The sequence below is a fragment of the Citrus sinensis genome, chromosome 3 (assembly GCF_022201045.2).
Source record: "Citrus sinensis cultivar Valencia sweet orange chromosome 3, DVS_A1.0, whole genome shotgun sequence".
Classification (NCBI taxonomy): domain Eukaryota; kingdom Viridiplantae; phylum Streptophyta; class Magnoliopsida; order Sapindales; family Rutaceae; genus Citrus; species Citrus sinensis.
Genome location: NC_068558.1, coordinates 29241800 through 29310286, shown reverse-complemented (window position 1 = coordinate 29310286; position 68487 = coordinate 29241800). Strand labels below are relative to the sequence as shown.

The following is a 68487-nucleotide window of genomic DNA, read 5'->3' as shown; positions in this document are numbered from 1 at the left end:
CTTCTTCTGTATAAGGAGTGTTTATTTGGATAAACTTTTTTGGAGGATCTGATTTTGGTGACTCAATTTCTATGGATATGGTTTTATTTGAAACTGGGTCAGAGATTGGTTTATCTTCTCTGAAGGGTCCACTACTGCTTCCTATATTTATTGGGTTGATGTTTATTGGGCTCGTGTTTATAGAGAGTGCCTTTGTCAAGTCATCTATGTATGACTCTAACAAATTTACTCCTTTTTCATGAGCCTCGGAAGCTTCTTTTAAATAGTTTATGGCATCAATCATGTCAGATGCTTCAGTTTTGAGCCTCTGTACTTCGGCTTCTATTTTCCTGATGATTCTATCTACTTCGGGATTCATTTTCCAAATTCTATGTTCCTGCTTAAAAAATCTGCAAGGAAATTGTTAATCCCTTTTATGTGAACAATTTTAAAATTATAATACGACAGATAAGCTTGCCATCTATGTAATCTTCTGTACTGGGGTTCATTTGGTAAAATCCTATTAACAAGAGAACTTACTTGAGAATTATCTGTTTCTATAATAAATTATTTTTGAAGTAAGAATAATGAAAAAATTTTGATTCCTTTATATATTAAATAATGTTTTTCATAAATATACTTATCACCACACTGGGCTGGCTGAACTCTGTAAGGTTTAAATTCTCGAGGGATACGAAGAATATGGTTACAAGGAGTTTTAAGGGTGATCATGTAAGGAGTTTGCTGATAATATTGGAATTGTTGTATAAAATCATTTCCTAAAAGGATATAACAATCCATACCATTATATTGAAATATTTGATTAACACGTACAATTTTACTTCTTAATAATATTTCAAAGTTTAGGATAGATTGATCTACATGTTGTTTATCTCCTGTTATTCCAATAATTTTTAGCTTTCCATTTGATTCCCATTTATTAGAGAAAAAGGATTTCATAATGGTTATTTCACTACCAGTGTCTATCAAAGCACAAGTATCTATGTCTTTTTCTGTTATATTTATTTGTATATATACAGACATAGGGTATTTTATATAAGCTTGCTTTAACATGTGTCACATATTATTTTTTGGCCTTGTATTAAGAAAGTTATTTTATTTGGTTCAATTTTGTAATATTCTAAATCATTCAAAAAACTATTTCCTAATACTATATGTTTTTCTGGATCTGTAGTCATGAATGAGTCTATATAACATGCTACTATTATTCTAAGTCCTTCTATAATTATAGGAACTTTAACTTCTTGTTTGCAGATATGCTTATTTCCATTGAAATCAGTATATTCATATGGGATTTCCTTTTCTTTTACTAAGAGTCCTTTATTTTTTGTGTGGTTCATGTAATTATGGCTTGTACCAGTGTCTAATAATATAGGTATTTTTGCTGTATAATCTATTCCATTAAAATATTGCCCAAGTATTTTTACCACATTATTTGTTGGTATAGATTTGATTATTTGTCTATCAGTACTTAATCTCCTAGAAGAACTTCCTCTTATTAAGGTTCTTCCAGCAAAACTTATAGGGATAATGGAATTTTCATTACTATTATCTAAAAATTGTTTTCTATCATCTATATTTAATTCATATTTAATAGGAATTTTATAATCTTGGATTACTGGTTCTATAAATGTTGCAATCTCTTCACAGTCTTTATTTATTTCAATGTAAGGTTTATTACCATATATTTCTCCATAATTTGAATTACAAAAACTATATAAAGCTGAGTAATGTATTGTCATTATTCTATTTCCTTCCTTCATTAGATTCTTTTTTAATAATTTGAAATGTAAACTTAATGTTTCGTCTATGTTTTTATCCTTTATGTGTACACAATATCTAGGGTGGCAGGTAAATAATAATTTGGTATAACATAAATTTCCTTCTATTGTTCCAAGATGTCCTATACTAGGATCTGAAAATCTCTGATCGTGTAATGATAAGACTATGGGGCTATCTATTCCTTCTTTAAAAAGAGATTTTATTAGGATTTGTATTTCTGCTAAATATACATATTGGATTTTTTCTTTAGTTGACTCACTTTTTATTTTTCTCAGTGCTAAATCTATTGATCTTTTATTTATTAGGCTAAATCTAATATTTCCTTCTGCCTGTGTAATCGTTACAGCTTTTTCTTGTTCATAATATTCATGTAAAATTATTCGTTTTCTTTTAAACATATCTCTGAATCTATGAATTATTCCATATTCTGGTTTTTCCATATTCAATTTTAAAAGTTTGTTATATTTTTCTTTGTTAAAGGTAGCAACAAGGCTGTATCCACTTTTATTTTCTTCTTTCTCTATTTCTTCCATCTCTTCTATTCTTTCAATATCTAATAACTCTTCTTTATTCTGACTCATCTTCTGATTCTTCTACCATATAGACTTCTTCTCCTACATAGTCAGATAAATTATTTATTTCTTTTAGGTCATTTTCTATATTTTCAAAGTCTTCTCTTAAGAGTCTAACCTTCTGTTTTGTACAATCTGTACTAATATGTCCTATTTCTCCACAATTCCAACATTTACATTTGGACTTATCTAATATTTTCCTTTGGTTTTTATGTTTTCTTTTATAATATTTTCTTCCTGGTTTTTTATATTTTCTTTTAAAATTATTATATTTTTTATATCTTTTTTCTTTATAATAAGACTTTTTGCGCCTTTTATGAGGTACATAGCATCCCCACTGAGTAGGCATTTCTATTTTTTCACAACATATTTTTGTTATATTTTTACTCTTTTTTATTAAACTTCTTTGGATGCATATTTCACTTAATCTTGTATTTAAGAATCTTATTCTAGATCCTAATGTATCTGGGAGTCTATTATTACTACTATTAGTATGTTTTTCATATTCATTTATGAAATATCCATTCCTGGGATATGGCAGTTTAGAATAGTATAAATTTTTATAAATGTTTTGGTCTTCATGACTCATGAATTGTGTATAATAATATTTACTAAATTCACATGTATATTCTTTTACAAAACACATATTACAAATTGTTAAATTTATTAATTTCATTCTAGCATTTAATTTATCATGTTTTGCTTCACTTTCTGTATTTTGTAACCAATCTTCTCCTAGGAATTCACTAGCAATATATTCAATTATTCTTTCAATACCTAGTCCTTTATCTCTTCCTAATGCTATTTTGGTTGAATCTTTCATTAGTTTTTGTGTATCTTCACTTAATCCTTTCCACCAATTAAGCACATTTCCTGTAAAACTTGCTATCAGAATATCTGTTAATATATTTATCTTTTCTTCTTCTGTTTCTACGTTCCAATCGTCTTTAGATCCATTGAATATAAAAAATAATTTCATTTGCATCCCCCATTCTACCAAAGCTTTTCGAGGGTCTATTTTACAATCTAAGTCTAAAAATGTACCTGCATTGCTTATGGGCATCAAGTGATCATTATTGAGTTGATAATCTTTTTTCCAAGGGGTATTTTTAACGGGCGGATGATATTCGTAAAATGGTTTATTTTTCTTTTTATTTGTTTCATATCTATGGCTAGGTTCTTCAATATCAGGTTTTAATTCTGGACCTCCAGCAACATTCATTTTTATTTGATATTCTTTTTCAAATTCTTCTAAGTCACTTAGGTTAAAATCACTAAATCTTTCTGTTAATTCTTCTAATGCATTATCCATTATTCTGAATCACTTGGTGTGACCTCTTTTATTTCTAATTTTTCTTTACCTTTTTCTTTGCTTTTTAATTCTGCTTTTAATTTTTCTGACTCTTCTAAGATTTTTGGATACTGGGTTTTTAAGAACCAGTCGTCATAACTTCCTATTTGTGGTTTCATAGCTGGTGTTTTAAAACTTGTTCCAATTATTCCTGATCTTAAAATTTCAAATTTTTCTACTTTTTTATTTTTTCTTTGAGCTATTTGTATGGCAGATAATTCTATTTTTATTTTCCCTATTTCTTGTTTGATTTCTTTTATTTCTTCCTTTAAGTTTAAAAGAATTTCTTTTAATTTTATCAGTGTAGTTTCCATTGAGTCTAAGGCTTTAATTGATATTTTACTTCCAAATGTTACTTACATCAAATGTAAGCTAAGCGTTGCCCAATTTATGTTCAATATGTTCGGTAATGCAACACGTAAAATCGTAAACATGACGAAGCAACATAAATTCGTAAACGAGATTTGTTACCAGGGAAAAAGCAAAAGTTGAACAGGGTTGATTGATTATGTGGCACGCGTTTGGAAACTGCAAAGCCAAAATAATATAATTCTTAAAAAGATTATCGTGGAATTTTTTTAAAAGAATATTTTATTCACTTTTTCCTATAAAATGCAATCCCTTGATAAAATGTTAAAAGAAATCATTGCTTTCTTCAACATCATGTGGACCATATCTTTGATTCTATACACCATTAAAGACCATGATCATTCGTCGTAATTGCTTTCGGCAGACACTTTTGATTACACTTTTTGTTTTTGAGAAATTAATAATTAAAACACAAAACATTCCTTCCATTGATTTCTTTGAAAGAAAGTTGGGTCTTCTTTCATATCAAAATACTGTAATTTTTTACTTTTAAATTATTAAAAATTATAATTATAAGATAAAAATTAATAGTATATAATAAATATAATTTTTAAATAATAATTTTTACAAAATTAATAAAAATATAATAAAATTTTCATCATACAATTTAATTTTCAAGATATAACAGTTAATATTTATTAAACATTTTAGTGTTGTAGTTTAAAAATTACAGAATTCTAACCTCAATTCCAAATAAAGCCTTAATTCGATGTTCAAGTAAAAATTTACAATCTTTATTGCTTCCAACAAGCTCAAAAATGCAAGTTAATTTTCTTACATTTTTAATCTTACTCGTATCTCAGCGTTTGCTTTGCAAGAATATTTGTCTTACATATTTATGTATTATTTTTTGGGTAAATTTCAGAAACCTCCCCTAAGGTATGGTGTATTCTTAATTTGATAGAAAGTATCTAAATATTCTTATAGACCTCCCCTACTGATAGTATTCCGTTTCGTATATGTTAGGTAGATGAGGGCAAGATCGTAATTTGAATAAGTTAATGATAAAAAATCCAAAAATTTTAAGATTTTCACATTGGCCTCTAGGCTTTATTCATCTCTTTCATCCACCAAAACCAGAAATACAACTCATCTCTCTCCTCCACCTAAATCGAAGCAAGGTCGCTCAAAACCCATTTCAAAAAATTGATCAATTACTTTGGTCACAAACTAGAGACCATGACACCAATATAGACGACGAAGCTAATGACGCCAATATCAACGACGAATGATTCACAACTGCGAGGTAAGAGAGTATAGTGAGTTTCGCCATCGAACGCCCAATCATCCAACTGTTTTGGAGCCGCGAACGAGGTATGTATCAATTTCTTTTAGTCCATGTTATTTTTATTAGCTAAAATTAGAATTTTTAGTGAAAAATTGAAAGTGGGTCTCAAAATTTTGAGAGCGTATCTGTTTCTCCTGATTTTTCGATCGATTCATGTTAGTTGCAGTTAAATGATTAATCCAATTCGTGTTGAAGATAGAGCTAAGTCGAATATCTCTGTGGTCCTGTAATTGATTGAAAATGGGTCTTGAAAATTGTTTTAGATTTTAGCTGTGTGCTTCTGATTTTTTCCATGGATTCATGATAGATGAAAATGGTTGATGAAGATTTGCTTGACATGTATATAGACGGTATTTTTTGTTAAAGGGGTTTTTAATTTTTTTTCCCTTTTTTGGTGGTTTCGATTGTGGTATTTACATGCCTTGGGTTGAGAAAAACGAAAATGGTTTGTTGCACTCTTTTGTGTTGGATCAATGAGTTTAGGCAATTTGAAATGGTTTGCGGCATTCAATTGATTGTTTTATTTATGTGGTTTGATATGGGAAAAGCATAATAAAATTCAATTGTTCCATATATCAATTTGGATGTGATTTGAAATTATGAACTACAAAAAGTTAAAATTAATTTCTTATTATATTTTCAATTGAAAGTTACTATTGTCTTCTTTTTAGTACTTAGTATGCATTTTTCCCCATCTTCTAGTGGTGGTGTTGCACCCATTTTGAATTTGATCGGCATCTTCTTCTGTACATGCATGTTTCTTGGATTCCAATTTTTGTTTCATATGATGAAGCTAATTTAATTCCTCCTTTTTAATATCAACTTTGTTCATCTAGGTTTGCGAATTTGATCTTTCTCATTTGAAGGCAAACACGTTTATGTCATCAAAATTTCCAATGTTTTTTTATTTTATAGTATCCAAACTGCTTATCGCAATATGAAATTGAGAATATTTCTTTCATCATGTTAACCTGAGTGGATGATGGATGATGTTTGTGTAAAAGATTTAAGTTATTTGTATTATAGAATATGTCTTATGTTTTGATTTGCAATTTCACCATTAAATTGGCTTTGTAAATGATTAGAAGCTAAATGCATAAAATGAAAATAGTAGTAGCATTTCTGAGTGGGGTATAATCAGATGCTAAGATGGTGATCCATGACTTGTAATTTCTATTGTCGTTATAATTGGACTAGATCGAGGTAAACTGACTTTTCTTGTTCTGGTTTTTTCTCATTTCTTTGTTCTAGATTTTTCTTTCTTTGTTTTACTTCTGGTTTCTTCTTCAGCATATTCAATAACTGGCAGGAGCAAATGGAGAGGAAGAGGGTAGAAAATGCTTTTAAAAAAAAAGAAAAGCAAAAAAGAGATAGCTCTAATTAAAAAATAAGGAGAAGAGAAAAGGGCAATGATTGAAGTTGTGGAGAAGAAATTCTTAATGCATAGGAGATGACAACAACGTGTTGCAACTGGGAGAAGTTTTAAAGTGCTATTCGATTGCTTTTGTAATCAAATTGTCTTTTGTGCCTATTTATACACACACACATTTGTATTTGTAATTTCAATTTTACATTTTCTCAAGACAACTATGTTTATTTATTTTTAAATCTGAATGTAACTAAAATATTAAAGTTTTGTACTTATTACTCTATTTGATGATTTTTTATTTTTTAGCTGACGAACATTCAATGTCAATTTTTTTCCCTTAAGCGCGTTTAAGGTGTTTTATTGTCTTATGTGATATTTGGTGCTCGGGAGGAAGGGTGTTTTAAGTCTTTTTTGGTGTCAGGGGCAATTTTGTCTTTACGTCGGTCATCAAACAGTCAATGGATGGAAATGCAAACTGTAGGAGAGGTGTTTGATAATACACGGATACTTTTTATTAAATTGATAATACACAAAAAAACCTCAAAGGAGGTTTTTGAAAATTACCCTTATTTTTTTCACATATAAAATTCAATCGAATGAATTTTAAGAGGAAGTTTGTTCTCTTGGTTTTCTGCTCCTTCAATTTGCTGGTTGTGTGCTGATTATGATTATTTAAGGGGTCCAACTACAATACCCATGGGGTTTGGTACCCTATTTTTTGTCTTTTTCAAACTTACCGTTGGATTTAACGTAAGAATTGCATAATGGCTGAGATGTGATTATTGGGTTATTAACATCAAAGACCCTTATTGTTCATGCAAAATAAAAACAATCAAAAGTTTTGAAATTATGACATATAAATCCATAATATTCTCTTTTTTTTTTTTTAACTCCATTGAAATAGATTTCCAATTAAATGACTTATTCTTACATTTATTAATATCTATTTAAATTAATAAATTAACTACTTTGTTATATAGTTAAACTATGCATGTATATTATTTACTAACCATAATTAGTGATAAGTATAAATATGATTTTTTTTTAATTTAACATAATGGCAACCAATTATCTCTCACCTATGTGAACAATGTTCAAAACCCATAATTTTGTTTTTCAACACGAGATTTTATTATCTCAAGTAGATGAAATATACAAAATACAAAAATAAATTTAATTTCATATTCTATGTAGTTGATTTTTTTTTGTAACATAATATTTATTAAACATACTATCAACTATTTAATTATATAGTAAAAATATGTTAATTTACTAGTAATAATAAAATCTTAGTTTATTAACTTGTAAAATCTTTTTTTTTAACAATGAGTTTTTGTCCTTAAATAAATAATAATAATTTAATTGCACGCTTAAATAAATTGGTATTTGTTACTCCACCCCAACTGTTTAAATAGTCATTAACTTATCAGAGAGAAGGGTAAAAAAATTCTAAACAATTACTCTATTTGAAAATAATTTAAATATTTCTTTAGAAAAATAAACTAAAAATAAGTATTTTCTATTCTTTCTTCTTTCTTGCTAACATCACACATGGATAACAATAGAGATGGCAATTCAACACATATCTATCAATTAAAATAGAAGTCAATTAATATAATTAATTGACTAATTAATTGTGTCATGAATGAGTTATCATATTAGGAGTTTTAAAAACAAACCCAATAGAATTATTAATCAAGTTAATAGCTAGAAAGAGTAAACAAATCCATTCAAGTTGGATGTCTAAGTATCTGATCTGAATAGATTGGATAATATTCATCTAAAATACTCTGAATTTGATTTATTCAATATCCATCCATGAACTTGAATATTAGTAATATTTAAGTGTATGAGACTAAAATTGACTATTATATTTAATATTTAAGTTTTGTAAATCAAATGAAAAACCAAAATAATATTGCTAAAAAATATTGCACCACCAATGACAACAATGATGGTATCATCACTAAGAAATAGACGTGAGTGAATAGAAAAATAAAAACTATCAAAGTATTCAAAATTCTTCGATCAATGTAATGGTGGCAATGTTGCCGGATAAATAGATATGTCGGCGATAGATGAGCCTTCCAATGCAAAACAACTATAATAAGACCCTATGATTAGATGACGTTTTAACGCAGGGCGGAAGCAATACTAGATTTCGTTCTATCATACGTCTTGAAAACTCAAGAAAGAGACTCTCATCAAAGAGAAGATATTTTAATTGAGAAAAAACTAAATATTATTAATGAGAAGCTTGTGTCTGTTATCATAAATTAAGAATAACAAGCCTATATATATAACAATAGCTAAATTAATCATTATCTTTCTCAAATCAGAGAAATAATCTAAAATCCTAATTAGATTGGAATTACAAATATGATTCAAGTAAACTTAATAAAATAAGATAAATCCTAATAAATTACTAAATTTTAAATTGACCCAAATATTATAATTCCTAGTAAATTCTAATTTATTTATTTTTTTATAAGTTTGTTTGGTTTTTGGGTGTTTTTTAAAGAACATAAAATTATAGGTAATAGTATAAGTATAGAAAAGTAAATGGGCAAAATTATAAATAGGCAAAAGTTGGTGTTGCCGGCGACGGTGGTCAAAAAATTGGCCTAGGATAGGTGGATTTGGAAGATTTGATGGTCCTGAGTGTGATGGTAGTGGTGGTTTGTCTCAAATAGTTGTGATTTGACCGAAAAGTTGAGTTAAAGTAGCGGTTGGAGGTTGGTTTCGGTTTTCGGCGATCCAGTTGGGGGTTGGCAGCGTGAGTGGGTTGAAAAGAAAGAGCTGATGATCGTGGACGAATGGGTGGTGGTGGAGGCTGTGAATCGCGGCGGATTGCAGCGAATAGAGAGGCGAATTTTCGTGGTGGTTCAGTGGCTGTTTTGGCTAGTTTCCCGTGGCTATGGTGACGGGATGGTGGTTTTATGGGTTGGGTTATGATTGACGGCGTGAGGGCTTTCGGATGGGAGAGAGGATCGACCGAAAAGAAGAGAAACCAGTGGCGGCAGTAGCCGTGTGGCGCGGATGTGATGGCGGCTTCGGGTTTTGTTGGGTTTTTTTTTTTTTAACTTGATGGAATTAATGTACGGAGTTGGTGGTCAAGAATGCTCTGCCTGGTACAGAAAAAAGCTCTAATATGATTTATGTCTTGAAAACTTTAAAAAGATGCTCTCACCAAGGAGAAGATATCTCAATTATGAAAAAATTAAAAATTATTAATAAGAAGTTTGTGTCTGTTATCATAAATTAAGAATAACAAATTTATATATATAATAGTAGCTGATCTTTCTCAAATAAGAGAAATAATCTAAAATTCTAATTAGATTAGAATTACAAATATGACTCAAGTAAGCTTAATAAAATAAGATAAATTTTAATAAAATACTAAATTTTAAATTGACCCAAATATTATAATTTCTAGTAAATTCTAATTTATTTTATCTAATATGCTTCCTACATTACGTTTTAAGGTTCATTGCCTTTAACAACCAAATTGAGGGTCTCTAAATTAAAAAAAAAAAAGAAAAGAAAAGAAAAGGTGGTAGTGTAATGTAACTCCTATAGTTATTGTTGTAGTTATTTTAGAAAGAGCATGCAACTTTAAATATCACCATTTGCTAGCATTGAGACTATCTTTAAGTAAATCATCCAATTTCAAATATAATGGAACCCTTCATGTCCCCTTTCAATTAAAAATGTCATTGCACGCGAAGAAACAGTACTCATAATTAATTAAAAAATAAGAATAAAAATTTTATTTTATTATTCTGTTTCTATATGGAAAATAATTTTAATTACCTTTTAATTAAAATGGGTGAGAAAAATGATGTCATTGATGGTGCAAAATGGATGAGAAAAATGATGCTATGTAGGTGCAGGACTAATGCGTAAAACTTCAAAAAATTTCAACATTTTCATTTTTATAACAAATAGCAGGACACTATGATAATTGACCTTTAAAAAGACAAAAGAGAGGGGTACCAAACGCATGTTGCAATGTAGCTTTGCCCTTATTTAAGAGCCATTTACTGATAACATTTCATTTCAAATAAAATTAAAATGTCCAATGTATTAAAATTTGTCAAAACTTTATGCTAAAAATCATTAGGAGAAAAATGATTATTTTATCCATTTTGAGTCCCCCGACAGATTTTGAGGGAGATTGGAATCTTGTGTAATTTGCTGTACGGAGTTATGATGGATCTTTATCGACTTTTCTGTTGACTCAACTTGATTGACCTCTGAATGCGACCTCACGTAGGTCCGTCCGCGTAATACGTGTTCTTTAATGGATCAACTCGACCCGTACTCTGCTACTTCAAACCATTGATTTAATCCAATTTGGTGGATCCACTGGCCATTTTCCTCATCTCTTTGAAATGTAAAAGCATCATTTTAAGCTTTACAGGCCGTCCATTTCGAGCGAGCTTGCAAGTGCTAAGGCCAAAAAATTTTATCTTGGGGAGGAATTTAGTGAGTGACTTCTTATTTTTGTGTCCTTAAAATTTATTTTTAAACCCTAGATTTTGGAGAAATGCTTTTCTTAAGGGTTAGAAGCGACTGTTTTAGATTGGACTTCTAATTGAGTGCAAACTAATTAAATAACCGGTATTTAACCGGTTGTTCATTAAATAATTTTTAAATTTTGTTTTTAATGCTTAAAAATATAATAAAATGAAAAAATATGAAAAATTTAAATCATAAAGATAAAAATTAATTAATCAGAAGAATATTCTAATTTTTTTAACATAAATGAATGTTAAAAAAATTATAAAATAATTATATTCCAATTCTTTTGGTTAAATATTAATTTAATGGGTGGATGTTTCAAGTTTATTTTGCATGTATCTAATTTTGGTTAGTTTCTCATTTATTGGTTCATTTGTTTCAACTTTTCAATCCACTAGTTTTGTGTTTAATGTTTCTACTAAATTTGTTGAATACCAATATTTTAGGTTAAATTACAAGCAAACTTCAATTCTCGTAGTATGAATTCCTAATTTTAGTTAACTCCCTTGTTAATACAAGAGTTTCAGCTAACAATTTTACTAGCTTTTTGTTGAATGTCCCCATTATCTAGGTAGGATTTCAATTATTTGGGTTAAGTACAAAATTAGTTTATAGCGTTTAATTTTGGGTTGGATTTGTATCAAACTTTGGTTAAACTTTCTCAATTATAGGTTAATATATTTCAACTTTTCAGTCCATTAATTTCTCGTTTATTGATTCCTACTAAACTCGTTAAAAATCATTATCTTAGGTTAAATTCTAAGTAAATTTCATTTCTCGTCGGAATAGTTTCTTAATTTGGTTATACTTTCTCCATTATAGGTTGATGTATTTCAACTAATAATTTCAGTGATTTTGTGTTAAATGTTTCCATTATTGAGGTAAGATTCCAATAATTTGGGTTAGATACCAATTTTACTTTGTAAAATTTTTGTTTTTGATTCAATTACCTCTTGATTTTGGTTAATATTTCTCAACTATAGGTTTATATGTTTCAACTATTTAAGCCACTAGTTTTGTGTTTAGTGTTCCTACTAAAAGTTTTAAATACTAACATTTTGGGTTAAATTCTAAGTATATTTCATTTCTCGTTGGATAGTTTTCCTAATTTTGATTAAACTTTCTCTCATATAGGTTTATTTATTTCAGCTAATAATTCCACTAGCTTTGTGTTGAGTGTTCCTATTATCTAGTTAAGATTCCAATACTTTGGCTTAAATACTAAATTTATGTAGTAAATTTTTTTTGGGTGGATTAATTCCTAATTTTGGTTAATCTTTCTTAATTATAGGTTTATACGTTTTAACTTTTTAATCCACGAGTTTTGTATTTAGTATTTCTACTAAATTCATTAAAAGCCAATATTTTAGATTAAATTACAAATAAATCTCATTTGAACAAGTCCTTGCTTTTGGTTAAACTTTCTCCTTTATTGGTAGATGAGTTTCAACTAATAATTTCACTAGTATTGTGTCGAATATTCCGATTATTTATGTGAGATTTTAATAAATTAGGTAAGATACCAAATTTACTTTTTAGATTTTATATATGGTTAGATTTTCCCCATAATTTGGTTAAATTTTTATCACTTATGGGTTCAAATATTTCAGTTAATTAGTTTGCTACTTTTATGTTTTAAGTTCCTAATGCCTACGTTAAGTTTCAACATTAAGTTGAATTCTATTTTGTTCCTCTTATTTCAGTAAATATCAACTTACTGTAATATATTAAAATTTCACTATTGTAACCCTTATTCAATTTTCTATAAACCTCAATCAACATTGTCAGTTAAAAATTAGGAACTTACCCAATCTAATTATGCTGGAACTTTTTTTTTTCTCTTTTTGATCTTCTTGACTGCATGAGATTTCTTAAATTCAACTCAGTTATACTTGAACTTTTGATCATTATTCATATGCTTATTTTATTAATTCAAATTAATTGTACACATTTTCTTTCCAAAATAAATTCTTTGATATCTCATCACTTCAACCCAAATTTCATTTTTAACAATTGCACATGCAATTTGTACAGCTCAAATTTTTATTTTTCAAATGTTTATCATAATACAAATTATTTACTTATTATATGATTATCCCAGGATGATGGTTGTCGAAGCCAACAAAAATAAATTCCTACTCTAAATAAATTGTGTATAGTGATTGAGAAGGGTCGTGTCCACAGAGATCGGTAATGATTTAAATCCTTTTGAAACGTAAAATAGGGGAATTGTTGACAATAATAAAAATCAAATTAAAATAACAAGAATGCAAATTAAAGTTGTAATTCAACAGAAGGAATATTTACCTCATTCACCTTCCTTGGAGTGAGATCTTGCCTGCTGCCAAATTGTTGTGCGTTAGCAGCCATATTTGATATCAACTCCCTTGCTTGAGTAGGGGTCTTGTTCACCAACACGCCTCCACTAGCAGCATCTATCATACTCCTATCCATCAATGACAGTCCTTTGTAAAAGTATTGAATAAGAAGTTGATCAGAAATCTGATGCTGAGGACAGTTGGCACACAATTGTTTGAATCGCTCCCAATACTCATACAAAGTCTCCCCAGGAAGTTATCTGATCCCATAAATATCTTTTCTGATGTTGGCAGCTCTTGAAGCAGGAAAGTACTTCTCGGGGAACTGCTTCTTCAAACCATTCCACGTTGTAATCGATCCAGGAGGCAAGTAGTACAACCAATCTTTAGCTAACCCATCTAAAGAGAACGAAAAAGCACGCAGCTTAATCTGCTCTTCAGTCACGCCTTGTGGCTTCATACTTGAACATACAACATGAAACTCCTTGAGATGTTTATGAGGATCTTCACCTGCAAAACCATGAAACTTGGGTAATAAATGAATAAGACCAGACTTTAATTCAAAATTTACCTCCAAATCTACATATTGAATGCAGAGTGGTTGCTGATTCAAGTATGGTTCAGCTAACTCTCTAAGAGTTCTTTCTGTAGGTACAGGTCTATCCATCACTTGTTCTTCTGAATCGCTAGATGATTTAACTAAATTAGGCACCGTATCTGTTTCAGAAAGCAAAGGCGACAATGATCGTTGCTTAGCTCGCTTCGTCTGCTGTCTCAGCTGGCGAGCTGTCTTCTCAATTTCAGGATCAAATGAAAGTGTACATGTACGAGAAGAACGAACCATACACCAAGTACAACGTAAAAAGGATTAAATAAATGACACCAATCCCCCGCAACGGCGCCAAAATTTGATGGTTGTCGAAGTCAACAAAAATAAATTCCTACTCTAAATAAATTGTGTATAGTGATTGAGTAGGGTCGTGTCCACAGAGATCGGTAATTATTTAAATCCTTTTAAAACGCAAAACATAAAATGGGGGTTTTGTTGACAATAATAAGAATCCAATTAAAATAACAAGAATGCAAATTAAAGTTGTAATTCAAATGGGAGAAAGCTCTGGTTGAAGGAATTAACTCAGCTTGATTCGACTACTGATCATTGATTCAAATATAGATTATTATTACTTATGAATAGACTGGTTATAGCTATTGAGACCCTCTAATAGCCTATCTCTCCTTAACTAGTTGATAACCAAGGTACGACCATTGGATATTTCCCTAATCAATAGACAACCCTAGATACGATCATAGGATTTAATCAATTGACAGCCTGAAAAACCAGAGAGACCCAAATCCTAATCAACAGATATGATGATTCATTTAAATTGATTGTTTATTCTCATAACACAACTCACTGCTATGTTATTTGTCACAAACATTAAAATCTTCATACGATGAATCCTTTAATTGACAATAGATTAAGTTGATAATTAAATAGTGGCCAATTACCTAATTAACAAACATAATCATGAAACTAATTCAGAGAATAAACAAATACCCAAAAAGTAATAAAACAATTAAAACATAAGAAAGATCTCACAGTAGTGATGAATCAAAGCTTCATTATCCTTCAACCAGAAAAATAAATTTAGTTCTTCATAGAGAGAAGAGAAAAATTAAATCTAGGGTTTCCTTCTTTTCTCCAATTCAAATCCTCTTTTTCACAATAGATTCCTCCCTTAAATACTCTCTCTCTCTTCTCTTTTAGAGTTCTATTTAAAATAAAATACTAATATCTGAAATATTAAATTCGTAATTACAAAAGTAGCCAAAAATACAAAACACGTTAAACTAAAAACTGCAGGTCCGCAGTTGACAGCACGTACCCACGCCTTATCAACAAAGTTCTTCTGCCGCTCATAATTTCTTCAAGAGAACAATCATCCTTAAACATCATCTTGTAGCTCAATTTTATCACCAATCAATAGAATTGCACCTACAAAAATAAATCACAAGTAAATCATTATTATTAAGTGCACAACATCGATATTAAGGAAAGTAAACAATGCAAAACTAGTGCATAAATTGCACTCTAACACAGGAACAGTTAAAATTAATTTTTATATTGAAATTTTAAAATTTGTAAATTAGTATTTACTTTGAATCCAATTCAATTGAGTCACCATTTATTTGTCTTTAATTAATGGTTTAGCACAGTAAATGCAATTCAAGTTAAACAATATTTTGTTTTAAAAAAAAACACATCACAAAAGTAATGTAATAAAAAAAAGAAAATATATTAAAACATTAATTTTGCTTCCTAAATTAAGTACTGAAAGGAAATTTTTCGATAGGTAAATTCAACATTATAATTTAACAATAATGTTGACTGCTATTTTAGAACTATTTATTTATTGCTTCAAATATTTAGCAATATTTTTTTTATAAGTCATAAAAATTAAATTTATTTAACAAAATACTTATATAGTTGGATACATAATTTATACCTTAATTGATGTTGCCTTATTTTTAATTGTTATATTTTAGAAATAGTTTATTTTATTGTAAACTAATAGTGTAATAAATTTGTAATAATTGATTATACATCATATTCTACATTGATTACTACAAGAATTATATAATATCTATTTATAAGTGAGTATTACTCAAATTAGTATATTATACTTTAAAATTTTAATTATCATACTTAAATCATGTAATCACATGTGAAATTAAGTATAAATTATGAAAAGGTCACTTCCCAAATTTTGGGAAAAATGATCATGTAGATCCCTGAGTTTTTATTAAGAGACACTAAGACCCCTTTTAAGTATAATGCCTTTTGACTTTATTAATTCAAAAAAATTGACTCTAATGTTATAATAAGTAGAAATATAATATTAAAATAAATATAACAATATCTATATATTTTAAAATAATTCAATATATAAAAAAATATTTTAGTACTTTATCTTATATTATATTAAACTAATTTTTTAATAAATAAAAAATAAAAAATAAATATTTAAAATTTAAAATTATTTTAATATTGTATAAAAAATTTAATATTATTAATACATGAGACATATTTTATTAATTATAAAAACTATTTAACCTAAAGATTTATTTCAATTTCTTATAACAATAGAAATATATAATTAAAAATAAATATCATAATTTATATTTTAAAAATTATTTATATATTAAAAATGTTTTAATATTATTAATTTACTAGACAAATTAAACTATTTAAATCATATTTGTATTTATTAAAAATTTTAAAGTCAATTTTTTTGAATTAATAGAGTAAAATTGTATTATAGTCAAAGGGGTCTTGGTATCCCTAGGTGAAAACATGGGATCAATATGATCATTTTCCCAAATCTCGAGAGTATAGGTATCATTTTTCCTAAATTATAGTTGTCTAATTACATTGTTAATTTAGTTAAGAGTAGGATACAATATCAACAACAATTATTGTAATAATCCTAAAAAATTACACTTTTTATTTTTGAAAATTTAATTTTTAACAAATTGTCCCTCATTGACTTGACCAAGTGGTTTTCAAATGGGATTAAAAAATAAAATCAGATTATACACACTTTAGAAAAACACATACAATTAGACTATATATATAAACATTATTAAAAATTTTATTATTGTAAAAAATAATATCATATAGAATATACAAACATTTCACAAAAAAATATAAATCATAAAAAAATATCATAAGCTGAATTTAGTTTTATCATAATAAAAATGACTATAATAACAATTATTAACAAAATGAAAAAAAAAACAAGGATTATCCTTTGTTGCTTAGAAAAACTAAAAATCTCTCATGTTTTAAAATAAGTCCAAACTCTCATGCAATTATAACAGTATTAACTTTATGTATTATTGTACTATTCTACACATAGTCTTGATGTTAACCATAAAATTTAAATATTTTTAGAATATAAATAAAGTGAAATGACTAATTACCCCTAATGATTAGATAAATTTAATAATAAATTGTAAATTATGGAGAAAATTTACTTGACATACATATAAGGTCATATATACCAAATGTTATTCCAATTTAAATGGATAAATTACAACTATCGGGGATATTTATGACATTTTCCCCACATATAAATTTTCCTCTATAATTTACAATTCATTATAAAATAAAATTTGATCATTAAGGGTATATAAGTTATTTTACTTGATTTGTGTTATCAAAATGTTTAAATTTTATAGCTAATATTAAGACTAGGTGTAGAATAATAAAATGATATGTAGGGCTAACGTTCTTATAACTTTGGGGGTAGAAGGAGGTAATTCTTACTTTCCCTTAACTACTATTAACTACCATTAACTATAGTACTAGTAATAACACAAGATCAAGTATGTTACATGCGATAATTTAATAATGTAGCAAAAAATATTAAACAAAGTTATGCAATAATTTAATTAATTTACAATAAATTTGTATGAAGTAATTTGTATAAGAGAATTTTTGTGAGTACAATCCAAATATCAAATACATGGTACATTATATATGCCTTGTATACAGTATAGATTTTTATCATTAATATTAGTCACTCGCTCAACTAATATTGAGAATAACAATATTTGATGATTAATTATGATATTTGGTACAATGAATACTTATACTTATTTGAAAAATATCCAATAATTAGATGGAAAATGAAAAAAATACATTTCATTTACACTGATATAAATATTATTCTCATTAATATAGACATTACTTGTTTCAAAGTAATTTTTTCAGCCGTAAGAAATGCAAATTTTTCATGTTGAGGGGTTCTTTGACATTGGCCTAATTTAAATTGATAATTTTGATAGTTTGATAAAATTGGATACCTTTGTGATAATTGCTCCTGATATTTGCCAGTTCCCTCTTCCAATTCTTTCGTTCGGTAGCCGGTTTCATGATTAAAATATAAAAGCCGTTGGATTGCTCATAAAAGCAATCCAACGGGCAATAAGTTTTAAAATAAAAAGTGAGGAAAGGTTGTATGGCACGCAGCGGCTGTATTGTAAGCTGACCCTATAATTATTGAGAGAGTCACTTTTTGACTTTTGGAAATGAATTTGATTAGCACAATACCAGATCCGATTTCATTCAATTTTACTAAAGACGCTTAATCAATCGAAAAGCCAGATAATTTTCGTTTAGATTCCTTGAAGCTTCCCGGAAGTTTGATGGTAACTTCATCATGAGAGTAGACAGTGACAATATTTATTAATTATTAAGAAAGTCAATCTCTGCCCAAGACTTGCTTTTGGAAATACATATTTGCATGATTAAATTCTCTGAATCAAATACTGGATTGGAGTTCATTTAAGTGGCTTTCTGCAACACACTCAAAAGCTGTAAGTTCTATCTCATACATCTCTCTCTTCTACTTTCATAATTAATTTGCATATCTTGATGTTTAAAAAAATAAAAAATAAAGATGATAAAACCGAAAGAAATTTTTGAATGTTAATTTTGCACAAACTGTAAATTGAGAGAAATCTTTGAATGTTAATTTTGCACAAACTCTTTGCCTTATCTAAGAGGCTTTAATCAAGATTAGCTCAAGTAGAGATCGGTGTACACACTCTCTAATCAGCATTTGAAAAAAATTTCTATAACATTTTGGAATTTATTATGTATAATTTTAATTTTCTTTTTGGTAAAGAGAGTAATTGAGAAGCTGATGGATTATCTGTTTAGTTTGTTTAAGAATAAGACCATTAATTTGAATTCAGAACCATTGCCAAGTTTAATAACTTTTTATTTCAGTAAATTTTTTACTTTAAAAATATTTAGGCCAATTTATTGTCAATTATTTTTAATCAAATTCACCCTCCCCATCGAGGTCTGAAAAAAAGAATACAATTATTATATGTTTGTCCATTTTTATTAGGTGGTTGAAAGGAAATGGAAAAGTTTCAGTTTCTCTCTCAAAATCTCTTTGCTTATATATAGTTTCGATGATTAGTTATTGCCTTAATATATATATATATATATATTTTCTGGTGATATACTGATATATATGTAACTAATAGTTTCTTTTAACATGAAGTTACTGTAAATTAACCTTTTATAAAACAATGTATAAATAGGGACCTATTGAACTTCTTTATTTTTCATTATTTATTAACCACCAATCATAGATTAAATCATAAGAGAATTCCAATTCAATCTGAGGTTGAATATTATTATTTAAAAATTACTTCAAATTTTGTATTTTAGCATTTAACTATTTATTAAAATAAAATCTAGTTAGAAATTTAAGGAAATAGGATGTTTACACCTCTAAAATTTAAGGAAATAGTTATGTAAAATCTCAAGTTTTCAATAAAGGATACCAAAATCCTCTTTTGGCTATAATACCCTCATAGATAATAACTCAAAACATTGACTTTAAGTTTTTTTAATAAATACATATACAATTTAAATAGTTTAATTTTTCTAATAGACCAATAATATTTTAATATTTTAGTATATAAAATAAATTTAAAAAATTTAAATTATTTTATTTTACTAATCTATTTGTATTTACTATAAAAAAAATTAAATAAATCATTGGGTTATACAGATTTTACAATTAATAAAAATGATTTCATGTATTAATAATATTAAAATTACTTTTATATATTTATCTTAATATTATAATTCTATTTATTACATTTTTTTAATAAATATGGTTACATTTATTTAATATCATATTTATATCAATTATAAAACATTGAAATTAATTTTTTTGAGTTATTAGAGCTAAACGGTATTATAGTCAAAAGAGGATTTTAGTGTTTCTTATTGAAAATATGGCGCTACACTACCATTTTTCCAAACCTTGGGGTGTAAAACGTCATTTTACCTAAATTTAAATAAAATATTTAAATCAAATAATAAAATTAAATATAAATAAATCCAAATAATATGAATTTAATATAAATAATTACATACTTTTCTACTTTTATGACATAAAATCATTTTTATTATTTTACTTTTATTATGTAAAAATAATTTTAGTCAATCATTTTATTACTTAACACATTTATAATTTACTTTTTTTAGAGAGATTAATAATTTAATTAAATAGAATAGCACTACGTCATTAATGAATTTAACCAATAAATTTAATAAAATAATATTCTAAAAAAAGTTAGATAAACAAGATCATGCATATACCGCACTAAATATGGTACTATTTTAAAGGTTAATGTAATATTGCTACGCAATAAAGCTCAGGCAATGTAATTATAAGTATTATTTATTAATAAATTTTGAAATTTTATTAGTCAAATAATAAATTTTGATAATAATATTAGTATAAAATTTAAATAAACAATATTGTGCATACTACACTAAAACATAGTACTGCGATATAATGTAGTGCACCAAACACAAGATGAATGTTGACTCTAGATGAATGTTGTTGTTTACATAGTATTGTTCCTAGCAGTCATTTCTTTTTTATTTTTCAAAATTTTCAGAACAAATTAATATTGTAATGGCTTCCTCGAGCATACAAAATGTGCCTCATTGGCCATATGACGCCTTCTTAAGCTTTAGAGGAGCAGACACCCGTAAAAGCTTCATAAGTCATCTCTATGCTGCTTTGAATGGAAAAGGAATTTATGTATTCAAGGATGACAAAGAACTCGAGAGAGGAGCATCCATTTCACCTGGACTTCTTAAAGCAATTGAAACTTCTAGAATTTCAATTATTGTTTTCTCTCAAAACTATGCTTCCTCCACTTGGTGCTTGGATGAACTTGTTAAGATTGTTCAATGCAAGAACAAAAATGATCATCAACAAATGGTTTTTCCAATTTTCTACGATGTTGAACCCACTGTGGTAAGGAAACAAACCGGAAGTTTTCGAGAAGCTTTTTTTAAACATGAAGAAGTTTTTAGGGAGAGTCTAGAAAGGGTGAAAAAGTGGAGAGACGCTTTGGAAGAGGTGGCTAATATTTCTGGTTGGGAATTGAAAGAGTACAGGTAACCATTCTTATTATTATGTATATCATTTTAAATAGCTTTAATCAGCATACTGTTTTCAATTAAACAACTTTTATTCAATATGTGTAGATATGATGTGTACTAATTGAAATAATGGCTCCATATACAAATATTTGCAAACAAAAGTGGTACAGATGGATGTAGATATTTACATAAACACACCTAAAGATTAGCCATATGTAACAACATCTTACATTACTTCAATTTTGTCCAACAAATATTGCATATTTTGGGTTTTTTCTATTACTAAATTTATTTAATACCGCATTCAGACTTACTGTAATTTAACCATACTGATCTTTCTTTGTTCTTTAACTGCAGGAATGAGTCGGAATTTATTTGGGATATTGTCAAGGCGATATCAAGTAAAATACTTGTAAAATCAGAGACCCTTAAAAAGCTAGTGGGAATAGATTCACGCTTGGAAGAACTGAGGTCTCTTATGGACGAAGGGCCTAATGATGATGTTCGTATGATAGGGATTTGTGGTATGGGAGGTTTAGGTAAGACGACTCTTGCAAGAGTTGTTTATGACTTGATCTCTCATGAATTTGAAGGGAGTAGTTTTCTTGCCGATATTAGAGAAAAATTTGAAAAAGAAGGTAGTGTAATCTCTTTTCAAAGGCAACTACTTTTCCAAATGTTAAAGCTTGAAGATAATACCATATGGAATGTAGATGATGGCATCAACATTTTAGGAAGCAGGCTGCAACACAAAAAGGTTCTTCTTGTTATCGACGATGTGGTTGACATAAAGCAATTAGAGTATTTAGCTGGAAAGCGTGAGTGGTTTGGTCCAGGCAGCAGGATCATCATAACATCACGAGATGAACATCTGTTAAAGACACATGGAATGGATGAAGTATATAAGCCTAATGAACTAAATTACCATGATGCTCTTCAACTTTTCAACATGAAAGCGTTTAAAATCCAAAAGCCTCTGGAAGAATGTGTGCAACTGTCTGAACGTGTTCTACAGTATGCCGGTGGTCTTCCATTAGCTCTCGAAGTTTTGAGTTCCTTTTTGAATGGTAGATCCGTGGATCAATGGAGAAGCACCTTGGAAAGGCTACAAATAGATCCTCCCGATAAGATTATGAGTATACTTCAAATAAGTTTTGACGGACTACGAGAATTAGAGAAGAAAATATTTCTTGATATTGCATGTTTCTTTAAATGGAGGACTAGAGATTATGTAACAAAAATTCTAGAGGGATGTGGTTTTTCCCCAGTCATTGGAATAGAAGTTCTTATTGAAAGATCTTTGTTAACGGTTGATGGCGGCAACAGATTGGGGATGCATGATTTGTTACAGGAATTGGGACAACTGATTGTTAGGAGACAATCACCCGAAGAACCTGGGAACCGCAGCAGATTATGGAAGAAGGAAGAAGTACGCCAAGTGTTGATAGAAAACACGGTAAGTGAATTATTAAATGGAAAACATGCTGTGCTTGTTAATTTCTTTTACCCAGACGAAGTTTCAAATTATTGTTTTATTTGCTTATCCTTTGCTTATATTTTCAGGGAAGTGAAGTAGTTGAAGGAATAATGGTTGATGATTATTTCTTTCGTGGAAATGATGTGCATTTAAGTGCTAAAGCATTTTCACTGATGACCGACCTAAGATTGCTCAAAATCAGTAACGTGCAACTTCCTGAAGGCCTAGAATATCTCTCTAACAGGTTGCGATTACTTGATTGGCATCGGTATCCTTTGAAATCTTTGCCATCAAATCTGCAATTGGATAAAATTGTTGAATTTAAAATGTGTTACAGCCGCATTGAAGAATTATGGAAAGGATTCAAAGTAAGATTAATTTTTTTTTTTTGTCACTAATTTATATTTTTCAGTGAATAATTGTTGGTAACAATTTTATTATTGTAGTAGTATATGAATTAAGAAATATTATTTTAGCTCCCTTTTGTTTTCAGCAGCCTTTAAACCTGTTGAGAGTCATGAAACTCAGCCATTCAGAGAATCTGATTAAGACACCAGACTTCACAAAGGTCCCAAACTTAGAGGTGTTGGATCTTGAAGGATGTTCAAGGTTGCGTGAAATTCACCAGTCTTTGCTGCGTCACAATAAGCTGATCTTGTTGAATTTGAAAGGTTGTACAAGTCTTAAAACTCTTCCGGGTGAGATATTTATGAAATCGCTTCAAACACTTGTTCTTTCTGGTTGCTTGAATTTGAGGAAATTTCCAGACATTGTAGGAGGTATGGAGTGTTTGCAGCAACTTCGTTTGGATGGAACGTCCATTACAGAAGTGCCATCATCTATTGAACTTTTGACCGGACTGAAACTGTTGAATTTGAATGACTGCAAAAATCTCTCGAGTCTGCCAGTTACTATAAGGAGTTTAAAATGTCTAAGAACTCTGGAGCTCTCTGGTTGCTCGAAACTGAAGAAGTTTCCGCATATTGTGGCAAGTATGGAAGATCTGTCCAAGCTCTGTCTGGATGGAACTTCCATTACAGAAGTGCCATCATTTATTGAACTTTTGACCGGACTTGAATTGTTGAATTTTAATGACTGCAAAAATCTCGCGAGACTTCCCAACAGTATAAATGGTTTAAAATCCCTCAAAACTTTGAATCTCTCAGGCTGCTGCAAACTTGAAAATGTGCCAGACACGCTTGGGAAAGTAGAAAGTTTGGAAGAGCTTGATATAAGCGGAACAGCTGTAAGACGACCTCCATCCTCCATTTTTCTTATGAAGAATCTTAAAACATTATCTTTCCGTGGCTGCAATGGACCACCATCATCTGCATCATGGCATTTGCAGCTTCCCTTCAATTTGATGGGAAAGAGTTCATGTCCAGTAGCTTTGATGTTGCCTTGTCTGTCAGGTTTGTGCTCTTTAACAAAATTAGATCTCAGTGACTGTGGTCTAGGGGAAGGAGCAATCCCGAGTGATATTGGCAACTTACACTTATTAAACAAGTTGAATCTGAGTGGAAACAATTTTGTTACGCTGCCAGCAAGCCTTAACGGTCTTTTAAAACTTGAAGAACTACAGTTGGAAGATTGTAAAAGGCTTCAATCTCTGCCACAACTTCCATCCAATGTAAATCGAGTTACACTGAATGGTTGTTCTTCATTGGTGACGTTATTAGGTGCATTCAGACCACGCAAGTCCTGCTACACAATAATTTATTGTATAGACAGCTCGAAATTGCTCGGAAAGAACGGTTTGGCAATTTCAATGCTACGAGAGTACCTTGAGGTCAGTTTCTCACTCCATATCTTCCAGCTATGCCAAGATTATGCGTGACAATTAAGCAATGGTATGGACTTGTTCATTCTTTATATTTTGGTTGCAGGCAATGTCAGGTCCAAGCCATAAATTTAGCATTGTTGTTCCAGGAAGTGAAATTCCAAAGTGGTTCATGTATCAGAATGAGGGTTCTTCAATAACGGTCACAAGGCCTTCATATTTGTATAATATGAATAAGGTTGTGGGATATGCTATTTGCTGTGTTTTTCATGTCCCTAAGCATTCAACTGATACCTATTTATGGCGTTCGTATCCTCAACTTATTTTGCTCTGCTCCATGGATGGTTCTGGTGTCAAAAGAAGTATTCGTTTTAGAGGGAAATTCGGTCATGCTGGGTCAGACCATGTTTGGCTATTCTATTTGTCTCGACAACAATGCTGTCATTTTTATCGTTCAAGGTGGCATTTTGAATCTAATCATTTTAAGTTGTCATTTTTTGATGAACGAGAGAAAGGCGGTCTGGCTGGGTCAGGTTTTGTATTGAAGGTGAAGAGGTGTGGCTTCCATCCAGTTTATATGCACGAAGTTGAGGAGTTGGACCAAACAACAAAGCAATGGACTCGCTTTACTTCTTATAATCTGTATGAATCCCATCATGATTTTGTTCGATCAAATATGGAAGCAGCCACAACATCAAAGCGAAGCCTTGCAGAAAATGCTGGGGCAGCTGAAGCCAGCGGCAGTGGCTGCTGGGATGAAGATGAGGAACCACCACCTAAAAGATTTAGACAACTCAAATGAAGGGCAAAGCCTAGTGTAACAGTGTAAGTGCGCATCCCAATTTCAATTTATGTTCTTTAAATTTGCACGTGGTATTTCATTTACTTTTTATTTATTCTAATCTTGCAATTTATTTTCACGTTAAATTACTAGAAATGCTTGACTTGGATTCAGAAGTTGGTCAGAATCAGAATGTGTTGCTCGACCAAATTGAAGCTTTGAATTTTGTGATTTCTCATGAGTTGAAAATTAAAGAAAGAGGGAATTAATCCTCCGTTTTCGTTTTCTTACTTATATCTCTGTTTCATTGCAGTATTCTCTCATTTTGTATCCATTATTTCTAGTGCGAGTTTTTGGATCCACTTGAAGGGGCTGAGGACTGGAGTCATAATTGATGAATTGCATACCAATTGCCATGAATGAACAATAAAATAAGTATCTCATTACAATCTGGTTAAATTATTCTTTATTATTATTATTATTATTATTATTATTATTTCACTCTTTTGGCACACAGCTTCTGCTGTTCTTTCTATTTGAGTAGGCCAACTAAGCTTATTCTAAATTATATGGCACTTGAAGCTGATATGGATTTTCACTTGTTGAGATTCTTACTGAATTTGCATAGATTTTACCCTAGAGTAACACTAGCGCCTTCTATTTGACGGATTAGGAATTGTGTTCCGTCGTGTTATTAAACCTTAGCTTTCGCTGAGGTTCTTTGTTTTAACCAAAAAAAAAAAACAATAGTACAAATTATAACAATTTATAGAGAAAAATGAAATTGAATGACAAATGAACTTTGATGAAGTAAAATTATCATTTATGTATGAAGATCATATTATATATTTTTCTTTACGAGGATCATATGACATATTTGACCAAAAAGATTTTTCGCAAAAAAATAAAATAAAAGTTCATGGTTGTCTTCAGTGTGAACATTTGTGATTCTTTTTCCTTTTATTTTGACGTTGAAACTTTTTTGGGCCTTCATGGGTTCGTTGAATTTAACATTGCTTATTTAATTTGGGTTTTCTAACTTTTGTTCTTTTTACAGTGGATTCTTTTCATAAAAACTTTTTAGTATTATTTTTTTCTAGTTATTCTTACTCTTAACTCCTAAAATATCTCTTTTTTAATCACTTATCTAATTTTTAATATATTTTCTTATCGAAGTCGAGGTCTAGCTTCACTGCTAAGCTTTTCTAAGACTTAAGTTTTAGGTTCGAGTTTCAATAAATGCGTGAGTTAATTTCAAAAATGTCTTTTATTATTTTCTTGTTAATTCTTTTCATAGAGTTGGATTATTGCCACCCTTCTAATATCCTCAAAAGACCTCTTTTTTTTAAAAAAAAATTATTCTTACTTTTAATTCCAAAAATGTCATTTTTTTAATATACTCTTCTAATTTCTTTTTTTTTTTTAACATTGTTGTTAATTTCAAATCTATCCTACACACAAATTAAAAAGTTGTATCGGTGATGAATTTTTGAATGTTAATCATTGACTTAAATTAAAAATACTTTAAATTATAATTTATTGACTTAAATTATACATATTTTAAATTATAATATGAATGTACGTAATTTGAAATAAAAAAAATCAATTAATAAGAATTACAAAAGAATAATAAAATATTTTAAATTTAAGCAAATTTAATTTCGATACATAGGAAGTCATGACAAATTATAAACATTTATAACCATTATACCTGGCCAAGAAGCATCAAGTCAAATTACACACCCCCATAAAAAATGAACATAAGAGTTGTAAATTCATCTTCTTCTCATTAATTATGTATTTGGTTATTCATAAATATAATATTTTCCCAAAAAAAGAAAAAGAAAGAAAGAAAAAGAGAAGCAACAAAGGGTAGTTCGGTTAATTTAGAAGAGACAGCCAGCGAGGCAAAAACAGATGGACTTTAACAAGACGAACAGGCTAGAACCTATCAGTCATTAGACAATGTTTAAAGTGTATACATGCGTATGATACATGTATCTGTGTGGGCCGGCGTAGTAGATATTATAATAATAATAATAAATAAAGGACAGTGACCTCACCTGCAGTACAGCCTTTTTATCGACGGATTTGAAGTCATCTCTGATATAAAGTAGCGTGCCTAATATGACTCCTGCGAAATCACAGCCATAAATTAAGTACGATTCCGAGGAAATTAGCTAGGATTAAAGTTAATCAGCAGGAAAATTTAAAAAAAAACCAACAAACCAGTGTCGTAGCCAAAGAGAAGGCCGCCAATTCCAGCAGAGAAAGCAAGTCGAAGAACGTAGGGATTTTTCCAAGACAGAGAGAAGCATTCTCGAAACGCTGACGCATCTGTCGTCCCTCCTCCATGTACTGCTCCCTCCATTTTCAGGCCTTTTTTTTTTTACAAATTAATATCTGTTCAAAAGATCAACAATTGAGGAGTTGGTATTCTTTATTTTGGCAAGAAAATGGTTTGGTGTGGTTGGACTTGGACTATAAATAACTGTATAAGGGAGTGATGATAGCGATAGTGACTAAATTTTCCGGGAAAATGAACTGGGGGTGGGGGACAAAGAAAGTGAGTGAAGGAAAGAAAATAATATAATTACCAACTGATCAGAAGAAGAAGAAGATATGACTTAAAAAGAGGAAAAATATTGGGAGTCAGGATCCAGGCTCCTCCAGTCCGACCAAACTCGGGAGACTTCACAAACTTAAACTTGTCTTCTGCTGGCTAAGTGGCTATGCCATAACCCACAATGACAAATGCACACACATCAATGGCAATTTTATTATTGTAAAAATAATATCATATAGAATATACAAACATTTCACAAAAAAATATAACATCATAAAAAATATCATAAGCTGAATTTAGTTTTATTATAATAATAATGACTATAATAACAATTATTAACAAAATGAAAAAAAAAAACAAGGATTATCCTTTGTGTTTAGAAAAACTAAAAATATCTCATGTTTTAAAATGAGTCCAAACTCTCATGCAATTATAATAGGATTAACTTTATGTATTATTGTACTATTCTACACATAGTCTTGATGTTAGCCATAAAATTTAAATATTTTTAGAATATAAATAAAGTGAAATGACTTATTACCCCTAATGATTAGATAAACTTGCTAATAAATTGTAAATTATGGAGAAAAATTACTTGACATATCTATAAGGTCATATATACGAAATGTTATTCCAATTTAAATGGATAAGTTACAACTATCGGGGATATTTATGAAATTTTCCCGAAATGTAAATTTTCCTCTATAATTTACAATTCATTATAAAATAAAATTTGATCATTAAGGGTATATAAGTTATTTTACTTGGTTTGTGTTATTAAAATATTTAAATTTTATAGCTAATATTAAGACTAGGTGTAGAATAATAAAATGATATGTAGGGCTAACGTTCTTATAACTTTGGGGGTAGAAGGAGGTAATTCTTACTTTCCCTTAACTACCATTAACTACCATTAACTACAGTACTAGTAATAACACAAGATCAAGTATGTTACATGCGATAATTTAATAGTGTAGCAAAAAATATAAAACAAAGTATGCAATAATTTAATTAATTTACGATAAATTTGTATGAAGTAATTTGTATAAGAGAATTTTTGTGAGTATAATCCAAATATCAAATACATGGTACATTATATATGCCTTGTATACAGTATAGATTTTTATCATTAATATTAGTCACTCGCTCAACTAATATTGAGAATAACAATATTTGATGATTAATTATGATATTTGGTACAATGAATAATTATACTTATTTGAAAAATATCCAATAATTAGATGGAAAATGAAAAAAATACATTTCATTTACACTGATATAAATATTATTCTCATTAATATAGACATTACTTGTTTCAAAGTAATTTTTTCAGCCGTAAGAAATGCAAATTTTTCATGTTGAGGGGTTCTTTGACATTGGCCTAATTTAAATTGATAATTTTGATAGTTTGATAAAATTGGATACCTTTGTGATAATTGCTCCTGATATTTGCCAGTTCCCTCTTCCAATTCTTTCGTTCGGTAGCCGGTTTCATGATTAAAATATAAAAGCCGTTGGATTGCTCATAAAAGCAATCCAACGGGCAATAAGTTTTAAAATAAAAAGTGAGGAAAGGTTGTATGGCACGCAGCGGCTGTATTGTAAGCTGACCCTATAATTATTGAGAGAGTCACTTTTTGACTTTTGGAAATGAATTTGATTAGCACAATACCAGATCCGATTTCATTCAATTTTACTAAAGACGCTTAATCAATCGAAAAGCCAGATAATTTTCGTTTAGATTCCTTGAAGCTTCCCGGAAGTTTGATGGTAACTTCATCATGAGAGTAGACAGTGACAATATTTATTAATTATTAAGAAAGTCAATCTCTGCCCAAGACTTGCTTTTGGAAATACATATTTGCATGATTAAATTCTCTGAATCAAATACTGGATTGGAGTTCATTTAAGTGGCTTTCTGCAACACACTCAAAAGCTGTAAGTTCTATCTCATACATCTCTCTCTTCTACTTTCATAATTAATTTGCATATCTTGATGTTTAAAAAAATAAAAAATAAAGATGATAAAACCGAAAGAAATTTTTGAATGTTAATTTTGCACAAACTGTAAATTGAGAGAAATCTTTGAATGTTAATTTTGCACAAACTCTTTGCCTTATCTAAGAGGCTTTAATCAAGATTAGCTCAAGTAGAGATCGGTGTACACACTCTCTAATCAGCATTTGAAAAAAATTTCTATAACATTTTGGAATTTATTATGTATAATTTTAATTTTCTTTTTGGTAAAGAGAGTAATTGAGAAGCTGATGGATTATCTGTTTAGTTTGTTTAAGAATAAGACCATTAATTTGAATTCAGAACCATTGCCAAGTTTAATAACTTTTTATTTCAGTAAATTTTTTACTTTAAAAATATTTAGGCCAATTTATTGTCAATTATTTTTAATCAAATTCACCCTCCCCATCGAGGTCTGAAAAAAAGAATACAATTATTATATGTTTGTCCATTTTTATTAGGTGGTTGAAAGGAAATGGAAAAGTTTCAGTTTCTCTCTCAAAATCTCTTTGCTTATATATAGTTTCGATGATTAGTTATTGCCTTAATATATATATATATATATATTTTCTGGTGATATACTGATATATATGTAACTAATAGTTTCTTTTAACATGAAGTTACTGTAAATTAACCTTTTATAAAACAATGTATAAATAGGGACCTATTGAACTTCTTTATTTTTCATTATTTATTAACCACCAATCATAGATTAAATCATAAGAGAATTCCAATTCAATCTGAGGTTGAATATTATTATTTAAAAATTACTTCAAATTTTGTATTTTAGCATTTAACTATTTATTAAAATAAAATCTAGTTAGAAATTTAAGGAAATAGGATGTTTACACCTCTAAAATTTAAGGAAATAGTTATGTAAAATCTCAAGTTTTCAATAAAGGATACCAAAATCCTCTTTTGGCTATAATACCCTCATAGATAATAACTCAAAACATTGACTTTAAGTTTTTTTAATAAATACATATACAATTTAAATAGTTTAATTTTTCTAATAGACCAATAATATTTTAATATTTTAGTATATAAAATAAATTTAAAAAATTTAAATTATTTTATTTTACTAATCTATTTGTATTTACTATAAAAAAAATTAAATAAATCATTGGGTTATACAGATTTTACAATTAATAAAAATGATTTCATGTATTAATAATATTAAAATTACTTTTATATATTTATCTTAATATTATAATTCTATTTATTACATTTTTTTAATAAATATGGTTACATTTATTTAATATCATATTTATATCAATTATAAAACATTGAAATTAATTTTTTTGAGTTATTAGAGCTAAACGGTATTATAGTCAAAAGAGGATTTTAGTGTTTCTTATTGAAAATATGGCGCTACACTACCATTTTTCCAAACCTTGGGGTGTAAAACGTCATTTTACCTAAATTTAAATAAAATATTTAAATCAAATAATAAAATTAAATATAAATAAATCCAAATAATATGAATTTAATATAAATAATTACATACTTTTCTACTTTTATGACATAAAATCATTTTTATTATTTTACTTTTATTATGTAAAAATAATTTTAGTCAATCATTTTATTACTTAACACATTTATAATTTACTTTTTTTAGAGAGATTAATAATTTAATTAAATAGAATAGCACTACGTCATTAATGAATTTAACCAATAAATTTAATAAAATAATATTCTAAAAAAAGTTAGATAAACAAGATCATGCATATACCGCACTAAATATGGTACTATTTTAAAGGTTAATGTAATATTGCTACGCAATAAAGCTCAGGCAATGTAATTATAAGTATTATTTATTAATAAATTTTGAAATTTTATTAGTCAAATAATAAATTTTGATAATAATATTAGTATAAAATTTAAATAAACAATATTGTGCATACTACACTAAAACATAGTACTGCGATATAATGTAGTGCACCAAACACAAGATGAATGTTGACTCTAGATGAATGTTGTTGTTTACATAGTATTGTTCCTAGCAGTCATTTCTTTTTTATTTTTCAAAATTTTCAGAACAAATTAATATTGTAATGGCTTCCTCGAGCATACAAAATGTGCCTCATTGGCCATATGACGCCTTCTTAAGCTTTAGAGGAGCAGACACCCGTAAAAGCTTCATAAGTCATCTCTATGCTGCTTTGAATGGAAAAGGAATTTATGTATTCAAGGATGACAAAGAACTCGAGAGAGGAGCATCCATTTCACCTGGACTTCTTAAAGCAATTGAAACTTCTAGAATTTCAATTATTGTTTTCTCTCAAAACTATGCTTCCTCCACTTGGTGCTTGGATGAACTTGTTAAGATTGTTCAATGCAAGAACAAAAATGATCATCAACAAATGGTTTTTCCAATTTTCTACGATGTTGAACCCACTGTGGTAAGGAAACAAACCGGAAGTTTTCGAGAAGCTTTTTTTAAACATGAAGAAGTTTTTAGGGAGAGTCTAGAAAGGGTGAAAAAGTGGAGAGACGCTTTGGAAGAGGTGGCTAATATTTCTGGTTGGGAATTGAAAGAGTACAGGTAACCATTCTTATTATTATGTATATCATTTTAAATAGCTTTAATCAGCATACTGTTTTCAATTAAACAACTTTTATTCAATATGTGTAGATATGATGTGTACTAATTGAAATAATGGCTCCATATACAAATATTTGCAAACAAAAGTGGTACAGATGGATGTAGATATTTACATAAACACACCTAAAGATTAGCCATATGTAACAACATCTTACATTACTTCAATTTTGTCCAACAAATATTGCATATTTTGGGTTTTTTCTATTACTAAATTTATTTAATACCGCATTCAGACTTACTGTAATTTAACCATACTGATCTTTCTTTGTTCTTTAACTGCAGGAATGAGTCGGAATTTATTTGGGATATTGTCAAGGCGATATCAAGTAAAATACTTGTAAAATCAGAGACCCTTAAAAAGCTAGTGGGAATAGATTCACGCTTGGAAGAACTGAGGTCTCTTATGGACGAAGGGCCTAATGATGATGTTCGTATGATAGGGATTTGTGGTATGGGAGGTTTAGGTAAGACGACTCTTGCAAGAGTTGTTTATGACTTGATCTCTCATGAATTTGAAGGGAGTAGTTTTCTTGCCGATATTAGAGAAAAATTTGAAAAAGAAGGTAGTGTAATCTCTTTTCAAAGGCAACTACTTTTCCAAATGTTAAAGCTTGAAGATAATACCATATGGAATGTAGATGATGGCATCAACATTTTAGGAAGCAGGCTGCAACACAAAAAGGTTCTTCTTGTTATCGACGATGTGGTTGACATAAAGCAATTAGAGTATTTAGCTGGAAAGCGTGAGTGGTTTGGTCCAGGCAGCAGGATCATCATAACATCACGAGATGAACATCTGTTAAAGACACATGGAATGGATGAAGTATATAAGCCTAATGAACTAAATTACCATGATGCTCTTCAACTTTTCAACATGAAAGCGTTTAAAATCCAAAAGCCTCTGGAAGAATGTGTGCAACTGTCTGAACGTGTTCTACAGTATGCCGGTGGTCTTCCATTAGCTCTCGAAGTTTTGAGTTCCTTTTTGAATGGTAGATCCGTGGATCAATGGAGAAGCACCTTGGAAAGGCTACAAATAGATCCTCCCGATAAGATTATGAGTATACTTCAAATAAGTTTTGACGGACTACGAGAATTAGAGAAGAAAATATTTCTTGATATTGCATGTTTCTTTAAATGGAGGACTAGAGATTATGTAACAAAAATTCTAGAGGGATGTGGTTTTTCCCCAGTCATTGGAATAGAAGTTCTTATTGAAAGATCTTTGTTAACGGTTGATGGCGGCAACAGATTGGGGATGCATGATTTGTTACAGGAATTGGGACAACTGATTGTTAGGAGACAATCACCCGAAGAACCTGGGAACCGCAGCAGATTATGGAAGAAGGAAGAAGTACGCCAAGTGTTGATAGAAAACACGGTAAGTGAATTATTAAATGGAAAACATGCTGTGCTTGTTAATTTCTTTTACCCAGACGAAGTTTCAAATTATTGTTTTATTTGCTTATCCTTTGCTTATATTTTCAGGGAAGTGAAGTAGTTGAAGGAATAATGGTTGATGATTATTTCTTTCGTGGAAATGATGTGCATTTAAGTGCTAAAGCATTTTCACTGATGACCGACCTAAGATTGCTCAAAATCAGTAACGTGCAACTTCCTGAAGGCCTAGAATATCTCTCTAACAGGTTGCGATTACTTGATTGGCATCGGTATCCTTTGAAATCTTTGCCATCAAATCTGCAATTGGATAAAATTGTTGAATTTAAAATGTGTTACAGCCGCATTGAAGAATTATGGAAAGGATTCAAAGTAAGATTAATTTTTTTTTTTTGTCACTAATTTATATTTTTCAGTGAATAATTGTTGGTAACAATTTTATTATTGTAGTAGTATATGAATTAAGAAATATTATTTTAGCTCCCTTTTGTTTTCAGCAGCCTTTAAACCTGTTGAGAGTCATGAAACTCAGCCATTCAGAGAATCTGATTAAGACACCAGACTTCACAAAGGTCCCAAACTTAGAGGTGTTGGATCTTGAAGGATGTTCAAGGTTGCGTGAAATTCACCAGTCTTTGCTGCGTCACAATAAGCTGATCTTGTTGAATTTGAAAGGTTGTACAAGTCTTAAAACTCTTCCGGGTGAGATATTTATGAAATCGCTTCAAACACTTGTTCTTTCTGGTTGCTTGAATTTGAGGAAATTTCCAGACATTGTAGGAGGTATGGAGTGTTTGCAGCAACTTCGTTTGGATGGAACGTCCATTACAGAAGTGCCATCATCTATTGAACTTTTGACCGGACTGAAACTGTTGAATTTGAATGACTGCAAAAATCTCTCGAGTCTGCCAGTTACTATAAGGAGTTTAAAATGTCTAAGAACTCTGGAGCTCTCTGGTTGCTCGAAACTGAAGAAGTTTCCGCATATTGTGGCAAGTATGGAAGATCTGTCCAAGCTCTGTCTGGATGGAACTTCCATTACAGAAGTGCCATCATTTATTGAACTTTTGACCGGACTTGAATTGTTGAATTTTAATGACTGCAAAAATCTCGCGAGACTTCCCAACAGTATAAATGGTTTAAAATCCCTCAAAACTTTGAATCTCTCAGGCTGCTGCAAACTTGAAAATGTGCCAGACACGCTTGGGAAAGTAGAAAGTTTGGAAGAGCTTGATATAAGCGGAACAGCTGTAAGACGACCTCCATCCTCCATTTTTCTTATGAAGAATCTTAAAACATTATCTTTCCGTGGCTGCAATGGACCACCATCATCTGCATCATGGCATTTGCAGCTTCCCTTCAATTTGATGGGAAAGAGTTCATGTCCAGTAGCTTTGATGTTGCCTTGTCTGTCAGGTTTGTGCTCTTTAACAAAATTAGATCTCAGTGACTGTGGTCTAGGGGAAGGAGCAATCCCGAGTGATATTGGCAACTTACACTTATTAAACAAGTTGAATCTGAGTGGAAACAATTTTGTTACGCTGCCAGCAAGCCTTAACGGTCTTTTAAAACTTGAAGAACTACAGTTGGAAGATTGTAAAAGGCTTCAATCTCTGCCACAACTTCCATCCAATGTAAATCGAGTTACACTGAATGGTTGTTCTTCATTGGTGACGTTATTAGGTGCATTCAGACCACGCAAGTCCTGCTACACAATAATTTATTGTATAGACAGCTCGAAATTGCTCGGAAAGAACGGTTTGGCAATTTCAATGCTACGAGAGTACCTTGAGGTCAGTTTCTCACTCCATATCTTCCAGCTATGCCAAGATTATGCGTGACAATTAAGCAATGGTATGGACTTGTTCATTCTTTATATTTTGGTTGCAGGCAATGTCAGGTCCAAGCCATAAATTTAGCATTGTTGTTCCAGGAAGTGAAATTCCAAAGTGGTTCATGTATCAGAATGAGGGTTCTTCAATAACGGTCACAAGGCCTTCATATTTGTATAATATGAATAAGGTTGTGGGATATGCTATTTGCTGTGTTTTTCATGTCCCTAAGCATTCAACTGATACCTATTTATGGCGTTCGTATCCTCAACTTATTTTGCTCTGCTCCATGGATGGTTCTGGTGTCAAAAGAAGTATTCGTTTTAGAGGGAAATTCGGTCATGCTGGGTCAGACCATGTTTGGCTATTCTATTTGTCTCGACAACAATGCTGTCATTTTTATCGTTCAAGGTGGCATTTTGAATCTAATCATTTTAAGTTGTCATTTTTTGATGAACGAGAGAAAGGCGGTCTGGCTGGGTCAGGTTTTGTATTGAAGGTGAAGAGGTGTGGCTTCCATCCAGTTTATATGCACGAAGTTGAGGAGTTGGACCAAACAACAAAGCAATGGACTCGCTTTACTTCTTATAATCTGTATGAATCCCATCATGATTTTGTTCGATCAAATATGGAAGCAGCCACAACATCAAAGCGAAGCCTTGCAGAAAATGCTGGGGCAGCTGAAGCCAGCGGCAGTGGCTGCTGGGATGAAGATGAGGAACCACCACCTAAAAGATTTAGACAACTCAAATGAAGGGCAAAGCCTAGTGTAACAGTGTAAGTGCGCATCCCAATTTCAATTTATGTTCTTTAAATTTGCACGTGGTATTTCATTTACTTTTTATTTATTCTAATCTTGCAATTTATTTTCACGTTAAATTACTAGAAATGCTTGACTTGGATTCAGAAGTTGGTCAGAATCAGAATGTGTTGCTCGACCAAATTGAAGCTTTGAATTTTGTGATTTCTCATGAGTTGAAAATTAAAGAAAGAGGGAATTAATCCTCCGTTTTCGTTTTCTTACTTATATCTCTGTTTCATTGCAGTATTCTCTCATTTTGTATCCATTATTTCTAGTGCGAGTTTTTGGATCCACTTGAAGGGGCTGAGGACTGGAGTCATAATTGATGAATTGCATACCAATTGCCATGAATGAACAATAAAATAAGTATCTCATTACAATCTGGTTAAATTATTCTTTATTATTATTATTATTATTATTATTATTATTTCACTCTTTTGGCACACAGCTTCTGCTGTTCTTTCTATTTGAGTAGGCCAACTAAGCTTATTCTAAATTATATGGCACTTGAAGCTGATATGGATTTTCACTTGTTGAGATTCTTACTGAATTTGCATAGATTTTACCCTAGAGTAACACTAGCGCCTTCTATTTGACGGATTAGGAATTGTGTTCCGTCGTGTTATTAAACCTTAGCTTTCGCTGAGGTTCTTTGTTTTAACCAAAAAAAAAAAACAATAGTACAAATTATAACAATTTATAGAGAAAAATGAAATTGAATGACAAATGAACTTTGATGAAGTAAAATTATCATTTATGTATGAAGATCATATTATATATTTTTCTTTACGAGGATCATATGACATATTTGACCAAAAAGATTTTTCGCAAAAAAATAAAATAAAAGTTCATGGTTGTCTTCAGTGTGAACATTTGTGATTCTTTTTCCTTTTATTTTGACGTTGAAACTTTTTTGGGCCTTCATGGGTTCGTTGAATTTAACATTGCTTATTTAATTTGGGTTTTCTAACTTTTGTTCTTTTTACAGTGGATTCTTTTCATAAAAACTTTTTAGTATTATTTTTTTCTAGTTATTCTTACTCTTAACTCCTAAAATATCTCTTTTTTAATCACTTATCTAATTTTTAATATATTTTCTTATCGAAGTCGAGGTCTAGCTTCACTGCTAAGCTTTTCTAAGACTTAAGTTTTAGGTTCGAGTTTCAATAAATGCGTGAGTTAATTTCAAAAATGTCTTTTATTATTTTCTTGTTAATTCTTTTCATAGAGTTGGATTATTGCCACCCTTCTAATATCCTCAAAAGACCTCTTTTTTTTAAAAAAAAATTATTCTTACTTTTAATTCCAAAAATGTCATTTTTTTAATATACTCTTCTAATTTCTTTTTTTTTTTTAACATTGTTGTTAATTTCAAATCTATCCTACACACAAATTAAAAAGTTGTATCGGTGATGAATTTTTGAATGTTAATCATTGACTTAAATTAAAAATACTTTAAATTATAATTTATTGACTTAAATTATACATATTTTAAATTATAATATGAATGTACGTAATTTGAAATAAAAAAAATCAATTAATAAGAATTACAAAAGAATAATAAAATATTTTAAATTTAAGCAAATTTAATTTCGATACATAGGAAGTCATGACAAATTATAAACATTTATAACCATTATACCTGGCCAAGAAGCATCAAGTCAAATTACACACCCCCATAAAAAATGAACATAAGAGTTGTAAATTCATCTTCTTCTCATTAATTATGTATTTGGTTATTCATAAATATAATATTTTCCCAAAAAAAGAAAAAGAAAGAAAGAAAAAGAGAAGCAACAAAGGGTAGTTCGGTTAATTTAGAAGAGACAGCCAGCGAGGCAAAAACAGATGGACTTTAACAAGACGAACAGGCTAGAACCTATCAGTCATTAGACAATGTTTAAAGTGTATACATGCGTATGATACATGTATCTGTGTGGGCCGGCGTAGTAGATATTATAATAATAATAATAAATAAAGGACAGTGACCTCACCTGCAGTACAGCCTTTTTATCGACGGATTTGAAGTCATCTCTGATATAAAGTAGCGTGCCTAATATGACTCCTGCGAAATCACAGCCATAAATTAAGTACGATTCCGAGGAAATTAGCTAGGATTAAAGTTAATCAGCAGGAAAATTTAAAAAAAAACCAACAAACCAGTGTCGTAGCCAAAGAGAAGGCCGCCAATTCCAGCAGAGAAAGCAAGTCGAAGAACGTAGGGATTTTTCCAAGACAGAGAGAAGCATTCTCGAAACGCTGACGCATCTGTCGTCCCTCCTCCATGTACTGCTCCCTCCATTTTCAGGCCTTTTTTTTTTTACAAATTAATATCTGTTCAAAAGATCAACAATTGAGGAGTTGGTATTCTTTATTTTGGCAAGAAAATGGTTTGGTGTGGTTGGACTTGGACTATAAATAACTGTATAAGGGAGTGATGATAGCGATAGTGACTAAATTTTCCGGGAAAATGAACTGGGGGTGGGGGACAAAGAAAGTGAGTGAAGGAAAGAAAATAATATAATTACCAACTGATCAGAAGAAGAAGAAGATATGACTTAAAAAGAGGAAAAATATTGGGAGTCAGGATCCAGGCTCCTCCAGTCCGACCAAACTCGGGAGACTTCACAAACTTAAACTTGTCTTCTGCTGGCTAAGTGGCTATGCCATAACCCACAATGACAAATGCACACACATCAATGGCAATTTTATTATTGTAAAAATAATATCATATAGAATATACAAACATTTCACAAAAAAATATAACATCATAAAAAATATCATAAGCTGAATTTAGTTTTATTATAATAATAATGACTATAATAACAATTATTAACAAAATGAAAAAAAAAAACAAGGATTATCCTTTGTGTTTAGAAAAACTAAAAATATCTCATGTTTTAAAATGAGTCCAAACTCTCATGCAATTATAATAGGATTAACTTTATGTATTATTGTACTATTCTACACATAGTCTTGATGTTAGCCATAAAATTTAAATATTTTTAGAATATAAATAAAGTGAAATGACTTATTACCCCTAATGATTAGATAAACTTGCTAATAAATTGTAAATTATGGAGAAAAATTACTTGACATATCTATAAGGTCATATATACGAAATGTTATTCCAATTTAAATGGATAAGTTACAACTATCGGGGATATTTATGAAATTTTCCCGAAATGTAAATTTTCCTCTATAATTTACAATTCATTATAAAATAAAATTTGATCATTAAGGGTATATAAGTTATTTTACTTGGTTTGTGTTATTAAAATATTTAAATTTTATAGCTAATATTAAGACTAGGTGTAGAATAATAAAATGATATGTAGGGCTAACGTTCTTATAACTTTGGGGGTAGAAGGAGGTAATTCTTACTTTCCCTTAACTACCATTAACTACCATTAACTACAGTACTAGTAATAACACAAGATCAAGTATGTTACATGCGATAATTTAATAGTGTAGCAAAAAATATAAAACAAAGTATGCAATAATTTAATTAATTTACGATAAATTTGTATGAAGTAATTTGTATAAGAGAATTTTTGTGAGTATAATCCAAATATCAAATACATGGTACATTATATATGCCTTGTATACAGTATAGATTTTTATCATTAATATTAGTCACTCGCTCAACTAATATTGAGAATAACAATATTTGATGATTAATTATGATATTTGGTACAATGAATAATTATACTTATTTGAAAAATATCCAATAATTAGATGGAAAATGAAAAAAATACATTTCATTTACACTGATATAAATATTATTCTCATTAATATAGACATTACTTGTTTCAAAGTAATTTTTTCAGCCGTAAGAAATGCAAATTTTTCATGTTGAGGGGTTCTTTGACATTGGCCTAATTTAAATTGATAATTTTGATAGTTTGATAAAATTGGATACCTTTGTGATAATTGCTCCTGATATTTGCCAGTTCCCTCTTCCAATTCTTTCGTTCGGTAGCCGGTTTCATGATTAAAATATAAAAGCCGTTGGATTGCTCATAAAAGCAATCCAACGGGCAATAAGTTTTAAAATAAAAAGTGAGGAAAGGTTGTATGGCACGCAGCGGCTGTATTGTAAGCTGACCCTATAATTATTGAGAGAGTCACTTTTTGACTTTTGGAAATGAATTTGATTAGCACAATACCAGATCCGATTTCATTCAATTTTACTAAAGACGCTTAATCAATCGAAAAGCCAGATAATTTTCGTTTAGATTCCTTGAAGCTTCCCGGAAGTTTGATGGTAACTTCATCATGAGAGTAGACAGTGACAATATTTATTAATTATTAAGAAAGTCAATCTCTGCCCAAGACTTGCTTTTGGAAATACATATTTGCATGATTAAATTCTCTGAATCAAATACTGGATTGGAGTTCATTTAAGTGGCTTTCTGCAACACACTCAAAAGCTGTAAGTTCTATCTCATACATCTCTCTCTTCTACTTTCATAATTAATTTGCATATCTTGATGTTTAAAAAAATAAAAAATAAAGATGATAAAACCGAAAGAAATTTTTGAATGTTAATTTTGCACAAACTGTAAATTGAGAGAAATCTTTGAATGTTAATTTTGCACAAACTCTTTGCCTTATCTAAGAGGCTTTAATCAAGATTAGCTCAAGTAGAGATCGGTGTACACACTCTCTAATCAGCATTTGAAAAAAATTTCTATAACATTTTGGAATTTATTATGTATAATTTTAATTTTCTTTTTGGTAAAGAGAGTAATTGAGAAGCTGATGGATTATCTGTTTAGTTTGTTTAAGAATAAGACCATTAATTTGAATTCAGAACCATTGCCAAGTTTAATAACTTTTTATTTCAGTAAATTTTTTACTTTAAAAATATTTAGGCCAATTTATTGTCAATTATTTTTAATCAAATTCACCCTCCCCATCGAGGTCTGAAAAAAAGAATACAATTATTATATGTTTGTCCATTTTTATTAGGTGGTTGAAAGGAAATGGAAAAGTTTCAGTTTCTCTCTCAAAATCTCTTTGCTTATATATAGTTTCGATGATTAGTTATTGCCTTAATATATATATATATATATATTTTCTGGTGATATACTGATATATATGTAACTAATAGTTTCTTTTAACATGAAGTTACTGTAAATTAACCTTTTATAAAACAATGTATAAATAGGGACCTATTGAACTTCTTTATTTTTCATTATTTATTAACCACCAATCATAGATTAAATCATAAGAGAATTCCAATTCAATCTGAGGTTGAATATTATTATTTAAAAATTACTTCAAATTTTGTATTTTAGCATTTAACTATTTATTAAAATAAAATCTAGTTAGAAATTTAAGGAAATAGGATGTTTACACCTCTAAAATTTAAGGAAATAGTTATGTAAAATCTCAAGTTTTCAATAAAGGATACCAAAATCCTCTTTTGGCTATAATACCCTCATAGATAATAACTCAAAACATTGACTTTAAGTTTTTTTAATAAATACATATACAATTTAAATAGTTTAATTTTTCTAATAGACCAATAATATTTTAATATTTTAGTATATAAAATAAATTTAAAAAATTTAAATTATTTTATTTTACTAATCTATTTGTATTTACTATAAAAAAAATTAAATAAATCATTGGGTTATACAGATTTTACAATTAATAAAAATGATTTCATGTATTAATAATATTAAAATTACTTTTATATATTTATCTTAATATTATAATTCTATTTATTACATTTTTTTAATAAATATGGTTACATTTATTTAATATCATATTTATATCAATTATAAAACATTGAAATTAATTTTTTTGAGTTATTAGAGCTAAACGGTATTATAGTCAAAAGAGGATTTTAGTGTTTCTTATTGAAAATATGGCGCTACACTACCATTTTTCCAAACCTTGGGGTGTAAAACGTCATTTTACCTAAATTTAAATAAAATATTTAAATCAAATAATAAAATTAAATATAAATAAATCCAAATAATATGAATTTAATATAAATAATTACATACTTTTCTACTTTTATGACATAAAATCATTTTTATTATTTTACTTTTATTATGTAAAAATAATTTTAGTCAATCATTTTATTACTTAACACATTTATAATTTACTTTTTTTAGAGAGATTAATAATTTAATTAAATAGAATAGCACTACGTCATTAATGAATTTAACCAATAAATTTAATAAAATAATATTCTAAAAAAAGTTAGATAAACAAGATCATGCATATACCGCACTAAATATGGTACTATTTTAAAGGTTAATGTAATATTGCTACGCAATAAAGCTCAGGCAATGTAATTATAAGTATTATTTATTAATAAATTTTGAAATTTTATTAGTCAAATAATAAATTTTGATAATAATATTAGTATAAAATTTAAATAAACAATATTGTGCATACTACACTAAAACATAGTACTGCGATATAATGTAGTGCACCAAACACAAGATGAATGTTGACTCTAGATGAATGTTGTTGTTTACATAGTATTGTTCCTAGCAGTCATTTCTTTTTTATTTTTCAAAATTTTCAGAACAAATTAATATTGTAATGGCTTCCTCGAGCATACAAAATGTGCCTCATTGGCCATATGACGCCTTCTTAAGCTTTAGAGGAGCAGACACCCGTAAAAGCTTCATAAGTCATCTCTATGCTGCTTTGAATGGAAAAGGAATTTATGTATTCAAGGATGACAAAGAACTCGAGAGAGGAGCATCCATTTCACCTGGACTTCTTAAAGCAATTGAAACTTCTAGAATTTCAATTATTGTTTTCTCTCAAAACTATGCTTCCTCCACTTGGTGCTTGGATGAACTTGTTAAGATTGTTCAATGCAAGAACAAAAATGATCATCAACAAATGGTTTTTCCAATTTTCTACGATGTTGAACCCACTGTGGTAAGGAAACAAACCGGAAGTTTTCGAGAAGCTTTTTTTAAACATGAAGAAGTTTTTAGGGAGAGTCTAGAAAGGGTGAAAAAGTGGAGAGACGCTTTGGAAGAGGTGGCTAATATTTCTGGTTGGGAATTGAAAGAGTACAGGTAACCATTCTTATTATTATGTATATCATTTTAAATAGCTTTAATCAGCATACTGTTTTCAATTAAACAACTTTTATTCAATATGTGTAGATATGATGTGTACTAATTGAAATAATGGCTCCATATACAAATATTTGCAAACAAAAGTGGTACAGATGGATGTAGATATTTACATAAACACACCTAAAGATTAGCCATATGTAACAACATCTTACATTACTTCAATTTTGTCCAACAAATATTGCATATTTTGGGTTTTTTCTATTACTAAATTTATTTAATACCGCATTCAGACTTACTGTAATTTAACCATACTGATCTTTCTTTGTTCTTTAACTGCAGGAATGAGTCGGAATTTATTTGGGATATTGTCAAGGCGATATCAAGTAAAATACTTGTAAAATCAGAGACCCTTAAAAAGCTAGTGGGAATAGATTCACGCTTGGAAGAACTGAGGTCTCTTATGGACGAAGGGCCTAATGATGATGTTCGTATGATAGGGATTTGTGGTATGGGAGGTTTAGGTAAGACGACTCTTGCAAGAGTTGTTTATGACTTGATCTCTCATGAATTTGAAGGGAGTAGTTTTCTTGCCGATATTAGAGAAAAATTTGAAAAAGAAGGTAGTGTAATCTCTTTTCAAAGGCAACTACTTTTCCAAATGTTAAAGCTTGAAGATAATACCATATGGAATGTAGATGATGGCATCAACATTTTAGGAAGCAGGCTGCAACACAAAAAGGTTCTTCTTGTTATCGACGATGTGGTTGACATAAAGCAATTAGAGTATTTAGCTGGAAAGCGTGAGTGGTTTGGTCCAGGCAGCAGGATCATCATAACATCACGAGATGAACATCTGTTAAAGACACATGGAATGGATGAAGTATATAAGCCTAATGAACTAAATTACCATGATGCTCTTCAACTTTTCAACATGAAAGCGTTTAAAATCCAAAAGCCTCTGGAAGAATGTGTGCAACTGTCTGAACGTGTTCTACAGTATGCCGGTGGTCTTCCATTAGCTCTCGAAGTTTTGAGTTCCTTTTTGAATGGTAGATCCGTGGATCAATGGAGAAGCACCTTGGAAAGGCTACAAATAGATCCTCCCGATAAGATTATGAGTATACTTCAAATAAGTTTTGACGGACTACGAGAATTAGAGAAGAAAATATTTCTTGATATTGCATGTTTCTTTAAATGGAGGACTAGAGATTATGTAACAAAAATTCTAGAGGGATGTGGTTTTTCCCCAGTCATTGGAATAGAAGTTCTTATTGAAAGATCTTTGTTAACGGTTGATGGCGGCAACAGATTGGGGATGCATGATTTGTTACAGGAATTGGGACAACTGATTGTTAGGAGACAATCACCCGAAGAACCTGGGAACCGCAGCAGATTATGGAAGAAGGAAGAAGTACGCCAAGTGTTGATAGAAAACACGGTAAGTGAATTATTAAATGGAAAACATGCTGTGCTTGTTAATTTCTTTTACCCAGACGAAGTTTCAAATTATTGTTTTATTTGCTTATCCTTTGCTTATATTTTCAGGGAAGTGAAGTAGTTGAAGGAATAATGGTTGATGATTATTTCTTTCGTGGAAATGATGTGCATTTAAGTGCTAAAGCATTTTCACTGATGACCGACCTAAGATTGCTCAAAATCAGTAACGTGCAACTTCCTGAAGGCCTAGAATATCTCTCTAACAGGTTGCGATTACTTGATTGGCATCGGTATCCTTTGAAATCTTTGCCATCAAATCTGCAATTGGATAAAATTGTTGAATTTAAAATGTGTTACAGCCGCATTGAAGAATTATGGAAAGGATTCAAAGTAAGATTAATTTTTTTTTTTTGTCACTAATTTATATTTTTCAGTGAATAATTGTTGGTAACAATTTTATTATTGTAGTAGTATATGAATTAAGAAATATTATTTTAGCTCCCTTTTGTTTTCAGCAGCCTTTAAACCTGTTGAGAGTCATGAAACTCAGCCATTCAGAGAATCTGATTAAGACACCAGACTTCACAAAGGTCCCAAACTTAGAGGTGTTGGATCTTGAAGGATGTTCAAGGTTGCGTGAAATTCACCAGTCTTTGCTGCGTCACAATAAGCTGATCTTGTTGAATTTGAAAGGTTGTACAAGTCTTAAAACTCTTCCGGGTGAGATATTTATGAAATCGCTTCAAACACTTGTTCTTTCTGGTTGCTTGAATTTGAGGAAATTTCCAGACATTGTAGGAGGTATGGAGTGTTTGCAGCAACTTCGTTTGGATGGAACGTCCATTACAGAAGTGCCATCATCTATTGAACTTTTGACCGGACTGAAACTGTTGAATTTGAATGACTGCAAAAATCTCTCGAGTCTGCCAGTTACTATAAGGAGTTTAAAATGTCTAAGAACTCTGGAGCTCTCTGGTTGCTCGAAACTGAAGAAGTTTCCGCATATTGTGGCAAGTATGGAAGATCTGTCCAAGCTCTGTCTGGATGGAACTTCCATTACAGAAGTGCCATCATTTATTGAACTTTTGACCGGACTTGAATTGTTGAATTTTAATGACTGCAAAAATCTCGCGAGACTTCCCAACAGTATAAATGGTTTAAAATCCCTCAAAACTTTGAATCTCTCAGGCTGCTGCAAACTTGAAAATGTGCCAGACACGCTTGGGAAAGTAGAAAGTTTGGAAGAGCTTGATATAAGCGGAACAGCTGTAAGACGACCTCCATCCTCCATTTTTCTTATGAAGAATCTTAAAACATTATCTTTCCGTGGCTGCAATGGACCACCATCATCTGCATCATGGCATTTGCAGCTTCCCTTCAATTTGATGGGAAAGAGTTCATGTCCAGTAGCTTTGATGTTGCCTTGTCTGTCAGGTTTGTGCTCTTTAACAAAATTAGATCTCAGTGACTGTGGTCTAGGGGAAGGAGCAATCCCGAGTGATATTGGCAACTTACACTTATTAAACAAGTTGAATCTGAGTGGAAACAATTTTGTTACGCTGCCAGCAAGCCTTAACGGTCTTTTAAAACTTGAAGAACTACAGTTGGAAGATTGTAAAAGGCTTCAATCTCTGCCACAACTTCCATCCAATGTAAATCGAGTTACACTGAATGGTTGTTCTTCATTGGTGACGTTATTAGGTGCATTCAGACCACGCAAGTCCTGCTACACAATAATTTATTGTATAGACAGCTCGAAATTGCTCGGAAAGAACGGTTTGGCAATTTCAATGCTACGAGAGTACCTTGAGGTCAGTTTCTCACTCCATATCTTCCAGCTATGCCAAGATTATGCGTGACAATTAAGCAATGGTATGGACTTGTTCATTCTTTATATTTTGGTTGCAGGCAATGTCAGGTCCAAGCCATAAATTTAGCATTGTTGTTCCAGGAAGTGAAATTCCAAAGTGGTTCATGTATCAGAATGAGGGTTCTTCAATAACGGTCACAAGGCCTTCATATTTGTATAATATGAATAAGGTTGTGGGATATGCTATTTGCTGTGTTTTTCATGTCCCTAAGCATTCAACTGATACCTATTTATGGCGTTCGTATCCTCAACTTATTTTGCTCTGCTCCATGGATGGTTCTGGTGTCAAAAGAAGTATTCGTTTTAGAGGGAAATTCGGTCATGCTGGGTCAGACCATGTTTGGCTATTCTATTTGTCTCGACAACAATGCTGTCATTTTTATCGTTCAAGGTGGCATTTTGAATCTAATCATTTTAAGTTGTCATTTTTTGATGAACGAGAGAAAGGCGGTCTGGCTGGGTCAGGTTTTGTATTGAAGGTGAAGAGGTGTGGCTTCCATCCAGTTTATATGCACGAAGTTGAGGAGTTGGACCAAACAACAAAGCAATGGACTCGCTTTACTTCTTATAATCTGTATGAATCCCATCATGATTTTGTTCGATCAAATATGGAAGCAGCCACAACATCAAAGCGAAGCCTTGCAGAAAATGCTGGGGCAGCTGAAGCCAGCGGCAGTGGCTGCTGGGATGAAGATGAGGAACCACCACCTAAAAGATTTAGACAACTCAAATGAAGGGCAAAGCCTAGTGTAACAGTGTAAGTGCGCATCCCAATTTCAATTTATGTTCTTTAAATTTGCACGTGGTATTTCATTTACTTTTTATTTATTCTAATCTTGCAATTTATTTTCACGTTAAATTACTAGAAATGCTTGACTTGGATTCAGAAGTTGGTCAGAATCAGAATGTGTTGCTCGACCAAATTGAAGCTTTGAATTTTGTGATTTCTCATGAGTTGAAAATTAAAGAAAGAGGGAATTAATCCTCCGTTTTCGTTTTCTTACTTATATCTCTGTTTCATTGCAGTATTCTCTCATTTTGTATCCATTATTTCTAGTGCGAGTTTTTGGATCCACTTGAAGGGGCTGAGGACTGGAGTCATAATTGATGAATTGCATACCAATTGCCATGAATGAACAATAAAATAAGTATCTCATTACAATCTGGTTAAATTATTCTTTATTATTATTATTATTATTATTATTATTATTTCACTCTTTTGGCACACAGCTTCTGCTGTTCTTTCTATTTGAGTAGGCCAACTAAGCTTATTCTAAATTATATGGCACTTGAAGCTGATATGGATTTTCACTTGTTGAGATTCTTACTGAATTTGCATAGATTTTACCCTAGAGTAACACTAGCGCCTTCTATTTGACGGATTAGGAATTGTGTTCCGTCGTGTTATTAAACCTTAGCTTTCGCTGAGGTTCTTTGTTTTAACCAAAAAAAAAAAACAATAGTACAAATTATAACAATTTATAGAGAAAAATGAAATTGAATGACAAATGAACTTTGATGAAGTAAAATTATCATTTATGTATGAAGATCATATTATATATTTTTCTTTACGAGGATCATATGACATATTTGACCAAAAAGATTTTTCGCAAAAAAATAAAATAAAAGTTCATGGTTGTCTTCAGTGTGAACATTTGTGATTCTTTTTCCTTTTATTTTGACGTTGAAACTTTTTTGGGCCTTCATGGGTTCGTTGAATTTAACATTGCTTATTTAATTTGGGTTTTCTAACTTTTGTTCTTTTTACAGTGGATTCTTTTCATAAAAACTTTTTAGTATTATTTTTTTCTAGTTATTCTTACTCTTAACTCCTAAAATATCTCTTTTTTAATCACTTATCTAATTTTTAATATATTTTCTTATCGAAGTCGAGGTCTAGCTTCACTGCTAAGCTTTTCTAAGACTTAAGTTTTAGGTTCGAGTTTCAATAAATGCGTGAGTTAATTTCAAAAATGTCTTTTATTATTTTCTTGTTAATTCTTTTCATAGAGTTGGATTATTGCCACCCTTCTAATATCCTCAAAAGACCTCTTTTTTTTAAAAAAAAATTATTCTTACTTTTAATTCCAAAAATGTCATTTTTTTAATATACTCTTCTAATTTCTTTTTTTTTTTTAACATTGTTGTTAATTTCAAATCTATCCTACACACAAATTAAAAAGTTGTATCGGTGATGAATTTTTGAATGTTAATCATTGACTTAAATTAAAAATACTTTAAATTATAATTTATTGACTTAAATTATACATATTTTAAATTATAATATGAATGTACGTAATTTGAAATAAAAAAAATCAATTAATAAGAATTACAAAAGAATAATAAAATATTTTAAATTTAAGCAAATTTAATTTCGATACATAGGAAGTCATGACAAATTATAAACATTTATAACCATTATACCTGGCCAAGAAGCATCAAGTCAAATTACACACCCCCATAAAAAATGAACATAAGAGTTGTAAATTCATCTTCTTCTCATTAATTATGTATTTGGTTATTCATAAATATAATATTTTCCCAAAAAAAGAAAAAGAAAGAAAGAAAAAGAGAAGCAACAAAGGGTAGTTCGGTTAATTTAGAAGAGACAGCCAGCGAGGCAAAAACAGATGGACTTTAACAAGACGAACAGGCTAGAACCTATCAGTCATTAGACAATGTTTAAAGTGTATACATGCGTATGATACATGTATCTGTGTGGGCCGGCGTAGTAGATATTATAATAATAATAATAAATAAAGGACAGTGACCTCACCTGCAGTACAGCCTTTTTATCGACGGATTTGAAGTCATCTCTGATATAAAGTAGCGTGCCTAATATGACTCCTGCGAAATCACAGCCATAAATTAAGTACGATTCCGAGGAAATTAGCTAGGATTAAAGTTAATCAGCAGGAAAATTTAAAAAAAAACCAACAAACCAGTGTCGTAGCCAAAGAGAAGGCCGCCAATTCCAGCAGAGAAAGCAAGTCGAAGAACGTAGGGATTTTTCCAAGACAGAGAGAAGCATTCTCGAAACGCTGACGCATCTGTCGTCCCTCCTCCATGTACTGCTCCCTCCATTTTCAGGCCTTTTTTTTTTTACAAATTAATATCTGTTCAAAAGATCAACAATTGAGGAGTTGGTATTCTTTATTTTGGCAAGAAAATGGTTTGGTGTGGTTGGACTTGGACTATAAATAACTGTATAAGGGAGTGATGATAGCGATAGTGACTAAATTTTCCGGGAAAATGAACTGGGGGTGGGGGACAAAGAAAGTGAGTGAAGGAAAGAAAATAATATAATTACCAACTGATCAGAAGAAGAAGAAGATATGACTTAAAAAGAGGAAAAATATTGGGAGTCAGGATCCAGGCTCCTCCAGTCCGACCAAACTCGGGAGACTTCACAAACTTAAACTTGTCTTCTGCTGGCTAAGTGGCTATGCCATAACCCACAATGACAAATGCACACACATCAATGGCAATTTTATTATTGTAAAAATAATATCATATAGAATATACAAACATTTCACAAAAAAATATAACATCATAAAAAATATCATAAGCTGAATTTAGTTTTATTATAATAATAATGACTATAATAACAATTATTAACAAAATGAAAAAAAAAAACAAGGATTATCCTTTGTGTTTAGAAAAACTAAAAATATCTCATGTTTTAAAATGAGTCCAAACTCTCATGCAATTATAATAGGATTAACTTTATGTATTATTGTACTATTCTACACATAGTCTTGATGTTAGCCATAAAATTTAAATATTTTTAGAATATAAATAAAGTGAAATGACTTATTACCCCTAATGATTAGATAAACTTGCTAATAAATTGTAAATTATGGAGAAAAATTACTTGACATATCTATAAGGTCATATATACGAAATGTTATTCCAATTTAAATGGATAAGTTACAACTATCGGGGATATTTATGAAATTTTCCCGAAATGTAAATTTTCCTCTATAATTTACAATTCATTATAAAATAAAATTTGATCATTAAGGGTATATAAGTTATTTTACTTGGTTTGTGTTATTAAAATATTTAAATTTTATAGCTAATATTAAGACTAGGTGTAGAATAATAAAATGATATGTAGGGCTAACGTTCTTATAACTTTGGGGGTAGAAGGAGGTAATTCTTACTTTCCCTTAACTACCATTAACTACCATTAACTACAGTACTAGTAATAACACAAGATCAAGTATGTTACATGCGATAATTTAATAGTGTAGCAAAAAATATAAAACAAAGTATGCAATAATTTAATTAATTTACGATAAATTTGTATGAAGTAATTTGTATAAGAGAATTTTTGTGAGTATAATCCAAATATCAAATACATGGTACATTATATATGCCTTGTATACAGTATAGATTTTTATCATTAATATTAGTCACTCGCTCAACTAATATTGAGAATAACAATATTTGATGATTAATTATGATATTTGGTACAATGAATAATTATACTTATTTGAAAAATATCCAATAATTAGATGGAAAATGAAAAAAATACATTTCATTTACACTGATATAAATATTATTCTCATTAATATAGACATTACTTGTTTCAAAGTAATTTTTTCAGCCGTAAGAAATGCAAATTTTTCATGTTGAGGGGTTCTTTGACATTGGCCTAATTTAAATTGATAATTTTGATAGTTTGATAAAATTGGATACCTTTGTGATAATTGCTCCTGATATTTGCCAGTTCCCTCTTCCAATTCTTTCGTTCGGTAGCCGGTTTCATGATTAAAATATAAAAGCCGTTGGATTGCTCATAAAAGCAATCCAACGGGCAATAAGTTTTAAAATAAAAAGTGAGGAAAGGTTGTATGGCACGCAGCGGCTGTATTGTAAGCTGACCCTATAATTATTGAGAGAGTCACTTTTTGACTTTTGGAAATGAATTTGATTAGCACAATACCAGATCCGATTTCATTCAATTTTACTAAAGACGCTTAATCAATCGAAAAGCCAGATAATTTTCGTTTAGATTCCTTGAAGCTTCCCGGAAGTTTGATGGTAACTTCATCATGAGAGTAGACAGTGACAATATTTATTAATTATTAAGAAAGTCAATCTCTGCCCAAGACTTGCTTTTGGAAATACATATTTGCATGATTAAATTCTCTGAATCAAATACTGGATTGGAGTTCATTTAAGTGGCTTTCTGCAACACACTCAAAAGCTGTAAGTTCTATCTCATACATCTCTCTCTTCTACTTTCATAATTAATTTGCATATCTTGATGTTTAAAAAAATAAAAAATAAAGATGATAAAACCGAAAGAAATTTTTGAATGTTAATTTTGCACAAACTGTAAATTGAGAGAAATCTTTGAATGTTAATTTTGCACAAACTCTTTGCCTTATCTAAGAGGCTTTAATCAAGATTAGCTCAAGTAGAGATCGGTGTACACACTCTCTAATCAGCATTTGAAAAAAATTTCTATAACATTTTGGAATTTATTATGTATAATTTTAATTTTCTTTTTGGTAAAGAGAGTAATTGAGAAGCTGATGGATTATCTGTTTAGTTTGTTTAAGAATAAGACCATTAATTTGAATTCAGAACCATTGCCAAGTTTAATAACTTTTTATTTCAGTAAATTTTTTACTTTAAAAATATTTAGGCCAATTTATTGTCAATTATTTTTAATCAAATTCACCCTCCCCATCGAGGTCTGAAAAAAAGAATACAATTATTATATGTTTGTCCATTTTTATTAGGTGGTTGAAAGGAAATGGAAAAGTTTCAGTTTCTCTCTCAAAATCTCTTTGCTTATATATAGTTTCGATGATTAGTTATTGCCTTAATATATATATATATATATATTTTCTGGTGATATACTGATATATATGTAACTAATAGTTTCTTTTAACATGAAGTTACTGTAAATTAACCTTTTATAAAACAATGTATAAATAGGGACCTATTGAACTTCTTTATTTTTCATTATTTATTAACCACCAATCATAGATTAAATCATAAGAGAATTCCAATTCAATCTGAGGTTGAATATTATTATTTAAAAATTACTTCAAATTTTGTATTTTAGCATTTAACTATTTATTAAAATAAAATCTAGTTAGAAATTTAAGGAAATAGGATGTTTACACCTCTAAAATTTAAGGAAATAGTTATGTAAAATCTCAAGTTTTCAATAAAGGATACCAAAATCCTCTTTTGGCTATAATACCCTCATAGATAATAACTCAAAACATTGACTTTAAGTTTTTTTAATAAATACATATACAATTTAAATAGTTTAATTTTTCTAATAGACCAATAATATTTTAATATTTTAGTATATAAAATAAATTTAAAAAATTTAAATTATTTTATTTTACTAATCTATTTGTATTTACTATAAAAAAAATTAAATAAATCATTGGGTTATACAGATTTTACAATTAATAAAAATGATTTCATGTATTAATAATATTAAAATTACTTTTATATATTTATCTTAATATTATAATTCTATTTATTACATTTTTTTAATAAATATGGTTACATTTATTTAATATCATATTTATATCAATTATAAAACATTGAAATTAATTTTTTTGAGTTATTAGAGCTAAACGGTATTATAGTCAAAAGAGGATTTTAGTGTTTCTTATTGAAAATATGGCGCTACACTACCATTTTTCCAAACCTTGGGGTGTAAAACGTCATTTTACCTAAATTTAAATAAAATATTTAAATCAAATAATAAAATTAAATATAAATAAATCCAAATAATATGAATTTAATATAAATAATTACATACTTTTCTACTTTTATGACATAAAATCATTTTTATTATTTTACTTTTATTATGTAAAAATAATTTTAGTCAATCATTTTATTACTTAACACATTTATAATTTACTTTTTTTAGAGAGATTAATAATTTAATTAAATAGAATAGCACTACGTCATTAATGAATTTAACCAATAAATTTAATAAAATAATATTCTAAAAAAAGTTAGATAAACAAGATCATGCATATACCGCACTAAATATGGTACTATTTTAAAGGTTAATGTAATATTGCTACGCAATAAAGCTCAGGCAATGTAATTATAAGTATTATTTATTAATAAATTTTGAAATTTTATTAGTCAAATAATAAATTTTGATAATAATATTAGTATAAAATTTAAATAAACAATATTGTGCATACTACACTAAAACATAGTACTGCGATATAATGTAGTGCACCAAACACAAGATGAATGTTGACTCTAGATGAATGTTGTTGTTTACATAGTATTGTTCCTAGCAGTCATTTCTTTTTTATTTTTCAAAATTTTCAGAACAAATTAATATTGTAATGGCTTCCTCGAGCATACAAAATGTGCCTCATTGGCCATATGACGCCTTCTTAAGCTTTAGAGGAGCAGACACCCGTAAAAGCTTCATAAGTCATCTCTATGCTGCTTTGAATGGAAAAGGAATTTATGTATTCAAGGATGACAAAGAACTCGAGAGAGGAGCATCCATTTCACCTGGACTTCTTAAAGCAATTGAAACTTCTAGAATTTCAATTATTGTTTTCTCTCAAAACTATGCTTCCTCCACTTGGTGCTTGGATGAACTTGTTAAGATTGTTCAATGCAAGAACAAAAATGATCATCAACAAATGGTTTTTCCAATTTTCTACGATGTTGAACCCACTGTGGTAAGGAAACAAACCGGAAGTTTTCGAGAAGCTTTTTTTAAACATGAAGAAGTTTTTAGGGAGAGTCTAGAAAGGGTGAAAAAGTGGAGAGACGCTTTGGAAGAGGTGGCTAATATTTCTGGTTGGGAATTGAAAGAGTACAGGTAACCATTCTTATTATTATGTATATCATTTTAAATAGCTTTAATCAGCATACTGTTTTCAATTAAACAACTTTTATTCAATATGTGTAGATATGATGTGTACTAATTGAAATAATGGCTCCATATACAAATATTTGCAAACAAAAGTGGTACAGATGGATGTAGATATTTACATAAACACACCTAAAGATTAGCCATATGTAACAACATCTTACATTACTTCAATTTTGTCCAACAAATATTGCATATTTTGGGTTTTTTCTATTACTAAATTTATTTAATACCGCATTCAGACTTACTGTAATTTAACCATACTGATCTTTCTTTGTTCTTTAACTGCAGGAATGAGTCGGAATTTATTTGGGATATTGTCAAGGCGATATCAAGTAAAATACTTGTAAAATCAGAGACCCTTAAAAAGCTAGTGGGAATAGATTCACGCTTGGAAGAACTGAGGTCTCTTATGGACGAAGGGCCTAATGATGATGTTCGTATGATAGGGATATGGGGTATGGGAGGTTTAGGTAAGACGACTCTTGCAAGAGTTCTTTATGACTTGATCTCTCATGAATTTGAAGGGAGTAGTTTTCTTGCCGATATTAGAGAAAAATTTGAAAAAGAAGGTAGTGTAATCTCTTTTCAAAGGCAACTCCTTTTCCAAATGTTAAAGCTTGAAGATAATACAATATGGAATGTAGATGATGGCATCAACATTTTAGGAAGCAGGCTGCAACACAAAAAGGTTCTTCTTGTTATCGACGATGTGGTTGACATAAAGCAATTAGAGTATTTAGCTGGAAAGCGTGAGTGGTTTGGTCCAGGCAGCAGGATCATCATAACATCACGAGATGAACATCTGTTAAAGACACATGGAATGGATGAAGTATATAAGCCTAATGAACTAAATTACCATGATGCTCTTCAACTTTTCAACATGAAAGCTTTTAAAATCCAAAAGCCTCTGGAAGAATGTGTGCAACTGTCTGAACGTGTTCTACAGTATGCCGGTGGTCTTCCATTAGCTCTCGAAGTTTTGGGTTCCTTTTTGAATGGTAGATCCGTGGATCAATGGAGAAGCACCTTGGAAAGGCTACAAATAGATCCTCCCAATAAGATTATGAGTATACTTCAAATAAGTTTTGACGGACTACGAGAATTAGAGAAGAAAATATTTCTTGATATTGCATGTTTCTTTAAATGGAGGACTAGAGATTATGTAACAAAAATTCTAGAGGGATGTGGTTTTTCCCCAGTCATTGGAATAGAAGTTCTTATTGAAAGATCTTTGTTAACGGTTGATGGCGGCAACAGATTGGGGATGCATGATTTGTTACAGGAATTGGGACAACTGATTGTTACGAGACAATCACCCGAAGAACCTGGGAACCGCAGCAGATTATGGAAGAAAGAAGAAGTACGCCAAGTGTTGATAGAAAACACGGTAAGTGAATTATTAAATGGAAAACATGCTGTGCTTGTTAATTTCTTTTACCTAGACGAATTTTCAAATTATTGTTTTATTTGCTTATCCTTTGCTTATATTTTCAGGGAAGTGAAGTAGTTGAAGGAATAATGGTTGATGATTATTTCTTTCGTGGAAATGATGTGCATTTAAGTGCTAAAGCATTTTCACTGATGACCAACCTAAGATTGCTCAAAATCAGTAATGTGCAACTTCCTAAAGGCCTAGAATACCTCTCTAACAGGTTGCGATTACTTGATTGGCATCGATATCCTTTGAAATCTTTGCCATCAAATCTGCAATTGGATAAAATTGTTGAATTTAAAATGTGTTACAGCTGCATTGAAGAATTATGGAAAGGATTCAAAGTAAGATCAATTTTTTTTTTGTCACTAATTTATATTTTTCAGTGAATAATTGTTGATAACAATTTTATTATTATAGTAGTATATGAATTAAGAAATATCATTTTAGCTCCTTTTTGTTTTCAGCAGCCTTTAAACATGTTGAGAGTCATGAAACTCAGTCATTCGGAGAATCTGATTAAGACACCAGCCTTCACAAAGGTCCCAAACTTAGAGGTGTTGGATCTTGAAGGATGTACAAGGTTGCGTGAAATTCACCAGTCTTTGCTACGTCACAATAAGCTGATCTTGTTGAATTTGAAAGGTTGTACAAGTCTTACAACTCTTCCGGGTGAGATATTTATGAAATCGCTTAAAACACTTGTTCTTTCTGGTTGCTTGAAATTGAGGAAACTTCCACGCGTTGTGGGAAGTATGGAGTGTCTACGGGAACTTCTTTTGGATGAAACTGATATAAAAAAACTGCCTTTATCTATTGAGCTTCTATCCAAACTTGTCTTGTTGAATTTGAAGGATTGCAGAAATCTCGAGACTCTTCCAATTACTGTAAGCAGCTTAAAATGTCTAAGAACTCTAAAGCTCTCTAGTTGCTCAAAACTAGTGAAGTTTCCAGAGATAATGAGTAGTATGGGAGATTTGAAGGAGCTCTTTTTAGATGGAACTTCTATTGCCGAAGTGCCATCATCGATAGAACTTTTGACCAGACTTGAATTGTTAAATTTGAATGACTGCAGAAGTCTTGTGAGACTTCCTAGCAGCATAAATGGTTTGAAATCCCTCAAAACTTTGAATCTCTCAGGCTGCTTCAAACTTGAAAATGTGCCTGAGACGCTTGGGCAAGTAGAAAGTCTGGAAGAACTTGATATAAGTGGTACAGCTATAAGGCAACCTCCATCGTCGATTTTTCTTATGAAGAATCTTAAAGAACTATCTTGTCGTGGGTGCAAAGGATCACCATCATCTACATCATGGTTTCTGCGCTTCCATATCAATTTGATGCGATGGAGTTCAGATCCGATGGCTTTGAGCTTGCCGTCTTCTCTGTCAGGTTTGTGTAGTTTAACGAAATTGGATATCAGTGATTGTAATCTAGGGGAAGGAGCAGTCCCAAGTAGTATTGGCGACTTATGCTCATTAAAAGAGTTATATTTGAGTAGAAACAGTTTTGTTTCGCTACCGGCAAGCATCTACCGTCTTTCTAATCTTGATGTGATTAAATTAGAGGAATGCAAAATGCTTCAAAATCTACCTCGACTTCCAGCCAGTATAGATTGGATTTTGTTAAATGGTTGTGTTTCGTTGGAGACATTACCAGATGTATTAAAATTAAACGAGCATCGACTCCCGACGTTAAGCCTTCATTGTGTGGATTGCTTGAAATTGGCTGGCAACTGTGATTTGGTGCTTTCTCTGCCGAAAGAGTACATTAAAAATTCTGAGGTCAGTCTCTCACTCTCACCTGTGCTAACATTATTTCCGTGGGGTGGCAAAATATGTCACTGTCGAACAAGTACAATGATGTTAGTTTCTTACACTGTCTCTCACCTGTTGCTAAAATTATGCCTAAAAATTATGCATTGGTATGGCTTTTATTTTGTGGGGTTTCAGGACTATATGAGTTATTTTTACATAATTGTTCCTGGAAGTGAAATCCCAGAGTGGTTCGAGTATCAGAATAATGAGGGTTCTTCAATAACAATAAGCACGCCTCCAAAGATGTATAAGAATAGTAAGCTTGTGGGATATGCTATGTGCTGTGTTTTTCATGTCCCTAAATATTCACTTCCTTATTATACACAGTCGTTTCCATATCCCGTACATGAGCTGCGTATCTGGTATACCAACGCGTGTGGTATTGGAATTTATTTTAGAAAGCAATTCGGTCAGGCTACGTCAGACCATCTTTGTCTACTCTACTCTAATACGGAAGATATTAGTAAAATGGAATTTTCTTCCCCGTCGGGATTGGTGCTGAAGAGGTGTGGTGTCCATCCAATTTATGTGCATCAAGGGGATAAGTTAAACCAAACAAGAGATCCGGTTTGGAATTTGAACGAATTCGGTCACGATTGTTTACGTTCAACATCCTTTATGCGTAGCCTTAATGATGACTTAAACAGGGCAGAAGCCAGTGGAAGTTGCTGCGGGGATGATGCAGGATCAACGACGTCGTCTGAGCGAAGCTTTCTAAAGCGAAGTCTTGAAGAATATGTTGGGGCGGCTGAAGCCAGTGGAAGTGGCTGCTGTAATGATGATGAGGAACCACAACCTAAAAGATTTAGACAACTCGAATGAGGGGCACAACCTAGTGAATATTATTTTCTCTGAGTCTATGTGTAACAGTGTAAGTGCGCATCTTAATTTCAATTTTATTTTCTCTGCAGATCGCATTTCATTTACTTTCTTTTTATTTATTTATTGTATCTGTTCTTGCAACTTATTTCCCTGTTAAATTACCAGAAAATGCCTGGCTTCGGTCAAAAAGTTGGACATAATCAAAATGTGCCTTCCATGAATCAAAATTGCATTCTTGCCCCATCAAATCGAAGCTTTGAATTTTGAGATTTGATTTCTCATGAGGTGAAAATAAAGGACCGAGGTAAATACTCTGCTTTGTTTTATTACTCTGCTTTTTCTGCAAAAGATGCCGTACATAGAGAATATATTCAACAATAAACTAATACTCTGCTCATTGCAATCTGGTTGAATATATTCTGTCTCTTTTTTTTGTCTTTTCCCTCCCTCGTTTGGCATATAGCTTTGGTTATTCTAGCTGAGTGAGTGGCCCATCTAAGCTTATTGTAAATTGTAAATGGTACTTGAAGCGGATATGTATTTTCGCTTGTTGAGATTCTTATTGAATTTGCATAGATTTTACTTTAATAGTACCGGCGCCTTCTAAGTTCGAGTTATTCACGTTGCAAACTCTGAGATGTTATAAAAAAATTATTTCATCAGTTTTGACAATACTAGTGCTTGGTAAATATTTTAAAAGCGGCTTGTTTTATAATTTTTTCTATTTTGATAACAACTTTAGAAAGTAGGTGCTAGATAGGAGTTGCATTTTACAAGTAGTTTATTAGAAAAGCCGTCAACCTTTTAAAGTTTTTATTATAAACTAAATATTTTAACAAAATAGTAATTATATCATACTTTTCAATAAACCCTGATATATAAATAAAAGACAATTTAAACTTATATCTACTTTAATTGTTATATACATTGAAACTTATATCTACTTTGATTATTATATACATTGAAACAACACTATTTATCAAATGGATATACTTTACTTTTTAAATTCATAACAACCACAACGACATAATTTACGAAATGCTAAATTATTTTTTTAATTAATAATTTATTTTAACCGCATAGGAAAAATAACTTACCATTTTAGTTACCGCAATCTGATCATATCATCTATTTTCATGTGCAAGGATCAACGATCATATAAGGTATTTGACCAAAAATATTTTCGGTAAACAATTATATTGTTTATGTTGTCTTCACTGTGAGCTAAAGCTTCATCAAGTGCCCTTCCCAACCCTTTTAATCTTTCATCTTGATGTTGGAATCTTGTTCGTCTTTGCGGCCTTGTTGAATTTAACCTCGCTTGTTTAATTTGGGCTTTCTGACTTTGGTTGAGCCTTGTTGATTCTTTTCTACGAAGTTGGAATATTGCCCACTCCCAATCTTTTCATAATTTTTTTTAAAACCCAACTTCTAGATTCGAATTTTAATAAGTATGTGTTAATAAAAAAATAAAATTATGTTATTTTATTATTGTTAAAATTCAAAGTAATATTATCTTTTTTTTTTCCTACACATAAATTCAATGCAAGCATGCACCTTCAATTTCAGTTGGCAATTTTTATTTTATATATGTTAAATTACCACAAAACCAAAATATCATCTCCAAAGTTGTTACCTTCAATGAATCGAAAATGCTTTCATGCTTGATCAGATTGTTTAAGTATGCGTTCCTAAAATATACAAAAGTGCTCAGGAAAATGGCAGGGAATAATTAGTGTATAATAGAGTTTATTTTTAGTAATTTTTGAGATGCATATGGTTTTAAAGTTCTCTTCAAATAGCTGGACTTGCCAAATACTATAATATTGTTTACTAAGGCATTACTATCATATCCTATTTTTTTATCTATCATTAATATTTACATTTTTATTATTTTATTAATCTTATTTTAATTTACTTTGTATTACTGTACTTATATTTCTGTTTCGTATATAGTTTCCTGGTAGATGCTCCAACATCAGTTTTTTCGTTATTGAATAAACAAAATGAAAAAAAAAAAAAAAAGATACAACAACTGATGCTCTCATTCACAAAGAACCAAATAATGTACAAGAGGCATTAGATGACTCCAGACGATTGCAAGCTATGAAAGAAGAATATGATGCTTTGATTAAGAATAATACATGGACATTAGTTCCAAGACAAGCTGGTCATCACGTTGCTGACAATAAATGGGTGTGGAGGATCAAGTATAACAAAGATGGAAGTGTAGCTAAGTATAAATCCAAGCTTATTGCTAAAGGATTTTAGCAAGTGGCAGGGGTGAATTACTTTAAAACATTCAGTCCAGTGGTTAAATTAGCTATTATTAGAGTGGTGCTGAGCCTAGCAGGGATGAACTAATGGAAAATAAGGCAAGTTAATGTTAACAATGCCTTTTTTCAATGGAGAGTTAACTGAGGAGGTATTCATGTGTCAGCCGAAAGGCTTTATTAATGCTGAGAAACCTGAGTTTGTGTGCAAATTGCACAAATGTCTATATGGACTGAAACAAGTTCCTAGAGCTTAGTTTGATAAGCTGAAAAGCTGTTTATTGCATTGGGGTTTTATTAATACTAATTTGGATACCTCTCTTCTTATCAGAAGAAACACTCATTACAAGTCCAAGCTTTATAACTCAGTTCAGCAAAGCATTTGCCTTAAAAGAACTAGGAATATTATTTTATTTCCTTGGAATTAAAATGTTGTAAGATGCACATTGTGTATATTTTTCACGAAGAAAATACATCAGAGATTTGTTGTCTACAGGTGAAATGGTTGAATGCAAAGGCATTGACACCCTTATGAGTACTAGTACAAAGCTGCAGAAGGTTGTTCAAGGAGAGCTTAGATACTATCTTGAAGATCCAGCAAGCTACAGGAGTATAGTTGGAGGGAAGCAATACTTTTTTTTTTTTTTTAATGAAGAGGGAAGCAATACTTGATACAGAAGATCTGAGATTACTTTTGCTGTAAACAAGCTCAGTCAATATGCATCTTCACCTACATTGCAACATCTGATAGCATGTAAAAGAGTCCTAAGGTATATAAAAGCTACTCAAGATTATGGATTAAGGTTCATTAGAAAAGGAAGCATGAAGCTCACTGGTTTCACTGATGCAGATTGAGCATGTGACTTAGATGATAGGAAATTTGTTGTTGCTTATTGTATTTACTTGGGGAACAATTTGATATCTTGGTCATCTAAGAAACAATCAATAATATCTAGATTAAGTGTAGAAAGTGAGTATGGAGCTTTGGCTTCAGCATGTGCAAAATAACTTGCCTTCAATCCTTGTCTATAGGATTGGGAATATGTTGAATAGAAAAGCCACTCAACTAGCAAGGAACCCTGTTTACCATTCCAAAACGAAGCACATCGAAATTGATAATGCACTTTATCAGAAACAAGGTACTTGCAGGTGAGCTAAACATCCATTATGTCCCAAGTGAAGAACAAATTGCATACATAATGATTCTGGCATTTGTGAAGTTTAATTACTTGGGAGCTGATGGGTGTCGAAGCCAACAAAAATAAATTCCTACTCTAAATAAATTGTGTATAGTGATTGAGCAGGGTCGTGTCCACAAAGATCGGTAATTATTTAAATCCTTTTGAAACATAAAACGTAAAATGGGGGAATTGTTGACAATAATAAAAATCGAATTGAAATAACAAGAATGCAAATTAAAGTTGTAATTCAAATTGGAGAAAGCTCTGGTTGAAGGAATTAACTCAGCTTGATTCGACTACTGATCATTGATTCAAATATAGATTATTATTACTCATGAATAGACCGGTTATAGCTACTGAGACCCTCTAATAGCCAATCTCTCCTTAACTAGTCGATAACCAAGGTACGACCGTTGGTTATTTCCCTAATCAATAGACAACCCTAGATACGATCATAGGATTTAATCAATTGACAGCCTGAAAAACCAGAGAGACCCAAATCCTAATCAACACATATGATGATTCATTTAAATTAGATTGTTTATTCTCACAACACAACTCTCTGCTATGTTATTTGTCACAAACATTAAATTCTTCATACGATGAATCCTTTAATTGACAATAGATTAAGTTGATAATTAAATAGTGGCCAATTACCTAATTAACAAACATAATCATGAAAATAATTCAGAGAATAAACAAATACTCAAAAAGCAATAAAACAATTAAAGCACAAGAAAGATCTCACAGTAGTGATGAATCAAAGCTTCATTATCCTTCAACCAGAAAAATAGGTTTAGTTCTTCATAGAGAGAAGAGAAAAATTAGATCTAGGGTTTCCTCCTTTTCTCCAATCCAATCCCCTCCCTTTTCACAATAGATTCCTCCCTTAAATACTCTCTCTCTCTTCTCTTTTAGAATTCTATTTAAAATAAAATACTAATATCTGAATATTAAATTCGTAATTACAAAAATAACCAAAAATACAAAACACGTTAAACTAAAAACTGCAGGTCCGCAGTTGACAGCACGCGCCCACGCCTTATCAACAAAGTTCTTCTGAGGCTCATAATTTCTCCAAGAGAACAATCCTCCTTAAACATCATCTTTTAGCTCAATTTTATCACCAATCAATAGAATTGCACCTACAAAAGTAAAACACAAGTAAAACATTATTATTAAGTGCAAAACATCGATATTAAGGGAAGTAAACAATGCAAAACTAGTGCATAAATTGCACTCTAACAGGAGCCAAACTCAACATTCATCTTCATCCCTTGAGTTTGAGGGGGGCAATTAAGATAGCACACTGTGTAGAATACAAGAAGAGAAGAAAATGAAACTGAAGAAGAATGCAGAATGAGATGCCAGCTCAGCTTAATCACTTAAAATTTGTTACAAGTACACTGCATTGAGCTGAAAATTAGCAAGCCTTAATACTAGTCAACTCTGAATTAATTACATGTAATCATGATTAAAGAATGTGTATACAAGCAGTTGCCTTCATATCAATTTGTGTTGTTGAATAAGAATTATCAATAGAACTCCATAATCTCTACAAACTTTCTCAGTTGCCGAATAACTTCATTTCAACTTTCTTTCGGATGTACAACGTTGTGTGAAATTCACCCATCTTGTCTAGAAAAAGCTTATTTTATTGAATCCTGAAGGATGTACAATTCTAAAAGCTCTTCCAACCAAGATTACCATGGAATCTCCAAAAACACTTGTACTTTCTTGTTGCTCAAAGCTGAAAAAGTTCCCGGAGATTGTGGGAAGTATGGCATCTCTAATGACGCTCATGTTAGATGGAACTGCTCTTCAAGAACTGCCATTGTCAATTGAACTTCTAAGTGGACTTGATTTGTTGAATTTGAATGACTGCAATAATCTTTCGAGATTTCCAAGTACTATAAATGGTCTAAAATCTCTAAAAGCTCTGTATCTCTTTGGCTTCTCCAATCTCGGAAATGTGCCAAAGAACTTGATGAAAATAGAAAGCTTGGAAGAGCTTGATCTCAGTGGAACCGCTGTAAGACAACCAGTGTTGTCCATTTTTCTCTTGAAGAATCTTAAAGAATATCTTTTCATGGATGCAAAGCGAAAAGATCTTCAACATCTTGGTATCTGCACTTCCCTGAAATGTTGAGGCCAAGAAGAATTTCAGATCCTACGCCTCTAACACTGCTGTTTATCAAGTTTGTGTTCTTTAATCTAAGGGAAGAATTAATCCCGAGTGCTATTTCAGCTTATTATCATTAGACAAGTTAAACCTAAGCAAGAAGAAGTGTGAATTGCTACCTGCAAGAGGCTTGAATGTCTACCGGAACTTCCATCCGGTGTAAAGGTAGTTAGAATAAATGGCTGTGCTTCGCTGAAACATTATCAGGTGCATTAAAACTATGCTAGTCCAAGTTCAGAAAAATCAATTGTGTGCACTGCTTCAAATTGTTCAATAACAAGGATTTGGTGGTTTCAATGCTAAAAGATTACCCTGATGTCAGTCTCTCACTCTGCCCTTCTGCTGTTCTAAACATAATATTCAGACCTTACTGTTATGCTGATTTTTTTTTTTTTTTTTTAACTCTGTTGTAGAAAGGGTCAAATCCAAGACCAGAATATTTAAGCCTTGTTGCTCCTGGAAATAAAATTCCGAGTGGTTCAGCTATCAGAATGACGGTCCTTGGACAACAATAGAAAGGCCTTCAGATTTGTATGAGAAGAACAAGGTGGTGGAATATGCTATTTGTAAAATTCACCAACTGTCGGACACCTTCGTTCATGACACTTCAGTTGAACTGCCATTTGAGATCAGATGGTATAATGGGAGCTTCTCCATTTCTTTTTATGCCTTGATGTTTAGGAGTAATTTGGACGGGCGGATTCGAATTATCTTTGGCTACTCTATTTGTGTCTCGCCACAAGCACTATGATGGTATTGTGCAGTTAGAATCTGATGGAATTGAGTTGTTATTTGAACTAATACCTGTGCGTCTTTGGCTACTTTATTTGTCCCTCTCGTTTGCTTATAATCTGAATGGATCCCATGCTACAGCAGTGGGATCAAAGCAAAGGCTTGCTGACTATGTTGCCGTAGAGGCCACGGGAAGTGGCTGCTGTAATGAATGATGAGGAACCACAAGCTAAAAGGTTTAGAGAGCTCGAGTGAAGGGCAAAGCCTACTTATTATTCTCTGAAGATATCTGTAAGTTTGCATATCAATTTCTTTGGCAATTCTATGATCTAATTCTTTTCTAATGCCTATGCTCTAGGTTTATTTATCGTGCACAATTACATTTTTTGTGCTTCTGAAGCTCAAGCCTCGTATTTTGCACGTAATGTAATTTTTTGGCAATGAAAATTATCATTCAAAAATATTTTTTTTAAAAATATAATGTATCATTTTCCTTCAATCAATATAGTATTAAGCTCCAACATTACTCTGCTCTTGCCACGAATATGATCAATGTGTTCAATTAAGATATGTCTGGATCAAAAGTTTATCGAACATTTCCCGTCAACGAAATAACTTTATGCTAGAAACTTGGATTAGATGGTTGAATTGAATTGAAAATTTTAAAATCCATAATTAAGTTAATTTGATATGAATTTGTTTTTATAATTTCTGAAAAAAAAAATTGAAAAGTTTTGCGATACATTATCATTTTTATTAATGCTCATCGTATATTTCTACTAAAAATTGAAGGATTGTATTATGTTTTGTAATTACTTGAACTAAAATTTAAGAGTTAAAAACCAGTTCGTGGAAGTCTTTAAACACAAACGCCACAAAAGTTTCTTTTACGCATTGGTTGAATGCTTACTCATGACGTGGCATTACCTAATAGGCCAGATGTAGCCAAACTCGATTCCTCATCGAAGTCTGTTACTTCAAAACAATTTCTTGTTTTAATATATTTCATAAGCAATTTCTTGGAAGATGCTCGAACGGCAGCTTTGTAGGCTATTTAATAAACTAAAGAAAGCGCATTATTTTCAACGATAGTGATTGCCATGTGAAGAATCTTACGATGTATAATAATTCTTTGAATAATTAATAGTGACAAGTTGAAGTTTATAACGAATAACTAATTATGCAAGTGGATGCTTGTAACGATTAATTAAGTATGCAAGTCAACTTTCACTAAGGCTGGCTTTTAGAATACAGGCACACAACAGAGCTGAGGATGAGGAGCCAGAAGTTGCCTGATTTGATTAACTTCTTTCCTTTGAGCAAATACTTCGTTGGAGTTCCAATAAGCTGTAAGTTTTATCTTGTACATTTCTCTTTCATTTTCCGAATTAATTTGCAATTCCTGTGTGTTTAAAAATTAAAAGAAAGCTTGAATGTTTATATGAACTCTTTGCCTTTCCTTAATAGACACCTAAAAAAATATTTGCCTGAGTAGAGGTGGGCATACACATCCCCCATTCAGCATCTGAAAAAATTTTCTAATTACATTTTGGGATTTATTGAGGAAATTTTTTCTTTTTGGTAAAGTAAGTAAATAAGAAGCTGTGGATCTGTTTATTTTGTTTAAGAAGAAGATTATTAATTTTCAAATGAGAATGCTTTATTAACTTTTTATATTAGCAATTTTTCGTCTTTAAACAATATTTAAGTACAATCTATTGTCAATTAATTTAATTAATTAAAAAAAGAGCAAATTTTCAGTTTCTATCAGCTTCTCTCAATCTCTCTCAAAAATTAACTTGAAAATTATGATCTATGCGCAAATAATTTATTAAAACTAACTATTTGCCAGATTCTTTGCTTATATATAATGTCAATGAATATTAGTTGTAACCTTATTTTATTTAATAATGTAAGATCGCATTTCATTTACTTTCTTTTTATTTATTTATTGTATCTGTTCTCGCTACTTATTTCCCTGTTAAATTACCAGAAAATGCCTGGCTTGGGTCAAAAAGTTGGAGAGAATCAGAACTAAATATGTGCCTTCCATGAATCAAAATTGCATTCGTGCCCCATCAAATCGAAGCTTTGAATTTTGAGATTTGATTTCTCATGAGGTGAAAATAAAGGACCGAAGTAAATTGCATTCTTGCCCCGTCAAATCGAGGCTTTGAATTTTGAGATTTGATTTCTCATGCGGTGAAAATAAAGGCGAAGTGAATACTCAGCTTTGTTTTATTACTCTGTTTTTTCTGCAAAAGATGTCGTACATAGATGCGATGAGCGCGAGTTGTTTGGTATACTTGAAGGGGCTCGGGACCACAATGACAAATTATTTAATGTTGTGTGTTAAATATTAAAATATGCGGATAGCTTATCATTTTTGAGACCTAAATAAAAGTATTTATTTAACGTTAGGGTGATTGAAAAAAAATTGACGAATTACCATTAAACAAGCAACAAAATAAAAAATTCTTTGAAAAGAAATTATATAATAGAAAGAAGAAATTCTCACCCGAAAACAGTTCGCAGGCAACCTATCATTGATATAAACAATCAGTTATAAAATTAAGTAAATATAAAACGGATACTCAGAAATTCTTAAAAAAATAAAATAGAATTAATGAAGTTGTAGTTTTATTTTATTTTATTTCCTTTCGGAGTGAAAACAAGTCCATGCCTGACGACTTCGGAGGAGAGGCTAAAGACAAACTGGAACATCTTTTTTTTTGGGGGGGGGGGGGGGAGGGGGGGGGCTGGTGGGGGGTTTCAAAGAACGGAGTTGCAGAGTCAGAGACATTTTTTCAAGACGCCGACCTTTGTTTTTTTCGGGGGTTTTAAGGGAAGACGGTACCTAGATATTGATAAAAGTCCTACCATCAATAATAGGAGTTAAATATCATAATCATCACCCTTAATTTAAGTTTAAAATATAAGTAATTATGCAACAAGTCATTCAGAAGTTG

At 30.6% G+C, this 68487-nt stretch overlaps 5 protein-coding genes, 1 long non-coding RNA gene and 1 other non-coding gene across 23 annotated transcripts; 5 read left to right on the top strand and 2 right to left on the bottom strand.

Annotated features, from left to right (window-relative positions):
- Nucleotides 1–13755: 13755 nt before the first annotated feature.
- LOC127901633 (small nucleolar RNA R71) lies at nucleotides 13756–13862 on the top strand. Its single transcript, XR_008053877.1, has one exon. It is a non-coding gene; the product is annotated as a small nucleolar RNA R71 (small nucleolar RNA).
- A 1621-nt stretch (nucleotides 13863–15483) lies between these two features.
- LOC127901411 (probable inositol transporter 2) lies at nucleotides 15484–50817 on the bottom strand. Of its 10 annotated transcripts, none has more exons than XM_052438654.1 (3): nucleotides 50131–50792; nucleotides 38815–38885; nucleotides 15484–15569 (listed from the first exon to the last, which is right to left on the bottom strand). In XM_052438654.1, exons 1-3 carry the CDS (start codon nucleotides 50270–50272, stop codon nucleotides 15555–15557), a joined length of 228 nt encoding a protein of 75 aa, XP_052294614.1. In that variant the 5' UTR covers nucleotides 50273–50792; the 3' UTR covers nucleotides 15484–15554. The 10 variants fall into 10 exon arrangements, 4 of the variants coding, with proteins under 4 accessions (XP_052294614.1, XP_052294612.1, XP_052294613.1 ...); XM_052438652.1 differs by lacking the exons at nucleotides 38815–38885; nucleotides 50131–50792 and adding exons at nucleotides 27665–27735; nucleotides 38981–39644; XM_052438653.1 differs by lacking the exons at nucleotides 38815–38885; nucleotides 50131–50792 and adding exons at nucleotides 27665–27735; nucleotides 27831–28473.
- On the top strand, nucleotides 18636–26102 carry LOC127901410 (TMV resistance protein N-like). 2 transcript variants are annotated; one of them, XM_052438650.1, is made up of 7 exons: nucleotides 18636–18955; nucleotides 21071–21578; nucleotides 21921–23019; nucleotides 23127–23408; nucleotides 23534–24829; nucleotides 24927–25645; nucleotides 25755–25895. In XM_052438650.1, exons 2-6 carry the CDS (start codon nucleotides 21088–21090, stop codon nucleotides 25620–25622), a joined length of 3864 nt encoding a protein of 1287 aa, XP_052294610.1. In that variant the 5' UTR covers nucleotides 18636–18955; nucleotides 21071–21087; the 3' UTR covers nucleotides 25623–25645; nucleotides 25755–25895. The 2 variants fall into 2 exon arrangements, with proteins under 2 accessions (XP_052294610.1, XP_052294608.1); XM_052438648.1 differs by lacking the exon at nucleotides 25755–25895 and adding an exon at nucleotides 25915–26102 and having other exon boundaries at nucleotides 18637–18955.
- On the top strand, nucleotides 29791–37252 carry LOC127901409 (TMV resistance protein N-like). Of its 4 annotated transcripts, XM_052438644.1 has the most exons (8): nucleotides 29791–30105; nucleotides 32221–32728; nucleotides 33071–34169; nucleotides 34277–34558; nucleotides 34684–34861; nucleotides 34958–35979; nucleotides 36077–36795; nucleotides 37065–37252. In XM_052438644.1, the coding sequence occupies exons 2-7, from the start codon at nucleotides 32238–32240 to the stop codon at nucleotides 36770–36772; spliced, it is 3768 nt and encodes a 1255-aa protein (XP_052294604.1). In that variant the 5' UTR covers nucleotides 29791–30105; nucleotides 32221–32237; the 3' UTR covers nucleotides 36773–36795; nucleotides 37065–37252. The 4 variants fall into 4 exon arrangements, with proteins under 4 accessions (XP_052294604.1, XP_052294603.1, XP_052294601.1 ...); XM_052438643.1 differs by having other exon boundaries at nucleotides 34687–35979; XM_052438641.1 differs by having other exon boundaries at nucleotides 34684–35979.
- Nucleotides 40942–48402, top strand: LOC112496035 (TMV resistance protein N-like). Of its 3 annotated transcripts, XM_052438647.1 has the most exons (8): nucleotides 40942–41255; nucleotides 43371–43878; nucleotides 44221–45319; nucleotides 45427–45708; nucleotides 45834–46011; nucleotides 46108–47129; nucleotides 47227–47945; nucleotides 48215–48402. In XM_052438647.1, the coding sequence occupies exons 2-7, from the start codon at nucleotides 43388–43390 to the stop codon at nucleotides 47920–47922; spliced, it is 3768 nt and encodes a 1255-aa protein (XP_052294607.1). In that variant the 5' UTR covers nucleotides 40942–41255; nucleotides 43371–43387; the 3' UTR covers nucleotides 47923–47945; nucleotides 48215–48402. The 3 variants fall into 3 exon arrangements, with proteins under 3 accessions (XP_052294607.1, XP_052294605.1, XP_052294606.1); XM_052438645.1 differs by having other exon boundaries at nucleotides 45834–47129; XM_052438646.1 differs by lacking the exon at nucleotides 48215–48402 and adding an exon at nucleotides 48055–48195 and having other exon boundaries at nucleotides 45834–47129.
- Nucleotides 50818–52020: 1203 nt separating the features above from the next.
- On the top strand, nucleotides 52021–59740 carry LOC112496781 (TMV resistance protein N-like). 2 transcript variants are annotated; one of them, XM_052438638.1, is made up of 6 exons: nucleotides 52069–52405; nucleotides 54521–55028; nucleotides 55371–56469; nucleotides 56577–56858; nucleotides 56982–59199; nucleotides 59316–59740. In XM_052438638.1, exons 2-5 carry the CDS (start codon nucleotides 54538–54540, stop codon nucleotides 59148–59150), a joined length of 4041 nt encoding a protein of 1346 aa, XP_052294598.1. In that variant the 5' UTR covers nucleotides 52069–52405; nucleotides 54521–54537; the 3' UTR covers nucleotides 59151–59199; nucleotides 59316–59740. The 2 variants fall into 2 exon arrangements, with proteins under 2 accessions (XP_052294600.1, XP_052294598.1); XM_052438640.1 differs by lacking the exon at nucleotides 54521–55028 and having other exon boundaries at nucleotides 52021–52405.
- A 4413-nt stretch (nucleotides 59741–64153) lies between these two features.
- Nucleotides 64154–65513, bottom strand: LOC112498226 (uncharacterized). The gene is made up of 2 exons (XR_003065282.2): nucleotides 64906–65513; nucleotides 64154–64741 (listed from the first exon to the last, which is right to left on the bottom strand). It is a non-coding gene; the product is annotated as an uncharacterized LOC112498226 (long non-coding RNA).
- Nucleotides 65514–68487: the final 2974 nt, after the last annotated feature.

What these genes read in the sequence shown, in the direction of transcription:
- LOC112496035 (XM_052438645.1), top strand. Translation starts at nt 43,388, where the DNA reads ATGGCTTCCTCGAGCATACAAAATGTGCCTCATTGGCCATATGACGCC. An exon ending in AAGTGTTGATAGAAAACACG is followed by an intron (nt 45,320 to 45,426) that starts GTAAGTGAATTA and finishes TTATATTTTCAG; the next exon opens with GGAAGTGAAGTAGTTGAAGG. An exon ending in AATTATGGAAAGGATTCAAA is followed by an intron (nt 45,709 to 45,833) that starts GTAAGATTAATT and finishes TTTTGTTTTCAG; the next exon opens with CAGCCTTTAAACCTGTTGAG.
- LOC127901409 (XM_052438641.1), top strand. Translation starts at nt 32,238, where the DNA reads ATGGCTTCCTCGAGCATACAAAATGTGCCTCATTGGCCATATGACGCC. An exon ending in AATTATGGAAAGGATTCAAA is followed by an intron (nt 34,559 to 34,683) that starts GTAAGATTAATT and finishes TTTTGTTTTCAG; the next exon opens with CAGCCTTTAAACCTGTTGAG. An exon ending in TGCTACGAGAGTACCTTGAG is followed by an intron (nt 35,980 to 36,076) that starts GTCAGTTTCTCA and finishes TTTTGGTTGCAG; the next exon opens with GCAATGTCAGGTCCAAGCCA.
- LOC112496781 (XM_052438638.1), top strand. Translation starts at nt 54,538, where the DNA reads ATGGCTTCCTCGAGCATACAAAATGTGCCTCATTGGCCATATGACGCC. An exon ending in TGGGAATTGAAAGAGTACAG is followed by an intron (nt 55,029 to 55,370) that starts GTAACCATTCTT and finishes CTTTAACTGCAG; the next exon opens with GAATGAGTCGGAATTTATTT. An exon ending in AAGTGTTGATAGAAAACACG is followed by an intron (nt 56,470 to 56,576) that starts GTAAGTGAATTA and finishes TTATATTTTCAG; the next exon opens with GGAAGTGAAGTAGTTGAAGG.
- LOC127901411 (XM_052438654.1), bottom strand. Translation starts at nt 50,272, where the DNA reads ATGGAGGGAGCAGTACATGGAGGAGGGACGACAGATGCGTCAGCGTTT. An exon ending in TCTCTTTGGCTACGACACTG is followed by an intron (nt 38,886 to 50,130) that starts GTTTGTTGGTTT and finishes GTGATTTCGCAG; the next exon opens with GAGTCATATTAGGCACGCTA.
- LOC127901410 (XM_052438648.1), top strand. Translation starts at nt 21,088, where the DNA reads ATGGCTTCCTCGAGCATACAAAATGTGCCTCATTGGCCATATGACGCC. An exon ending in AAGTGTTGATAGAAAACACG is followed by an intron (nt 23,020 to 23,126) that starts GTAAGTGAATTA and finishes TTATATTTTCAG; the next exon opens with GGAAGTGAAGTAGTTGAAGG. An exon ending in TGCTACGAGAGTACCTTGAG is followed by an intron (nt 24,830 to 24,926) that starts GTCAGTTTCTCA and finishes TTTTGGTTGCAG; the next exon opens with GCAATGTCAGGTCCAAGCCA.